At 41.1% G+C, this 72089-nt stretch overlaps 1 protein-coding gene across 1 annotated transcript; it reads left to right on the top strand.

Moving 5' to 3' along the window:
• Positions 1 to 14795: 14795 nt before the first annotated feature.
• Positions 14796 to 53304, top strand: OPN5 (opsin 5). Its single transcript, XM_005239189.3, has 8 exons — positions 14796 to 15224; positions 16845 to 16953; positions 25691 to 25843; positions 32446 to 32565; positions 36891 to 37061; positions 40293 to 40627; positions 43678 to 43922; positions 45221 to 53304. Exons 1-8 carry the CDS (start codon positions 15198 to 15200, stop codon positions 45282 to 45284), a joined length of 1224 nt encoding a protein of 407 aa, XP_005239246.2. The 5' UTR covers positions 14796 to 15197; the 3' UTR covers positions 45285 to 53304.
• Positions 53305 to 72089: the final 18785 nt, after the last annotated feature.

Genomic DNA, 72089 nt, shown 5'->3' with positions numbered 1-72089 from the left:
GCAATGGGTGACTGCAAACTCTTCAGAAGGGATAGGCAGGGAAGGAGAGGCAGTGGGGCAGCTCTGTATGTCAGGGGATGTTTCGACTACCTAGAGTTGAATGATGGTGGCAGTAGGGTTGAATGTTTATGGGTAAGAATCAGGAAGGGCCAACAAGGTGGATATCATGGTGGGAGTCTGTTCTAGACCACGCAACCAGGATGGAGAGGCAGAGGAAGTGTTCTACAAGCAGTTGGGAGAAGTCTCATAATTGCTAGCCCTTGTTCTTGTGGGGGACTTCAACCTACCGGATGGCCGCTGGAAATACACCACGGCGAAGAGGGAACATTCCAGGAGGTTCCCGGAGCAGGCGGAGGATAACTGCCTGACCCAGCTGGTCAGCGAGCCAGCCAGGGGAGATGCCCCACGGAGCCTGCCACGGGCAAACAGGGACGGACTGGTGGGTGATGTGGGGGTTGGAGGGCGTCTGTGGCACAGCGATCGCCGGATGACAGGAGTTTTCATTTCTCAGAGCAGTGAGGAGGGGGCTCAGCAGAACGGCTGCCTTGTGCTGCCAGGGGGCCGGCGCTGGCCTGTGCAGGGGCCGGGTGACAGAGCCCCTGGGGAGGCAGCCCTGCAGGGCCCGGGCTCCAGGCAGGCCGGGCGTTCCTCAGGGAGGAATTCTGAACGGCGAAAGGCAAAGATGAGCGGTGGGGGAGGAGGAGGCCTGGCTGAGCAGGGAGCTTGGGCTGGAACTCGGGGAAAGGGAGAGTTTCCACCGCTGGCAGAGGGGGCAGGCAGCTCTGGGGGGCCGCAGGGGTGTTGTGAGGCTGTGCAGGGTGCGGATCGGAGAGGTGAAAGCGCAGCAGAACTCGGGCTGGCCACTGCTGTAAAGGATGTAAAAAAGATGTTTTTACAAATCATTAGAAACAAAAGGAAGGCCAAGGATAATCTGTATCCTTTATTGGATGTGGTGAGAAACATTGCCGAAAAGGCTGAGGTGCTTAGTGCTTTCTTTGCCTAGGCCCTTAACAACAAGGCCAGCTTCACTCAGGGTACCCATCCCCCTGTGCTGGGAGACAGAGGTGAGGAACAGAAGCAAGTTCCCACAGCCCAGGAGGAAAAAATCAGTGACCTGCTGCTCCACTTAGATGTGCACATGTCTATGGGGTCGGATGGGGTCCACCTGAGGGTACTGAGGGAGGTGGTGGAGGAGCAGCTGTCCACTATTTGGCAGCAGACCTGGCAAACTGGAGAAGTCCCAGCAGACTGGAGGTTACACGATGTGACACTCACCTATAAGGAAGGCAGGAAGGAGGATCCAGCGAGCTACAGGCCTGTCAGCCTGACCTTGGTGCCAGGGAAGGTTATGGAGCAGTTCATCCTGAGTGCCATCATGTAGCACATGCAAGACAATCAAGGCATCAGGCCCAGCCAGCATGGGGTTATGACAGGCAGGTCCTGCTTAATGATCTTCTGTGATAACATGACCTGCCTAGCAGATGACGGAAAGGCTGTGGATGCTGTCTGCCTGGACCTTAGTAAAGCCTTTGACACTGTCTCCCACAGCATTGTCCTGGAGAGACTGGCTGCTCATGGCTTAGGCGTACGCTTTGCTGGGTAAAAAACTGGCTGGATGGCCAAGCCCAAGGAGTGGTGGTGGATGGAGTTCAATTCAGTTGGCAGCCGGTCACAGGCGGTGTTCCCCAGGGCTCAGCGCTGGGGCCAGTTCTGTTTAATATCTTTATCGATGACCTGGATGAGGGGATCGAGTGCACCCTCAGTCAGTTTGCAGATGACACTGAGTTGTTGGGGAGTGTTGACTCACTGTAGGGCAGGCAGGCTTTGCAGAGGGTCTGGGCAGGCTGGACCAATGGGCCGAGGCCAATGGCACGAGGTTCTACCAGGCTCAGTGCCGGGTCCTGCCCCTGGGTCACAGCAACCCCAGGCAGCGCTACAGGCTGGGGGCAGGGGGCTGGGAAGGTGCCTGGTGGGAAAGGGCCTGGGGGTGCTGGTCAGCAGCCGGCTGGGCATGAGCCAGCTGTGTGCCCAGGTGGCCCAGGTGGCCATCAGCATCCTGGCTGGTATCCGAAAGAGAGTGGCCATCAGGAGCAGGGCAGTGCCCGTCCCCCTGCGCTGGGCACCGGTGAGGCCGCCCCTGGACCCCTGTGTTCAGCTTTGGGCCCCTCACTGCAGAGGGACGTGGAGGGGCTGGAGCGTGTCCAGAGCCGGGCAGGGGGCTGGGGCAGGGGCTGGGGCACAGGGCTGATGAGGAGCGGCTGAGGGACCTGGGGGGGTTCAGCCTGGGGAAGAGGAGGCTCAGGGGGGACCTTGCCGCTCTCTACAGCTGCCTGAGAGGAGGCTGTAGGCAGGTGGGGGGTTGGTCTTTTCTCCCAGATAACAAGTGACAGGACAAGAGGAAACTTCCTCAAGTTTTGTCAGGGGAGGTTTAGTTTGGATATTAGTAAAAATGTCTTCACTGAAAGGGTTGTCAAGCACTGGACCAGGCTGCCCAGGGAGGTGGCTGAGTCCCCATCGCTGGAGGTATTTAAAACATGCATAGATGCAGTGTGTAGGGACATGGTTTAGTGGTGGACTTGACAGTGCTGGATTAACATTTGGACTTGATGACCTCAAAGGTCTTTTCCAACCTAAATGATTCTATGATTCTTTCCTCTGTGGCCTGCCTAGACATGGAAGATTCTGTCAGGAGTCTGGGGTGCTTGCTTGTCTGTAGGCTTGGCTCCCATTTTATACACATTTTGGCACCACTTTTGTAGCTGCAGATGCAGTCCCAGCACCCTGGAGACAGTCACCATGACAGAGACGTCATCGAAGTGGGATCACCTTAGCGAGCCTCTATTACTATTGCATGTCACACATTTTGCAGAGGTGTAAAACAGTAAAAGAAGTGGGTTTATTTCTGAGGAAGGTGTTCCCAGTCTGCTCTCTGTGCTGTACCACATACACAGAGACCTCTAATATCCTTCCTTATGCATAAACACATAGTGCTTTGCATTTACCTTTAGTGATCTTCAAGAAAGTCACGATATTTGTCAACATACAAGAAAACTAGTGAAGTAAGATAATGTAGCCCCATTAAATGGAGGTTTATGCTTGTCTTCCGAAAGTATGTGACACAGATGCAGAGACAGCTGCCTTTAGGTCTCAGAAATTGAAGAGTGTGAAAAATTAGTTATGTCAAACTCAAATTTTGCTGCCTCTTGCACTCAACTGTTTGCAAATGCTATTGTTTTGTCCTTTGCCCTTTTCTCCTGTGGTCTTCGCTCTAGTAATTGTTAACTCCAGTTTTCTCTACTGGAAATACAAGAAATTTATGCCTGGTCCTCAAGGTATTGCCTAGGTGTCTTCTCCCAGCTGGGAAGGTTTTCTTGTTCTGTGTATTTTTGTTTATATCTTGTCACAAGTGATGCAAAATGGATGAGTACTGGTGTATTGATACAAAAATAAACAGTGATAAAGGTTTTGGATACCTGTTGAAAATACGAAGTGCAACTTTGTCCATCTGTATTTGAAGTCTGTGAAAATACCATGAAAGACTTGATGTTAAACCCGCATCTCTCACAAACACATTCAAATGGAGGAAATGAAACCTTTCCTTTTGTACTGTTTTCCACAAAAAAATAATTTGGTCAAGCAACAGTCTTCTGCTGTGACTACTTTGGGGTTTTTTAAGTACAATTTTAATTAATCCACCAGAACTGAACCCATGGTAAATGCTCAACAAGCTAGTATTTGACATCTCCAGGCACTAATTCTGTTGCTTTATTACCTTCTGGGTTACTTGAGAAACCACTTTTCTTTGCTGCCACTTCTCTTTGCATTGAAGATGATGCTGTTTAGAGGTGTTTTTTGGTAGTATAAAAGCATTAATTTGATGGCAGAGTCTGCTTCCCACTCTGCTGCGTGCAGAGGCTTTCTGCTACCATGATTTCTCTGGTACAATCCATGTTGTCAGGGCCTGACAACCATAATCCAGACCAGGTAGAACAGTGTCCAAAACACCTCATGACTACTTTGTTGTTTTTTCACTCTGGAAGTAAATAGAGCATAGTAAGTAGACTTCAGCCTGATACTTGTGGGACTGGGGAGATGAGACTGTGGTCTAAGGACTAAAATGTGTGACATGCACAGGGAAGCAACAGTGTCTGGGAAGGGAGTGGGAAGAGAGTAAAAAAAGGCAAGTGATAAACAAGGCTGAGCAGGAGCCTGAGGGGAGGAACTGCATAGGGAGGACATCCCTACCCTGAAATAGTGAAGGGAATGTTGGGGATTGTTGCACCACAGAAGATGCAGTTTAAATGAACAGCAATGTCTTTTCAGAAACTTTTCCTCTTTCTTTTCCTTTAAGCCTCTTTCATCTTCCAACCCATTTTACTTCAAGAATTTTCTCTCTTGCTTTTGCATTTTTACCTGCTTTCTGCTGCTGTTTCTGCCCATTCTTAATTTCTTTTCTTTTGCATTCACTCTTTCTGTCCACTTCAAGAGATTCTGCTTTATAGGACAGAGTTCATGTTTCTTCTTGTTTGCTGTGCCCAAAGAGCACCCAGAGAAAAGAAAGACTTTAAATAGAACTTACACATATACTTACCATTGGACAACTCAGGCAGTGGCCTCCGCTGGGTTGTCCTTGTATTAAACTGGCTGATCTGACTGTTACAGTCCTTTGATCGCTGCACCTTGCTGGAGGTCACGCAGGCTACACGATCGAGATCCTTTCACTGCGGTGAATAAACCAGTGATTCCAGTGAAGACTCATGTGAGAACATGCAGATCAAGTGCGTAATAGATCATCACCTTTCTCTGCAGCTGCGCAAAACTTTGCTTTAACATGAACCCTTGTGTCAGGATACAGCTGCAGGTACCTTTTTTCGGCAGCAATGCTGAGTTTGATGAATACTTATTCTTGCTCCGTTCTCTCATCTGTGTCATGCAACTGCTCCTAGGGCAGTATGGTAGGGGATAAATCAGCTGAGGTGGATACAAAATACGCCCTCTGTCTCTTTCCTCTTTTCCAGGAGCATGTTGCTGAGGAAAGCCTGGACCCAAGAGTTAAGATACAATTGTTGCTTCAAGGATATGGGGTTTCATCAATAACTTCAATTTATTATCATTCCTTCTTTAGCTAGTGACTCAAAAGCATGTAGTTGTATATGTATATGTATATGTAGGCAAACATACACCAACCGGCAGGCTGCCACTGTGTTCAAAAGCAAACAAACAGGAGCTGAAATGAGAATCATAAATTTAAGGTATTATTATCTCTAAAAAATGGTGTTGCAGAGGTGGTAGCTGCACAAGCAGAGGCTTCTCCCAATTGTAATTGGGAGAAATGTGTTGGGGGGAATCATATTGAAATTGTTTGCTAAAACAACTGGCACAGATCAGTTTAACAAAGCTTACATAAATAACAGGGAAGCTTGTGGCTGATGCAATAGCCAGTACAAACCCAAGTACATACCTCCAGCTAAAGATGCACAGGAAAGTGATATGCTGTCACGGAAGGGAGATGCTCCAAACTGGAAATTTGGAGGTTCCCCTTGCTGGGGAGACACAGAGCGTATTGGAGGGAAGGCAGGGAGAGGATTTTTGTGGTGGAAGCTGATAAGCTTGGGAGCTGAGAATAAGGACCTTATTTTTTTACCCTGTTTTATTCTGTGTGTAGGAAGTAAGATTCGTGTTCCTTGTGCTCAAAACCTCGCTCAAGACACACCTGACTATCACCTCTGCTGCTATAGAGCACGGCCTTTGGGGAAGAAGGTCAAACAGTTGCTGATGGTCATTTTGCAGGGGAGTAATTGGGCTGTGTAACCTTTAGAGCACATAATTAGCAGCTCTGTGCCTCATTATGAGTCATGCCAAGTCATGCATTCATGAAGGACCTCAGAGTAGGAAAGTGTGTGTGTGTGCATGTGCACAAGCAAACAAGACCAGCAGAAGAATCCTTTCATGCATAATGTGATTGTGAACTGATCAGTGTTGGATCACCTAAGCTATATTAACAATGATCAAAACCCACCCACTGAGACAACACATCCCTCAACAGAATGGTAGCAAAATGTAAAAATTCTTTACGGGGAAAAATTGATTTTGTTCTTTAGTCTTAGGTTGAGCTCTCCATGGAAGAGATTGTGTTTCTTTTCTTCAAATGCCAAACTGATCCATAACTCTGCATAAGTCAAAGCAGCCTCATTTCTATTAACTATTGAGCCTTTAGGAAGACTGACCATCTCAAACAAATACTAGTTCTTCTGATATTATTCTAAAAATCAGTACCTTAGCTCAGCGTTAATGGTCTTAACTAAATAGTGTTACCTCAGTATTGCCTGAGCTGTTTCAATAATACAATAAATATGGAGTGTACTTGAGCTAGTTTTAAACAGTATTTTATCCTGTCCTGAAGCTTGTCTAATATACTGGAAAATTAAAAAACACAAGTGTCCTTTGACCTTTTTTCATTTGCAATGAAGGTAGCAGGAGTCTATGTAGGGAAATGATGGATCTGGGTGACTTGCGAATTTCCCCTTTCTCAGACTGCCACCAATGTGTTTAATGATTACACGTAGGCAGAATTAGGTGTTTGGACTCCACTTTTTATGTGTAGGGAAATGAAATATAACGAGAAGGTGCTATGCTTTCTAGTGAAATTGCTGGAGGGTCTTTGGTTTCAAATTCAGAAGAAATCCTTCCATCAAAGGAAAAAATTAAAGGGGCTTTTCTTTCTGGTTTTTTTTCCAAAGTAGAAACTCCAAACTCTTTAACAGTGTGAGCTATCAAAGCAGTCAAGATTCAAACAAGCAGTTCCCTATTTCAAACCCAGCCAGAATTGCCTTTGGGTCTAATGTCATTAACGTATAACCCAAAGAGATAAACCTCTGTCAACAAATGTGTTTGATTTCTTTCTTGGACCGACAGTGTGAAGTAGAGGAATTTACAATGCAAGTAAACACAGATCAATCAAATAGCATTTCATACTCTTTTGAACTTCGCTAGTTAATGCATTTCAGCATCTGTTATCTGATTTTAATACACAAGATCTTTTTCTGTGCTGGTTACATCAATAGTTACTTGGCATATGAGCTGCTTTCATAAATGGGTATACTTACATTATACAGACTTAACTTCTCAGGTTCCCTACTCTTCTTTTATCCAGCCCATTTCTCTCTCCCTGACTCTTCTGAAACTATTTCTACTGGATGTCAATCCAAGTTTATTAGTGTCTAGTGTGAACCTCTTTTGTTGAAATGTTAGCCCCATTCTCTTCTTGTCCTTTCTGACATAGATTGGAAGAAAATTTATTAATTCCTCTACACATTTTTTACTGTTCAGATGTCTCAAACAATTTCCAATTTAGATTAAAAAACTTTTTTAAAAAATATATCTTTTCTTGTATTTTTGTGTCCGTCCGTCTGTCCCCCCTACACTTCTGCTTATTCTGTTGCCTTTTTTCTAGACTCTTCAGTAGATCTATTTCTCATTTAAAATACGGGGTCTACCCATACTAACCAGCCTACCAATCTAAATAGGTGATATGTACAGCTTGTCAATTTGGTAAGGTTTTTACAGTTTCAAATACAAACAAGTAACCTGTTTTATCATGAGCAGTGGAATCAATGAAGCTTGATTTTTCTATTATTCTTTTTCTGTTAATATGTATCTTCCCTTTTCCTTCTAAAACAGTCACGGTACATTCCTTCCATGCCTCTTAACCCTAAAAGATGTCAAAAGAGAAATACCGTACAGAGAAATAGTTTTGTTTCAGTTTTCTGATGAGGCACTAAACAAAGATTGATGCCCTCATTAGCTTCTATCAATGGCACAGGTCGTGATTCTGCCTCCTTTCTTTCCTGAGGGTTATGGTTCTGCATCTCTTTCATCTATGTTCTTAGTGATTTTTTTCAAACAATTATAAGAGATATAATTAGAGATTTCCACTTGTTTCTGTTTTGGAGGGAATTAATAAGCTCAAAAGTTATTGGGGAAAACTTGGGCAGTGTAATTCTTTAGTCCTGATTTGCTTAACAAACTGAGAAGCAAACCAACTGCTTAATTTTCATTCTGTTTTCAGAATTAATGTGTATTTTCAGGGATGAAGAAATTAAAAATCAGTATTTAGGATGTATTTAGCTTCAGAAGTTTTAATTTCAAATTTTTAAGGAAATTACATTTTTTCCATTTTTTATATTTAACCTATCTCCTCTTTTGAATGATTCCATGATGAAAGTGCTTTTTTTTCTGTTTATTTTTCTCATGCTTAAAGATAAAAGGCTTCTAGATATTTAAATCTTGATGTTTAATGTTTCATCAACGAATGTTAGGTGAGATGAATCTTAGCCTGCTTTCATACACCATAGAATTAAGTCCAGAAGTATGCTTGCCTGTACGTGTTGGGCTGTTCCACTTTATTTGTCTGTATCATTGCTTTGTACCATTCATGTTCCTCCTCTTGGGAGACTGGGGACCACTGGCTGGAACGAGAAAATCCCAAGGTGTCCTCATTGCCTGAGACAGGCCTTTTTTAAAGTGAGATATAGCCAGATGGCCTGAGTGAACTGTCAGCAGGTGGCCTAGTTTGATGTTGTCTTTGGCAAGTTCTGCAGACTCAGAAGACCAAATTAGCAGCTTGATTGATCACACAGATTTCATATGCCTTAGTAAGAGAAAAATATTATTACATGCATGCATGCTAAAGGAGATGTTGCTTATTTTTATAGTGGAGGTTAGTACAAGTTGTTTTGGGGGGTTATGTGGAGGAAAAGTTAGAATTAGGACTAATTTTAGAGCTAGTTCTTCAGTCCTAGAAAACTTGTCATTTTTAGAGAGCGATTCACTTGACTACTCTCAGCTATGCATTTTATAGCAAGGTGAAATGGCCTCTGGCAATAACGAGACCCAGACTATCTGTTTCTCTGCAGTAACTGGTAGGAGCTTAATGTGGATGGCATCTCAAAGTGGCTGAGAGATTTTGGGACAATATGTCTGAGATGTTGTAGGTGCAAAGAAGAAAGGGATTTGGAGTCAAGAAATCAGGAAGGGCTCAGAGCAAGAGAAATGGTTGAAGAGAGTTATCTGTAACAGGATGAGGACAAAGATAGGCAGAAAACAAGAGAAGAGAGGGGGCCTGAGGAGTTTTCCATAGTTAGATACAGTAGAACATGCAGCCTTGAAGGTCCAGTTGCTGGTGGAGCAGTGGAGACAGCCACTTTGCACAAGGTAGGAGAAACTCATATATCCATACAAGGATTTCTTTTCACATAGAAAATACTCTATTTCTCTTGAGGATTACATGGTAAGAATATGTTGTTTTCTTGAGGGAGCACAAGGAAAGGTAAATATTTTACCTTCCTACCCGAGTCAAGCGATCTGTCCAAAAGAAATGGCCTTGCAATCAGCTACCTACAATGTGTAGAGGGAGAGAGCAGTGTTTTGATGAATGATACATGCTGGGGTTTTCGTCCTTCCACTTGCCTTGTAACTTCTCAAGAACTTGCAGATGACTAATTCATAACTTCAAAATCGGAGCATTTATTATTTAGAAAGGATAGAATAGGCTGTGTCTTGGGATACAAGTGGTCAAGTCTTGAAGAAAAACTTCTGCCCCAAGAAACTTACAGCTGAACTGTAATGGACAGGTGCAGACAGGTGGGTAAGGAAGAGTGGCTTAGTGGCTGAAACATAAAGTTTTTATTTTTGTTTACTTGTATTGGACTGTAACTTGAGCCATACTATTGATTATCCACTTGAACACTCAACTAAGAATTGTGTGGCGCAGGGGCTACTTGAAAGACAGGTATCCAAAATGAACGAAGAAGGGGAGTTCGGTGGCATATTGTTATTTCAATCTGACATCTGCGAATGAAAAGGATCTGTGGGGTTTTAGTGCAGTAAGGATGCACTACTCCTTCCAAACACTTTTTTCTGATCCCTTGTGAGCGTGGTCTGTTTTTCTTGATTAGGACCTTTGTTAACTAAAACATACTCGTTTGCCATTTCTCTGTTCATTTAGTCATCCAGATCTTCTCTTCCTCAAAAAATGACACTATCTCTGAATGTCACCTGTCACCTCATTCCTTCCTTCCTTCCTTAGATATAACTTTATAGCTCTTTATTGAAAAAAGGGTCTTCCCCACATCACCTTTTCAAGAGAAGATTTCATGGGAAGTTCTGATATCAGCAGTATTCTGCTCTCTGGAGACAGGTAATTTCCAGAGGTGTCTTCAATTTCTAACTGCATGTATTGGGTTTGTGTGGCAAGGTTTTGGTAGCGGGGGGGGCACAGGGATGGCTTTCCCGTGTCCGATGGAGCCGATGGCAGCCGGCCTGAAGACAGACCCACCATTGGCCAAGGCTAAGCTCATCGGACGGTGGTAGCATCTTGGGTAACAGATTTAACAAGGGGGGGGAAATGTGTGTGAATAACTGCAGCCCGGCAGGGCCCCGTGCTGGGGCAGGGCAGGGTGTGAGGAGCTGCCCGCTGAGGGGCAGTGGCAGCAGGGACCGTGTGAGGGACTGACCACAGCCCCCCCACTCCCTGACCCCCAGCACTGCCTGGGGGGAGCAGGTAGAGAAAATTGGGAGTGAAGTTGTGTCCAGGAAGAAGGGAGAGGTAGAGGGTATGGTAATGGGTGAATGATCTTTCCCTGTCCTTCTCTCTCCCCACAAGCCTTTTGTTTTGTTTTGTTTTGTTTTCTCCCCTGCCCAGCTGAGGAGGGGAAGGATGAAGCTGCTTTGATGGACACCTGGCATCCAGCCCAGGTCAGCCCACCACACTGCACAGTGAAAGAACGGCATGCTCTTCTCAGCTTCTTACTGTGTCTTCTCAAGCTATATGAATCCCCTACCCACTAAGCTGTTGTGCAGTTTTCAAATGCTATGGCTCCTCCATCCCATAAATCTCTAATTTCTTAAGAACTTTTATGTTGATATTGGTGGACTGATGAACTTGCATCACCATCATTTACTTTCCAAGGCATCTTTCTCAGTGGATCAATCACTGTGAAGATGATCTTCATGGCAAGGGCACTAGAGCACGACATATCATCCAAAACGGCACTGGTGGACTTAGCATAGTCAAAGACTCGGTTAATGTGTTTTGACAGCTGGAAGATGAGGCCCCAAGAGAGGATGGCACCCACCACCACTGAGCTCTTCTGTGCCTTAAGCTTTGCACTGGCACTGTTTTAATTCATTCTGGCACGTCATGATGCTGATGTGGAGGTTTGCACAGCCTTGCCCTCTAATGAGTCCTGGCATCTATTTGTTCATGAGAGAGGATGAGTGCCATAGGAGTAATTTGGGTGGACACATCCTGATGGATGAAGCTCTTGCACTCAGATTCCCTACTTTCAAGCCATTACCAGGCTGAAATTGCACAAGCAGAGCAGAGAGTTATTTAAGCTTTATCTCTGTTGATCAATGTGACATTAAGCGTCAAGCCACAATTTGTTTTTATAACCATGTGAGTGAACGTGCTGAACATTTAAGAAAACCTGCAGCTGGCACATGACCGCTTTTGCTTTGGACTGGTGTTCTATCTGTTGCACCAAGATTAGTGTGTAGTGTTATGCAGTTAACATGGAACTTCATTGTTTTTTGTTGAAAAGATATATTACAGTGCTGTGGTGTACCAGTAATTGAAATAATGCCATTTTGATTTTTTTTTCTTCTTTTTCTTTTGTATTAAATCAATAATTTGTTAAAAGGATGCTTTAAAAATAGAAAAAAAAAATTATGAATGAACTGATAGGCTGAAAGATTCCCCTCTTCTCCCTGTAGTTCTAAAAATTTTTTTCTGTATGCTTTCTTTCCTAAAAAAAGGCCTCAATCAAATATTCAGTTTTGTATTCTTGTAAGCATATTCAGTATTGGCTTTTATTTCTCTATTTCTGATGGTACATGCCACCTGGATTCATCGCCAAGCTTGGGAAGACTAGCAACTTCTTGGTTCTCTTCAGCCACTGGAACATTTTCCAAACTATGGTTTTTTTCCCCCCCAAGATTCCTGAAAAAGTGTTCCACAATGTTCCTTAAGTCTTACATCTTCACTGAGCCTGAACTAGTTCATCAAACAGTTCACAGCATTTGCATTGGTACCACATCCTAAGCCTGGCCTGGTACAGTAAAAATATTGTTATGGACCCTATAAACACATAAAATAATTGATTACTAGTCTGATTAAAATAAAGTAGAAGCTGCTACTAGTCCAATTAAATGGCATCATGCATCAATAACCCAAGTTGTTTAAATAAAATAAAAGATGTGATATTACTAATGCAGTTAATAGCAATCTCCTAGCTACATTGTCCTTTGCTGTCCCTCTTCTCTGAGCTACTTTCCCACCCTTGTGTTTACCTGTGCTGGCCAAGGGCTATCATGGCAAGATGTCAGGCTGCCAGCATTTCTGTTGGTAGCAATAGTTTCTTCTTCTGATACTCTTCAGTTTTCTGGTTTGCTTGGGGATATTTTTATACTGTTGCTTGTTAGTGAGCTTCTTTCCCAGTGATCTACGATCCTATACTGTGCTAGGATTTTCACTCACATGTGGTTCTTTGCTGGACTTTTGCCGTATATGATATGACTAAACCTTACTAAATATGAAAAGTCCAAGACGAAAACTACCAAACAAGGACTGTGGTTAAAAAAATAACCATCTGACCTTTTTTTTCCTTTTTCTTTTCTATTAAGAGTTTAGTCACCTGGCTACTTTGCTCCTCAAGAAAGTAAAGGAAAGCAGGACCAGTTTAGGTGGGGGCTAAGATGAGGACTTAAGGTCAGTGGTCTGTTAGTAACAATGACAATGTCATATCACCAACACCATCTACAATAAACTGAGAAATAAACTCAGTTTTCTTCCACTGCTGCCTTCCCTGAGTTTTTTGCCATGATTTCTGCAACTAGGAAAAGAAAACTCCTTCCTAGAGGTAAGTGACATGCCCTAGAAGGACTTCAGTTTATACTTTACAACTACTGGTGTTTGAGTCCATAGCAAATATCAAAATCTTTCTTTAAAAAATGATGTTTTAGGCCAGAAGTATTAGTGGGAGCCCTGAAGTCCAGTTCCATGGAAGTTCTCCACTGCTTTGTAGGAAAGCCATGCTTCTGTTGTCTCCTAGTGCCAAAGGCTCTGGGTGATGCTACAAATTGCAGCCATTTTCCTCTTTGCCTCCTTTTCACCCATTCTTCTTTGCCCTTTCCAAGTCCTTACAGTCCTGTGTTAAGCTGCTCCCTTTAACCTTCACCAAGTGCTTGTCACTTTGCTCCATGCTGATGTGAAAAAAGTGGAGGAGAGGAGAGGAGGGACACCGTGTAGCCTCTGTCTTTGGGACTTGCCACCTCCAAAGCAGCCATTACCTTGGTCTCCTCTTGAGGCTTGCAAGGTTTTGCACATGAATGGTTTTGGAGGGGTTGGAGCCTCCTCCCAACAGCTTTCCTGACATCTACAACTGTTTTGGCACACACTGACCGTTTGGAAGACTGAAAACCTTACCTAAAGTGAATTTTCTATTTGGAAAACCATGTGCTTTTCACCTTTCTCTGCCATGGCTCTTCACCCTGTAAATAAAACATGACATTAACGATGAGCTTTTTCTGCAAAGCAGCTTCAAATCAATTGAGTGTAAAACGCTGTGTTCATGTTAATTCTGTAGTGAAATTTCCTGAAGTCACTTGCCACACAAGGTTTTTGATGGTGTAGCCTGGATTTTGGGGTTAGAAAGTTACTCTCTGGAGTCTCAGTGAACAAACTGGGGCCAGCCTGTAAGTGAAAACTGGGCTACTGCCAATCCTGGCTATCTCCTGGAAAGCAGAAAACATGCTGCTTTTTTATGTAACCATCAGAGAGTGATATCGAGCGTTACTGTAAGATTCTGCCCTGACTCAGAAGAATCTCCATTTTTGTGGATGTTATTTGCTTCCCCTTATCTTCTTTTATCACTGTAGGATAGAATCCTTTCTCTTTTACTTGTAGAATACAATCCTTTCACCTCTTGGCAAGCACAGAAAGACACCGATGAAATTCATGATGACCTTATTTTAAATGAAGCAAAACAACTACCATGGTCTGTATTGATCTTTGGTATTAAAATGTGTGAAGTTGTTATTAAAATTTTTCAGTGACTTCTGCAGCCTCTTAATTCCTAGCCCCTGGCAGAAATGTGACAGGGTTAGTCTCTGGTTACAAAGCAACTAAAAATATTCCCTGGAATATCCTTCCCATATCTAGGATTGGATTCATTTTGCTGTGTTACCCAGGAAAGTGCTTCTTGACCAGGCAGCTGATGAAAACAAACTGATTCCATGAGGCAGAGCTTACAGACTCAGAAATCTGCCTTAGTGAGAAAAAAACAGGGATAGATTCCTGTACTTCATCTCTGTAACTTACTTTTTTTTTTCTTTTTTTTTTTCCCCCCAGGCTTTAGACTTTATGCCATTGCAATGAGGATTGAAAATCAGGTCTTCAGTTAATGTAAAAATTTACTGAGTTCAAGGTAGTGATGATGATTTATGCACGTGTCTTCTTACTAACCAGCCCAGTTTTATAAGTGACTGAGGGTGCTGGTGAAGATGAATGACATACAATACTAATATACAATAACAAAAATACTTCTGTTAACTCTGTGAAAGCACCTTTTAGGACTGTAGATATTTTTCCTCTTACCAGAAAGTAAGAATCACTTAATGAAAACAAACACGTAAGCCTTCAAGTTTAAAAGCATTCTCCGTTTTGTGGTGCGGGCGATAAACAGGATTACAGCTGTGCTGGCAGGAGGGATCCAGCAGCATGTGACATGTGGTTTGACAGAATATGGATGGGTCTGGCTTATGCCCCTTCCTCTGCCAGTGGTACGCTCCCGGGGTCTCTCTCCGAGGTGGCACTGGTCCTTTGGAAAGCTGATCAGCACGGAGGTAAAGGCAGGATGCTCCAGAGAGTGATTTTCGTGGAGTAAAGTGGATGATCAACAGCAGCACCACTGGGAAGAGTGAGAGAGGGAGGAACATCACGGCATCCAGGGGCTGGGAGCCTAAGTCAGGAAGGGGGGGAAGGAGAAAGATCGCCTTTTACTGAGGAACAGCATGATTTTCCCCTCTCCCTCTTGAATTCTAAAACTTGAAACACCAAGAACACTATGGATTTACGCTTTTATAGATCAGTCCAGTCTGGACACTGAAATAAAAGCAGCTGTGGAGCTCTAAGGGGGATGCTTTATACGGAGTTTGTGAATAAGGTACGTCCTGTTTCTCCTTCTGTTCTTATAAGATGCTGCATGTATAGGTGTGTACATGCTAAATATGCAGGTGCAAAATTGCATGCATATATGCACATCTGGGTGCTTACACTATGTATTTTCACTGTATTCTTAATTTAGGTCCGTCTTCATAGCAGCTTCACTAATACTTAGTTTCACATAGAATTCTCCTTCCTGTGGAATAAATTGTTTCATCATAGGAATAAAGATTTTAGGGTGTAGCCTTCTGAAATGTATCTGAGAAAGTCAGGAAAATATTCTGAAAGTTTTGGTATTTAGTGTTTGCACAGTGTCCTTTATTTCTTTCTCTCCTCCACCCCACTTGATGGCATTAGAGTCTCTAGGCATGTGTGATATAACCAGAGATAATTTAATGATGTAACGTGCCTGAGCACTGTAATAGGATTTTGATAAATCTTGTGGGTTTTGGACTGGTGTTTCCTTTAGTCTTTTTGGAGGTCTGTACAAATCTGGCATTACCTTTATTACAGAATGAATTTGGAAAAAAGAATAATTTTGTCTTCAGGCAATATAAGGAGCTGCAAATATTGATTTGATTTGATACTATCTGATTAATACTGATTTGATACTGATTCTTGGTTAATTGCAAAGTATGATATTTAAACCAGTGTCCCTAAACACTCCCTTAAAACAAGAGAGAAAGTATTTGCAGAAACTGTGTCCATGTCCCTTCCTCACAGCTTTGCTTGTTCGTAGAGAGAAGGCAATTGCCTGGAGTTGTAAGTCAGCACAGTGTTGTGACAGCACTGTACACCAAAGAAAAACCAGCTCTTTGTATTTAGCAGAACTCTAAACTGCATTTAATTGCAAATTAGCACTGAAGTACTCGTCTGAGAGTCGGGCATCGCAAATCCTAGTGTTTGCATGCAGCCGGAGGGTGTTGAGCTGCTGAGCTGGATGCAGGCACCTTGTGCCCGGCTGCACCGAAGTTTGCAGTGAGGAACTTGCTTCAGTAGTAAACAGGCAACAAAAAGGACAATTTTAATATCGGACTCAGCCTGTAATAGGAGAAGAGAGATCCAGCAGAGAGAGGGAGGGAAAGGGAGTCAGCATTTCCAAGTTACATTCCCAGCCTATGACTCGCTAAATCACTAAGCCGCTCTAATTAAGTTTATGAGCTAGAAAATAGTTATGCACGTATTTTCTCAGGCCTTATTGTTTTACATGAGAAAGGATCAGATGAGATTTTCTATGCTGGTCTGCCAGGAAGCCACTTGTTTCTCCTTGGGACAGGATCAGGCTTTTTGTGTGTCTCCAGGATGCTTGTTTAATGGACAAGCAGCTAGTGATGTCAAAGTGGAGGAATAGAATTTCTCTGCAATAGGAAACCTCCACCTAAAAGTCTTCCAGGAGCCTAAACCAATATTGCAGGTCCTGTATCTCGTGAGGTGGCATTGCCTTTCTGTTCTTCTTTAGCTGATCTTGTCTGTATAGCTTTTTCTTGATGATTGCTCTCCTGCGGTGCTACTGTCGGGGTACCGTTTTCTTGGTTAAAATTGTACTTGCTAGGTAACTTAGCCCCATTTTTGTCCTCTCTAAACCATGCCTTGACTGTGTCCACTTTTCCTTTTCTTCTAGGCAGTCTCTGCTGATTGCGTAGCTCCTGTGTTTGAGCGGCACATGCTTTTTTTGACAAGTCAACCTCAGGAAAGCAGGAGTGTGAAACCTGGTTTGTTGCTGGTGCACTGTAGGTACCACAGAAGTAGTCAATAAAACCTTTGCGGCCTCTTCAGACCCTGTGAAATGTTTGCTTTATTTTCTTTTGGTTGGTTTTGGCTCAGGTTTATAGAGACACCCAAATTCCCTCTGCAAGATTAGGAGAAGGGCAGAGCCAGATACCCAGCATGTTTAAGTCAGCGTTACTCCACTGTAGCAGATTCACACAGCTGAAGGTATGTTCGCCACCAGGACCCCCATTAAAACCAGTGCAAGAAAACATCGTCCTGTCTGCCCCAGCCAAGAGCAGTGGTGTGTGCCCTGAAATTCATAAGCAGGGGGAACTCAGACATGGATGCAAGGAAATGCTGATGTGCCGGAGGGCTCCCTGGGGATACGAAGGGAACACAGATCTTTTTGGCTCTTGAAGTTGAGGAACTATTCCATGAGGGCTTGAATCTGCAGACGAATTTTTTTAATCTAAACAAGGTCCCTGGTACAATGTGTTTGTCTTGGGCAAGCTGTGAATGCATTTTGGGTGCTGCCTTCCCATGCCCCTTGGTGAGGGTGCTGGAAATGCCCTCTGCTGTGGGAACTGGCTCAGGTGCAAGGTGCTGCACGGTGTGTTGTTGTGATGTTGCTGTGTATGATGCTTTGCAGTTAGGTTGATTTTATGAACGAAAACCCAAACAGAAGGAAATCTGTATTATTGTCTATCAAATACATACATGGCTCTTCATTTTAATTTTTGTTCCCAAATGGAGTTTCTCTCAGTGCTTCTGTCCATAAATAATGCTTGAGTTTGAATTCAAGTTCTTCTGAATTTCACTTACTGTTTTCCTCTTGCCTTTCTTCTCCTACATCTCTTGAAATTCATTTATATTTTGTGCTATAATACCATGGTGACTTTCAAGTTTTTTTGAGACCCTAAAAAGCACTGCTGATGCCCAATTCTTGCCAAAGCAATGGCACTAGTTGACATGTAAGTGGACTTCTCCATATGTGTGTTACCTGTTCAAGGCATTTGAATTGTCTTCCCTGTGCACAATCCTGCTCATAATCCATTTTGCATTAACAAGTCTTTTATAAAGGCTGAATTCAACAGATTATTGAATCTACACTAATTACACTCCTAAAATACTGAAATTAATCCCTAATATTATTCCTCTTCAAAAGGATCTACCTATATCAGATATTAAGGATTTTGGGGGAAATGAGTCTCTGATCTAACAATGTGAGTTGTTTAAGAAGTGAGTGGTCTCAAGTTTCTTTCCTTCAGAATTTTAATTAACCTCAGGAAAAAATTGCCTAGGGAGGCGATTGTTAAGGATAGACTGGACAGTCATCTGTACCAACATAATTAGCATTTATCCTGCTATGAAATAAAATGGGTGTTTGCTTCATGTCCTCACCAGCCTGTTTTTCAGTCATAAGGGTTGTAACAATTGTATGCCACGATTTCTTTTCTCAGCGCCTGCCTTCTGCAGGGTGCAAAGCCCCAGTCACCACTCAGCTGGTTCTCCTCAAAATACCACCCAATCTTCCAAAATCATCACTGAACATCGTGGTTCTGCCCTCTTGGAAACCACGTGCAGGGGGGTTTATTAGCAGCCAGAGTGAACAGTTAAAAGATTTATCTTCCTAATCACAGGTGACTGTTGTAAAGGCTGCTTCTCTCCCCATCTTGCTCAAATATACTGCTATTTTCAGAAGAAGGAAATTTTCCATGATTTGCATGCGCCAGCACCTTCAGATTCTGCTCCTGGACACACACATTTATCTGGCTTCTGTCAGGGATATTAGCAGGCATTACACCACAGAGAGAATTATTTGTTGTTTTGTTGAGCTATAGGAAAACAAACCCACAAATAAATTGTAAAATTCAGATGACTTCAGGCTTGTGGAGGTTGTTACATGCCCTTTGGATACTGAGGGCTAACTGCATAAATACAGCAATTTGACAACATAATGATTGTGATTTCTCACATCAAAAATTGAAAACATAACAGGCTGCTGAGATGAATCTGAAATTTCAGTTTTGATCTTCTTATTGTAAATAAATCACTTGTCTTCCAAAGATGCTATCCTGGGGAAAAAAACAGCTTCAGGCAGGTCTCCGAGTATGAGATCACCTGCAAAATCAAAGTCTGTTGTGACTGGAGCTGATAATTTCATTCTTACTTCATAAAAGCATTGCATGCCTTCACATCTCTTAGGACAGCCTGTGGTTTATAATAATTTTCCAAAACAGCAGAACACATTATTCTTTCTCATATCACAGACTTGAGAGCCATTACACCACCACACATTAGTCCATTGGCCCACCTCTGCTGTAGATACAAATTCACTCTGTTTTCCTTCTGGGGGAAGAGGTTTAACAATTTGCTGAAAATTGCCCATCAAGTAGAAGAAGCATAAGCCTCTGCAGGACCCGGAAGGTTGCTCTGTGCCTGGTCCTCCAGACCTTCCTGGAGAAGAGTAGGGGACTGTAAGAATCTCCTTCTGAAGATGGGAAAACAGCTGGACTAGGATGGAAAAGATGGACAGTGGCAAAGCCATGGTGTTTGATAAAATATAAATGGACAAAACCACAGCTGGGACAGATTGTGCCAGCATTTTGCAGCTGCTGAGACAGCAATTACTGTGAAGCTCCTGTCTTCTCCAGATGATGTTCTAGAGGCAGATGTGACCTTAAGCTCACAGGCTAGAGTTTGCTGGGGGCATGGAAAGTCTCGTGCTGTGCCTGCAGTGTGCCAGCCACTGAGAGGTCTACAAAACCCTGAAACCAAAAGTCAGTGCCCAATAAATGACAGGTAATGGTCAGGTCTGTTCTGGTTGCTGTCACTCACCTCCTGCAAAATGTCCTCCTTTTGGCAGCCCCAGGTGAAAATTCCCTATATTTGTCCAAGCCTTAGAAAAACCATCAGGTGGTCAGTGCCTTGCAGGAGCAACCAAGTTTTTTCTCCCCACTCCTTCAGTGCCTCCCTATAGGAGGAAAAGATCAGGAAGGTTGCTGCTATTCTGCAGTCTGCTTCTTTCTTGAAAGAAGTGGGGATGGCATGTCCTTGCCTTCCTCAGGGTGAGAAAAGCCTGTCCAAGCCACAAAGGACATGGTGAAACACCCTACTGGGAGACGAGGAGATAGTGGGGAGCAAAACTGATGTAGGGCTGGCAAAACTGCACGGGTTAAGCCAAGGCAAAAACCCTCAAATTGCTTTTGTTTTTAGGCTCAGAAGTTTTGAGGCTTGATATTGCCGTTTTGTAGTGTCTGAGTCAGGATTTGGATCTCCTGAGGTTGGTTATAGTGGAATAGGAGCATTTTAAAGAATATATTATTTAAAAGCAGAATTGTTTGTATTAATTAAATATGAATGTCTGCAGCACAAGAATAAGCACAAGTCCATTTCTAATAGGAAGCAGTAGATTTGTGTCTTTTGTTATGGTTTTAAATCTGTTTTCGCAGGCACTGGGGGCCTTTCAGCATGGGATGTGCTGGAAAGATGGTCTGTAGATGAGCTAAATGGTGGGCAGTGGTGTAGCGCGCTCTGTTCCCACACTTTGGTCATTGGAGACCTACTGCAGAGTGGAATCCTTTTGTGTTGCGAGAGAGTAAGACAAAACCAGTCCTTGATAACTGGTTTATTTCCCAGTGCTTGTCCAAGTGTGCCTATCACACTAGATAAAGCACTCATGTTGCAAAACACTTTTTGAGAGCTTGGGTTTGAATCTATGCTTATTAATCAGAATCAAGGACTCAATTAAAAAATGGCTTGTCTTATCATTCACTTTGTGGTTATTTTCACATATTTGCCTTTTTCTTCTTTTTCTTTTTTTCTTGAGTGCTAGCACTGAAAAATGTGCAGCCTTGGGAAAGCGAAGGTCCTCAGCAGCAACAGTTTTGCTCTACAGATCCACTGCTGTAGGCCTGTGCTGCTTACTAATGTAAAAGTCGCTGTAGGCACTCACATAACTACTTCTAACTTTACTTTTGTCTCATTTTTTTTGGTAATTATTACATTGTTTCAAAACTCAGTAATAAGTCTTACTGCATACTTTTAAAGCTGAAAGGAAATAGAAGCACCTAATCAGGGCTTTACCTGAAAATTTGGGTTTCACCTCTCAGCAGGGTGTTTAGCCTGAGATCAGGGCCACGTACATCTGAGTGCAGCTTTTCTCTTGCCCATGCCTTTCCAGTGTTGCTATGTGATGTCACGTTATGTTGCTTGGACAGATCTTTTGTGATAGGCAGGCATAAAATATTTTCTTAGCATCAACATACAGAAAGCTGATGTTCCAAAAGCTCTCTGATTCTCTGTCATAGGAGAAGTACGAGACATTGCAATTTTACTGATTTCTGTCGTTATTAGCACAAAAGCAGCAGTCTGATGAAGAGGCACAGTACCCAGCTGAAATGTAGGAAATGTTAGCTTAAACTTTAATCTTAGTGACTTCAAAGGGATGGTTCCCCTTCAACAGGTGTGAGAATCTACCCGAGAATAACAAGCAGCCTGGTGATTAAACAAGTCTGCCAAGGATAAAAGACAGACTCCTAGTCCATAGTCTTCAGACTTTAGCCCTAAACTAAGACTAAATCAAGACCTTCTTTCTTAAGGAAATCTCTTCTACAACGTTAGGAGGTTAAACAAAAAAAGAAAAAAGAAAAAGAAAAGAAAGAAAGAAAAGAATAGTGCTCTGTGGTTGTTTTGAAATAAGTTTTCTGGTCACTGTTAATTACATTCCTAAATACAACAGCTAGCTGGACTCCTGGGAAATACTTGGCTAGGGATGTATGTCATAGAAATAAGTTTTGGCATTCATCATCAAACTGAGTACTGAGGAAAATGAGTACTGAGAAGCAGCGATGTAAAGGGTGAAGCAGTGTTTGTCCCCAGGTGTGCTGGACTCGTGGTCTGTGTTATCAGAGTAGCAGCCAGAATGGGTGTAGGAGCGCAAGGCAAAGCCCACTGGGGGCCTTTACCTGTGCCTCCACAGCCCATGCTTGTGAGATGGGGTCCACGAAATACACAGGAGAAGTTTAGAGTAAAAACTACACTATGAATTGAGATCCAGCAGACACTGAGAACTGACTAACTTTGTTCTGAAGACTCTAAGAAATAGATGACATTAGACAAATTAACAAAAAAAGATCTTGCCCCTTTTTTTTCTTTTAAAAGAAAGGCACTAATGTATCCATTAAGCTTTTGTCTTTTACTGACTCAGATAAAACTATTTATAGTTTTATTGTTTTTTACATATCATGAAAGGGCAGAAAGTTGTTTTCTTAATTAACACAATTGATAATATCATCACTTTAGCTGTGTTAATTCTTTTAAAATGAGCTCCACTAATTCCTTCTGAGGGGGTGCTGGGTGCACGGACATCTTCTGTTTCACTCTACCATTTAGCCCTTAGTAAATTCAAAAGTAAATTTTGCCTGTGAGCTACAACATGCTTTTAGTTTTTTTCAGATTTTTTTTTCTTTGAAAATAGTTGGTATTAATATTTCCTTCATTTGTCTGCAAAGTTACAAAAATACTTTCCCCACTTCATACCAGTTTGGCTGTTCTACATAAACTGAACGCATTCATTTTTGGCAGGCTAACAGAATAATAATGATTGTTTTCTTACTAATTTAGATTAAAGACTTCAGTTTTTGCCAGTATCTGCCAATATTTAACCGAGCCACATGGAAGAAGGCTTAATCTGAATCTGGGTTCAAGTATACCCTGTTTGTAGCTTCCCAATATGTTTTAAGAGGTCACAGGAACTTGCAAGCAATGAAGCCTGGTACAAATATGAATCACTGAAGTTTATATTAAAATAACATTTCAGAGTTCCTGCCCCTGACTCAGTTTTTTTAGGGGCTGTGGATCAGAACCTTTATGGCTTTTATCAGGCATGTAATGCTGTGGTATCTTAAAAAGCACATATATAAACGAAACCAACAGTTAGTTCAAATCTTGGTTCCTGAAATAATTCACCTGGGAAAATGCACATTCCCTACATTTGCTAGGCTTTGCCTAATAGTTTGAAAGTTATCCCTCTCTCTATTTTTTTATCCAACATTTAGGCACTAGATGCTCATCAGGATTGTGGCTTTTCTTGAATTGGAATTGTGAGACAAATAATTATTCTGTCTTATTAATTACATTCATTTTTGGTTTTTACACTTCCAGAGTGAGATTCGTTTGGGGGGCACAATTAATTCCTGCCAAATCAGGATGATGAACGTCTTTTAAAGCCACAATATAGTATTGAAATCCTGTATTATATGTCGCTGTTACATTTTGTTTTAAATCAAGCAAAGCTATTTTTTATGTTTTTATATCTGAAACTTATTCTTAATTTGCCAGACATGATGGAAAATTATAAGGAAAGTTTGTGTGCCTTTTTGGAAGTTAGACATTAATCTCCTTTTTTTTTTTTTTTCCTGAAAATTTTCAGGAAATAATGTGCTCTTTCTGCTTGAAGCTAAAGTAAGGTGCTTCTTTTTCAGCAGGTAGGACTAGTCTGTCATAAAACTAACATTTGCAATCAGGTAATTGAGCAGAACAGCAAAATCTTCCATATTGTAGCAGTCCAGTTTGATCAGAGAGGGCTTCTTCCTGCCTCATGGCTGTCATTTCCTTGGAAAACTTGCACCTTTGCTTCCAAGGCAGATTAAAAATTTCAATGACTGGGCTTCTGGCTGGGCTTAACCTATACAGAAGTTGAAATTTCCTCTTTACAGCTACTTTTTTGTTTGCATGCTTGTAAGTTGGACAATATTGTCCTGGTGAGCCACTTAATACTGACCTGAGTGGGAGACTTTTGTGTGGCTCAGGAAAAGAACATGCCCTTAAATATCTTGATAGTCACATCAAATCCAAACTGTGCTGACAGTTCCCAGATGTGCTTTTCCATTTGCATCACTTCAACCACCCACAAAGTTCAAACGCTGCAGCAATACAAGGGTTGTGGGACCATGCAAGCTGGGTAACAGAGAAGCATCAGGATCCTCTTAAAGGCCAGGTGGAGTTTGGATCAAGACTTGTGGCTATGGTTGGATGGAGAGGATAACCAGTCTTGATGATTTTGTTTCACAGACTCATGTCTTAGTCCACCCTCCTGTACAGGATGGTCTCTTTAGACTGTGTCTAGGCTGCCATACCATGGTACCTAACCCAAACCTAAATGGCTGCTTTGATGTCTGGAGCAGTGAACAATTTGGAGTGCTTACTCTCCATGGCTGTGGAAGAAGAAAAGTGCTCATGAAGTCACCTAAGGTTTGGGGGTGGGGGGGTGGGGTAGTTTTTTGGGGTTTTTTGTGGTTTTTTTTTAATTAATCAGTCTTTGCTTATTTTTCCCTTTATCACGGAAAAAAAGAAAAGCAATGAAGCTGTTGAACTTCAAAGATACAGTGCTACTTAGAGCCATGTGCCTAGGACACTTTTTGGAGGGTCCGATGTCGAGAGTGGCAGTGTGCCTTTATGATCTGACTCCCTTAAATAAGGTCATTTTTTTCAGAGCTAGAGGGACAGCAGGGAGAGGTTTGTGGGTGCTTTAGGTATAGGTAGATGTCACCTGCCACATTTTTGGACATACAGGGCTATTATTGAGAAGGCTGTCTGCCTTCAAGATGGAGAAGAGAGAGCAAATGGGTAAAATAATGAAATTTGCTCCTCCTCACTTAGTCTCCATGCAAGTTTGGACTTTTGAGGGGCAAAAATTAGAGCGTCACAAGTTGTTCCAGGTCCCACAGCAAAAAGTATGGAAGCCTGGGAGTTAAATGCCAAGTTCTTGCATGCCACTTCTGCCCCACCAAGCACTGGCAAGAACTGGGAAGACTGAATGTCCTAAACAGCTCTTGGCTGGGTGGTTTCAAACATTGCAGAAATGTTTTTGTCTTATGCTAGATTTTCTCATTTTATTTCTTCAGTTATCCTGGAGGGATAACCTTCATGGATGTCTGTAAGATTCTAGTTTTGCCATATCAGGGTTCACTTTATTGATCTTAGCACTCTTGACCTCAATAGCCCATTCCCACAGAAAAGGAAATGGAGAGAAAGCTCAAGAACCTTGCCTGGATGAATCTATTATTTAATACTCCTGTTGCTTCTTCGTAACTGTAATAACCAATTACTGTTTATTAGCATAGCCATGTAAGGTTATTTACATTAGAACCCACTACCTAAATAAGGAGAATTTATGGATGTAAGTTTTCACTTAACTGTAAAATTTGCAGAGCTACCCTCTGTAGGCGTACTGCCCCTCAGGATATGAAGAAATTGCTGAGACTGTCTTACTGATAATTCTCAGTTTCTTGGGATTACAAGAAGAGTGCACACAGATAAAGACACCAAGTTCAGTATGCATTAAACACATTGAGCAATGAAGCTATTCAGACACAAAGAATTACCCTGCTTGGTTTTTCTGTATTCTCAGTTTTGGATCATTCTTACACCCAGCTGGAAATATGAAGCTCCTATTCAGGGAAGAAACTTCAGAAACCCTGGCTGAACGCCACAACACACTGGTACCTAGACACTGCTCAGATGGATTACTGTGATGAGTGCCATATGAATAATGACATTTTTGGATAAACCAAGTAATGAAATAAATCATGGCAGGATGCTTTATGCAATTTTGAATTGGATCCTGAAATGCCCTGGGAGGTAGCAGAGCAGAAATGAAGAAAGGAAGGTGTACCTTGCGTATGAACAAAAATATCTTTCCGTTTGCTGGTGGCAGATGTGATCTGTTGCAAACTTTGTTCTTTTGTTTTCCAGACGCAAAACTGGACATGAATGGGATGGCATCAGATCACAACACTTCCTCCCAGGAAGAATACCTCCCACACTATCTCCAGAAGGAAGACCCGTTTGCATCAAAGCTTTCTAGAGAAGCTGATATCGTGGCTGGGTTTTATTTGACAGTAATTGGTAATGATTCTGTAATTTGTCCTTTGAAATGTGAGTGTGTCACTGCAGCCTTGCAGGCACTCACAAACAAGGCAGAAGCTGCTGGGTGTTAGATGTGTAATTACATATCTCTTCACAGTAGAAATAAAAATCTAGGAGGGAGAGGAGAGAATGTGTTAGAAATGCGGTGTCAACATTGTCAGCAGTTGATGTCAAGAGACGATGCTGCTCCAGGTTGCCTAAAGTGACTAGCAGTAGACCTTCCAGCAAAAAGTGTAGAAATACTCTTTTTTTTTTTTCTACAGATGGGTTAGTAGACTGCATTTTAATTGTTCTTGACCAGATAGGTTACTAGACTGCATTTTAATTATTCTTGACCAGAACTGGCTTTTGCCCTTATGCTATGTGGTGTTTATGGCCTGTTTTCAAAGCCTCTCTCATGTGCCTACGCAGCAAAGAGGACACCCTCAGACACGCTCATTTGAATCTTGCTCAGCTCCTGGCATCAGCTGTCCTCTATCACATATGATACGGAACCATATTTTCTTCCTAACACACTTCCCTCCTTTTTGTTTTGGAGTCTTTTTACCATGTGCAAAGTGACTTTGCAAGCAGAACCAATGCAGTTATTTATTGGTTAGTGCACATGGATGATAACTGGGACCAACTTCTGCTTTAAGTACTCATATGCCAAGGAGTTGTCATTCAGCTGGGAAATACTGTTCTCCGTTGCTTCTAGGGATAAACTGGTCCTTCTTGATGATTTACCTTTTCTTCTTTATGCAGGTGGGCAGGTTTATATCTTTTTATGTCAATACTTGCCTCAACACTTCCACTTCTTTCGAGGGTTTAGGTTTCCTTATATCTTACAGCTTTAGTTCATAAAGTTTCTCACAGCTAGACAGTTTTCTTAGTAAGTGTGTTACACCAAACTGGGCTCCAGGTGTCAGGCGGCTGACCACCAAGCTGAATACAAGGTGTACAGTGTATTCCTTGACATTTATTTTGGTTTTGAATCATTCTCTTGTTTTGTCTGTTCTGTGCAAAATACAAAGCTCTTTCAGTCCTACCTTCATGTTTCTCATTCACTGTTTTACATCACTCCTTCCCACTCCCTCTTTACTACCTTTCCAATGGATCTAAGTAATGTTTTCTATAATGGAGGTCTCACTTGAAGCTTGAATAACACATTCCTCATTCTTCTGCTTATGTCTTTATTGAAAAAGGAGTTCAGAGCAGCCGAGTCAGCAGGTGGAGCGGTATCTCTGCAGTGTTCTTGGTATTCACCCACTGGTTTGTATGTATCCTGGCTTTTCACATATATGCATTTTTTCTGCTGCTATGCAGACAGATGTCTTCACTGAGCTGTCCAAAACAACCCCCCTTCGAGTCTTTTTTCACTTGGTTAAGCAAATTTAGCTTTAATCCAAGGAAATATGTCTGAGTAGCTGAAACAAATCCTTCCCATGTACACTGTGTTGCCTTGTTATATCGGCTGCATTTAGTGTACATTTATCCACACCCTGCCAGGCGTGAAATACCTTGAAAAACAAAGATATAAAATAAAGGCAAGGAACAGAAATCATAAATTTCCAGTGAAAATCCAAAAGATAACAATGAAGGCACAGATTTACATTAGCAGTCTGAGGAGACTGAAATTATAGTTTAAAAAGGGCTGATAATAATTTTGATATTGGACTTACCAGCAAGATTCCCACCTTCTCAGTGTTTTGGCCTGGACATCAAACTGCCTGTGCTGGACTCACGGCACCCAGTGACCCAACCCAGGGAAGTTCAAGCCATAGCTCTGCTGCATACCTGTGTAGCTCCAGACATCATATGCTACATTTTGCATTTTGTTCTGGGTTTACGTTACTTTTTTCATGTGTTTTGCATTGCATTTTACTTGAGTTACTTTACCCTTATAGTCATGACATGCTCCAGTAGCAGCTTTCATTAGTATTTCCAAGTATGCTTTTCATACATATATACATTTAATACATTTTCATACATTTACAAAAAAGTGTAAATGCTGGTTTTGTCTCTTCCTTGGACTTGCTGGCAACCTGCATGGATATTCTTAATTGCAATCGTTGCAATGATTTGAAGCAGCCTTTGCTTATCTGCTGGTCACTTGTGCCCTCAGCCATTTCAGCAAGGGGAACTGGTTTTGTATTTTCTAGCCCAGCCCAGCAGTGTTTTAGATACTCTGTGTAATACAGTAAGGGATATTAATTTGCCAGTGGCCAAGAGAAGTAAAGAACCCCCAACTTTTATAGGAGTTTGTGTGAAGAAGGAGAGTATTGTGCTTTTACCAGCAAAGCAGAATTACAGCTTAGAGCTCAGCCACTGAGAGAGGGAATTGAACAAAACTGGTGGAAGGAAGAATGTAAAGTCTTCTTCTGTGCTTGTGAACAGATGGGGTAAAGTAGTCTTTAAACACATTTTTCTTACCAAAAAAAAAAAAAAAAAAAAAAGAGAAAAAGGGCTTTGCTTGGGTTAATGCTTCTCATTTGAGTTGTACCTTTCAAGACCAGTTTAGCTTAGCACCTTGGGGATGCCACCGTTAGCTCCTGTTGATGTGCAGATCTGTACTTTGTTACCCATTCATGTATAGGTGGATAGCAACACTTGAATAATACTTTGGGCTTGCAAAAACATGAGAACTTAGAAAGAAATTCATCTTTGTTCCCAGGGAAATTCTGACAGACTTATTTTTACTTTCTGCAAACAATAATTATCCTAAATATCCTTTTCCGCTAAGCTGATTGCTGACAGTTCAAATCATCTACATTTCTGTTGGGACACAAAGCACTGCCATGCAGAGCTTTTTGGTGGTAAATAGTGAATTTTAAGGTGGTGGAGAAGGAAACCTAGCTCTCTGAAACTATTCACTGACATCAAATTTCACACAACAGATTTGCTAAGGCTAAAAATTTGCTTTAATTGGCAGCTTCATAATTAATCACAGCTCCCAGGTATCCAAAACAGTAAGCAAAACCTACGTGCTCAAATAGCTCTTGGGCATACTTGTGTCTTAGGGTAACTCTGCGGTATTGCAGATTTGCTTTGTACACCAAGTAATCTGCAGAAGATGGAAAACCAAGCTGGAGCATTCAGCCTCCATACCCAGTGAGGGTATGTCTTTGGTTTTTTTATTATAACCTGTAGTTCAGACCGAATCTGTGCATTGTCACCTTCTGCCACTCAACTGTATCCCTTATTCCTTTGCAGATCCCTTCCAAGAGGTGGTGGCCGCTCTTGAGGATGCCCTGTGTGGACATCCTGATAGCAGAGGGAGGGACTGGCTGCAGAAAGCTGGGAAGGCAGGACTGCTGTCAGGCATCCTTTTGTGCTTGAGGCATGTAAGGTGCAAGTGAATTTAAAATTTATTTCAAAAAGGGGAAGAAGTTGCCCAGTTAGCAAGCGGCTGGGATCCTACTAGGAAACTTGGCAGAGCATTTAGGGTCAGGCTGGCTGTGCAACTAAGTATTGCAGTTTGAAAATATAAAAATACATATTTTTGTCTTAGAAAAAAGCAGGGATCTTGAGCAATCTGTGATAAATTCCCTGCGATTGTGCGATCTTTTGTTCTAAGTAATTAATTTCCATGTGTATTTTTTTAATTGTCTGGAAAAAAAAATCAAACAGTACACACGATTATAAGAATCCGATTCTTTTTACTTTGCCACTTCCCCTGCTAGCTTTTTCATCATTGACTTGATTGATTTACTATATGGCCAGATAGGGTGATGAACTACTGAGCGGAGACCCGCTGGCTGGCAGCTCCTTTGAAAGCCTGTGGCAAGTAACTATTGATTTGCAAACTGTTGCTGCACACTTCCTCAGCATGTTATGAAACAGCTTAATTGAAAACAAAATCCTGAACTATTTTTTTTTCTTTTTTTATCTGATGGTTTAACGCTGCTGTCAGATTGGAGAAAAGGAACCTTATTTGTTCAGATTGCTTCTTCTATGTACTTTCAACTTTCGCTGCAGGTTGTGTACCTGAGCCTGGCTCTTTCTCTGTGGGTATCACTTTTTGAGTTATCACATCCTTGGCTCTTTCTTTGTATGTATGTAATAATGTTACGGTGCCATGGAAAGTTGTGCCCTAAACTGTTTGCTCCTGGAAAAGAGCCTTTATTTTATATCTGAAGAGTCTTTTTTCCCCATTTCCAACAGAAGGCTCTGCCCAGAGACACCGCCTGCCAGCACCTACCACAACTGGGAGCCTGCACCAGTGAGGACTTCAGATAGCTGTTAGGGAAATCTTTTTAATAGTGAGAAAAATGAGGCATTAGATGGCTTATCTAAGGAGATTATAAAGTTCCTATCAGCAAGGAGTTAAAAAAGAATTCAGATGAGCAATTGTCAGATACACGTATAGATAAAAAGCAACCTAAATTACCACCGGACCCCTTCCAGCGATAGGATTAGGAGGTCAGTGGGCTGGGGCTCTGTGAAACGTTGCTGTTGATAATGAGCAGTCGCTTCAGAGCCCTGTCTGATGAAGACATCTCTCTGGTCTACCAGACAGCTGAAAAAGGTTCAGGAAAATGTCAGGCACTTTCAAAAGGTATTTCAAACTGGATGCTGGCACTCTAGATGTCCTAAATATCACTAGATGAAAAATGGTGTTAAGAGAGAAAAGGATCAAGACATATGAAAAACGCTCAGCTACATAGATTCATTCATTTAGCTGCAAGGAAGAAAAGAATTAATATGAATACCTATATCTACTTATAACTCAGATTAAATTTTCAGAGCTATAAGAATAGGGTGTTCTTTAAATTTCATTCACCAGGGATAAATCAAATTTGCTGAGAAAACTGAAGATTCGATGATAAGACAGCTTCTGTCCTGTTTGTTTTTTTAAATAATATAGAAAGCAATACTGTCAGTATGAAAACAAGAAATGTTTCCAATTAGACATGTGGCATTTATTACCGAAAAATTCAAAATCAAAGTATTTTTCTCCTCAGTATGGTAAACTTTTGGTTCCACAGTTATTCATATTTCTTGAGTATTGGTTTTAGCATATAGGAACCATTTTTCTCTCTGCCTGGATGTTCTCACGTTGGGTTTCTTGGTTTTGTGATGACATGGCAACCTTAAAAGGGGATAATTCCATTGATGGGCCATAGTAAATAATTAAAGACCCATTTAATTCCTGAGATCTGGCCTCCCAGAAGACTGATGAAAATTATGTCAGACTCTAAGGTACAATATTTGGAGAGGGTGACCTTGCTGGGTGGCTGCTGGGGTCCTTTTAAGGCATGGAGTACGGCTGAGTTTGCACCACCAAAGCCACGTGAGGGAAGGCATCACAGAGAGTGACTTTGCTGCCTCATGGACAAAGGAAAGTTGGGTTATTTACAACTTTTTTTAGTAGCGCAGAGGACTGGCCTCAGCTGGTAGCCAAGCACCCAGGGCAGCCAGTTGCTTACAGCCCCCGCAGTGGGGTAGGGAAGAAATAGGAAGAGAAAAAGCGGTGGAGATAAATTTAATTAATAATATAATTGCTGATTCGGGTAGTGAAAATCAAAGATGACAGACATAAAATAAGTAAGGAAAACACCTTTCCTTCCCCTTTCTCATGCTGAACTTCACTCCAACATCTTCTCCCTCAGTGCCATTGCAGGTCCCTTTGGTGAGGCAATGGTGGTGCAGGACGTTGGGGTACTCCACTCTTTGCTTTTCACTCTTTTCTTCTGCATCTCCTTTCTTCTTGTCTCCTCTACTCCTGTGTGAGGCCTCCATGGGCCACAGTCCCTTCGGGGTGTTCACCCTTGTGGGTGACTCTTGCTTCCTGCAAGGGGTGTTGGGTGCTGTCCTGTGCTTCCACTGCAAAACACTCAGACTCTTTCAAACGTGAGCTAGTGAAGAAACAGTGTTCTTTGCGGGAACTGGAAACCCTGCCAGTTTTGGTACCAGTGTGATTAGCTCCGTGGCTGATTGACCGCCTGCAGTGTTAGCCCCTGCGTGTCCTTGAGTGGTGATATGGCCTAAAAAAATGCAAAAAAATACTCAGAAAAACAGGATCCTGTCTCACATGCTGAATTCCAGCTGGAAGTCAAAATTAGCTATATTTTATCATTTTTCCTTCTTACAAGAAAAATAATTTTTATCATAAAATTTAGGATGTGATATTTACATCTTAATTTACCTTATATTAAAAATGAATCCCTCAACCTCTAATTATCATATTTAGTAAAACTAAGGTTGGTCAGAGGCTTGGGGTCCTTGTGATTGCAGACAGATGATTTTCATTCTGGTGGCTGTATAAACATTTGTGAGAAATACGGGGCCGATCAGAAGGGAGGAATGATAGGATTTCTATTATGTGCATTCAGTTGATAGTGGTGCAGGGTCAGGTGGTGATGGCAATGTCCTTCTGCAGAGGGGAAAACAGCATTTGTGGTGGGAGGGAGATGTCTGCAGTAGATGTCTCTACGAGCTGCATAATGAGAATGAGATGATCATGTTTCAGAGTAAAATGTCTAGCCTTGGGACCACACGTTCAAGCTGAAAATATCAGTGAATTTCACAAGGAAGATGGGATATTACTGTTTTTGGGGAGAATTCTAATTTGATTGTTTTTCTTTTTTTCGTTATTATAGGGATTCTTTCAACTCTGGGAAATGGGTATGTTATTTTTATGTCCTCGAAGCGAAAAAAGAAGTTGAGACCTGCTGAGATAATGACTGTTAATTTAGCAGTGTGTGATCTGGGCATTTCAGGTAATTTCATGTCTTATTTTCACTCATTTTTACTATCCCACCATTCATTTTGGCAGCAGCAAGAGACAATCCTCTGGATGTCATGAGACCCCCAAATGACTTTTACTACTGATATTTCTGCTCCATTATTTGTATATAAATAATAGAGAAGCATAGAAAACAACATGCCTGAAGAACTTGATGGGAAGAAATGAAAAGTACATAGGAAAAAGTAGGGCTGGATTTATCAATCAGGCAAAACTGTTCACTCCAGCACTGGGCAGGACTTCAAAGGCAGCTCCCATGTGCATAACCACAAAGTAGCTCGGTATTGAGATTGAAGAAAATTGTATTTCTTGCTGTAGGGTGCAACAGGAGGGATCCAGGTGCCTCAGAAATACGTGTTTAGCCAAATATGACTTGAGAGGGGCATGAGAGGAAAAAATTGGAACATGTCAGTGGCCATCAGCCTATCAAAGCTAGTAATTTCCTGCCTAGTGATTGTCCTCTTTTATTTTTGGGTCAGGAAAATAAGCATTTGTATCAATCTACAGAGGAAGAGCAACATCAGCCAACTAGAGGGATTTTCATTTCAGCCCCACAGCCTGGATGCCTTGACGTGAGAGGAGGGAGTTTTGGAAGGGTTTACACAGAGTTGCAGAGTCAAGCGCCTTTGGAGATCATTCTTTTGGCTCTTGACACAAGTCTCATTCAGCTGCTCATGGCTACATGCAACTATATGGGGAGGACTGGATGTCCTTTAGAAAAGGGTATTTTGGATGGCAGACAATCCAATGCGGATAAAGGCCTGATGTATCCCAGCTGACCATGGGATCTCCCCAGTGCAATATAAATGATAGTATGTTCCCATGCTCCCAAAGTCATCTGTCCCTTATGTGTTGCATACCCTGGGGCCCCTGCCCTCAGCTCCAGTGCACCCTTTTCCTGCCCTCGTCTCTGCCAAATGCTTTTGCCTTCATCCAAATGCCTAAAATAGCACTGGACAACATAAAATGATGGCTCCCAGCCTCCAAATCGATGCTTATTGTGCTCTGACTGCACACAGGCAAGATGCTGCTCACATCCTCAACTTCCAGTACTTTTGATGCCTCTTGGTGATCAGAAAACATGCTTTTCTGAAGGAGATACTTAGAAATTCAGCAGAAGAAAGACATTAGTATAAATATCTCTGCTTTGCTGCCACACAAAGAAATCTCAATATCTTTGGCATATCTGCCATGGAAACACTATTTCCATCTTGCAGCATTTAGAATTAAAAAAAACCCAAACAAACACCAAAAAAAAGACCAGGTTTTGCCTCTTCAGTGATGCTCTCATCTCCTTTACTTCCTGAGTCTGTCTTATTTTATAAGGCTCATATCTGACTCCAATGGGAGTCACTTCAATGAGACAGAGTGCTTCAGGAGAATTTCTGTAGCTATGTATTTGCAATGTAAACAGCTATATCCTAACCATATAAGCTGTATCTCCCAAGCGTGCAAACTACATCTTCTTTGGGACCCCTCTTAACACAAGGGCTGCTAGTTTCTCTGTTAAGCTCTGTCACCAACATATCACTTGGTCACCTTGTCTTCCATGGGGACCTCAATCTATCTGTGTGTCTAAGTTTTGTAATTAAAAATAATTGTGATTGGCACAGGCATGCATGCTTTTTCTCCCTTCACTTTTTTTTTTTTTATTACTTTTTTTTTTTTGTTAATGAAAGATGTTGACTAAAGAAATATGTGTTCTGTCTGTGGAACTGATTGGACTGAAGATGGGACTTTTTCCAAAATCTTCGTATTTCACACAATTGTCTTGGCATCTTTTTGAAGAAACGGATGCTTTTTCTCCCTTCTCTTTCTTTTTTTTTTTTTTTTTGGTTAATGAAAGATGCTGACTGAAGAAATATGTGTTCTTTCTGCTGGACCGATTGGACTGAAGATGGGACTTTTTCCAAAATCTTCGTATTTCACACACTTGTCTTGGCACCCTGTTCAAGAAACGGGTTCTGCCATGGTCCTGCTTCCTGCAGATTTCCACAGGGTGGCACCAGCCACTCGCTCAAAACCGCATCAGTCTCATTCTGCACTGATGCCTGGCTCCCGGTCCTGTGCGGCTGAAGAGAAATTTGATTTTGTGCAAATAAATCTGTTGACCTTTACAGCTGGCAATGATTTACATTAGGAAAGTTGCTGACTCTTAGCATATATCCCAGGCCTTGCTGTATTTCATGTTTTCCTTGAAACCATGATCACTGGGGTCAGCTTTTGCTTGAAAAAGTAAAGTACATTTATTCTACTCAGAGAAAAGCACATAATGCATCAGCCTGAGCACAACCTTCAGGCTCAAGCAGGATTTCCCTTACAAGCTTAGGCTAAAGGAAGAGAATCCCAAAATACCTTGTTTAAAAATTAGTCTCATTTTGAAGGGACTTCAATCATGATTCTTTTGGCATAAAAGATGGAACAAAGGCCATTTTCTGCAAGATTTTGTTTTGATAGAAATGTTTTAATTTTCTGTTAAGAATGAAAACAGAATGTTTAGTTTCATAGAATCATAGAGTCATTTAGGTTGGAAAAGACCTTTGAGTTCATCAAGTCCAACCCTTAACCCAGCACTGCCAAGTCCACCACAAAACCATGTCCCTAAGCACCACACCTATGTGTTTTTTTAAATACCTCCAGGGATGGTGATTCCACCACCTCGCTGGACAGCCTGTTCCAGTGCTTGACAACCCTTTCAGTGAAGAAAGGAATTTCAGGAAAGAAATATTATTTCCTAATATCCAATCTAAACCTCCCCCTGGCACAACTTGAGGACATTTCCTCTCATCCTATCACTTGCTACCTTAGGAGAAGAAACCAACACCCATCTGGCTACAACCTCCTTTCAGGTAGCTGTAGAGAGCGATATGATCCCCGCTGAGACTCCTCATCTCCAGGCTAAACTGACGTTTCACATCAGTTTGATCTGAAAACTGAATATTTTTTTGGGAACAATCCAAAATATATTTCTATAGATTACTTCAATAAAATAGAGACTTCAATCTTGACTTCTATGAATAGGTTACCTTGTGAGAATTACAGTTTGCAAGATCATTTTTACCTTCTTTATAAATCAATTCACTGAGCTGCCATGACATTAGAGACAGTATGGTTCAACCAGGGAAACTATCCCAAGGTGGTTTCAAATCTCTGGCAACTCCTGTGCAGGAAGGAAATACAGTCACAGGAAGGCAACGTTCAATATTTAATGTTGTTCAGGTGTTGAACTGTTCATGCCTTGGAGCGTTTCAGCTCAGTCTGGTCAGTAGAAGTGAAGGATTTGGAAAACATGCTCATGTTCCTAGATTGTAAATTGTTGAGTCTTCTGTTCCATTAAAGTTGATTTTTTTTGTTTGTCCAGTTTGAGATAAAAAAATAAATAAATCAGGAAGTGGAGATTTCTAATTAGAAAATTACAATTTCCAAACTTTCTCAATTTCATGATACTTACAAAGAATATGAATAATGTTAATCTGTTTTATGGTGAGAACGGAACAGAATATAACTTAACTTCACTTTTTCCATAATGTACGACCCAATCTTACAACTGGAGGAATGAGCTAAGGTGCTGCTAGGACAGTCTCCAAAGTAGTTAGGTATTTCTTTTCTGTTTCAGGATGCTTAAAGCTTTTTAGTATCTGTGGCCAGGTGACTTGCTGATAGTCACCAAGGAAGAGTGTGGTATGGACAGGAGCTGAAACCACTTCTGCAGCTCAAGTCCATGCTGTGACCATAGCACCATCTTCCTTTCCAATCTAACTCTTCCCCGCAGCATGCATCCTACTGTTGGGCCTTGACAGGTTTGCAGAACTCCTCTTTGAAGGAAAATTTCATCTTGTGTTTGAAGACACTCAACTGATTATAGGGATGTATCCTAACTGGATCTGTGTCTTGTTTCAAAGCCAGACTCACCCGTCACACATACTGTTTACATTTTGGCATGTGTTTGCATGTGGGTTTAACATATACTCTGAAATTTTACAGTACCAGAGTATGGGTTTACTTCTGGTTCATGTGGTCTGCATAAAGCACCTGTTTCCAGCCATTCCGCAGGCTTGGCTCATCCTACCACAGCATAGATGCTATGGGGTCTAGCTACAGCTGTCTTAGGCTTAATCCTGTGGGTGGAGGGCAGGCAAGTCATCCCATGTGTTGCACCTGAAGCTCCCTCTCCACACTGCAGAGCATTGTCACTGGTATTAGCTCTGGGCAAAGGGGAGGGTTTGCTTTTCTGAAAAAAAGTGGTTTTATCACTGATGGATTTTATCAGTCAACTGACATTCTTTTCTTGTTATGAAGTTGTAGGAAAACCCTTTAGTATTATTTCCTTCTTTTCTCACCGCTGGGTGTTTGGATGGATGGGCTGCCGCTGGTATGGATGGGCTGGTTTCTTCTTTGGCTGTGGGAGCCTTATTACCATGACAGCTGTCAGCCTGGATAGATACTTAAAAATCTGCCACTTGTCTTATGGTAAGAAATAAAATCTATTAAGTGACTATAGAAAAAGTATATGAAGTGATGTAGTTTTCTAGACTGGAATCATACTCAAGCTCTTCAGAATGCTTTTGTTAAATATAGAGGGGAATGCACAGATGAGAGAATTTTACCTGCATGATCCAATTAATCCCAGCTAAATTTATATTACTGGACATATCACCTTCACTGTTGCCTCTCTGCTGTTTGCTTAAGCCATGTATTTTAGTAATCACTCATGGATAATTACTTTGTGTCTATCAAGGCCTATTAACATTCACAGATGCAAATATTGCACATACTGCAAGGTCTTTTAGACCAACACGCAAAAATATTCTTTATTAGATACCTAGATTCCTTTAAGATGTGTGGCAAGCTATTTAAAACATCTAAAAGATTTGGATGTGCAGTAGGGCATAATGTGGTATCATGTCTCTAATATGGAGATGGAACCTGAGAGGATGAAATGAATTTAGCAGTGAAAGCTGTTATCACCATATACATCAATATTTTATATCTCTCGAACATGATGTATTATATGCTTCATTCTTTCCAGTTAAAAGATGCTGTCACAGTTTAGAAAAGGTGTTTTTCTTGCCTTGGAAGGGACTAATTCCCCACCAAGATACCAGGAATACTCACAGTGACTTTACACACAAGGAACACCTTGCCCATGTGACTTGAGGGACATGCAACAGATTTCATTATAATGACATACACTATCAGTCATGTAATGTTAACTTACAAGAAATATTTGCAGCTAGGAAGTGTAAGTAAACTGGTCTGCCCAATAGCTGAGTGTGTTAGCAATTAAAAGCTGTGGTACTGCATGCACTAAGTTCTGCTATCATAGATCCTGGCATGTCCACATTTTTTCCTGAAATGTGAGCGCAGGGAAGGTCTCCTTAGCTGAGTTTTAAATACATCATTCACATTAAACAGGATTTCAGTTCTTTCTATAAAATTCTTACCAAAGTAATTCAGTGGCAACCCAAAGCATAGACAATTTTTCACAGACCTGGTCAGCTGGAGTAAATATTTCATGGCCAGCTGCATTCATGCCATAAGCTCTGATATGTAATATGACAACTTAGCTCAAGAGACAGAACACTTCAAAATCTTTTTTCTCAAGGGCTTTCTGATCATGGTTGTCCATACAAAGTGATGGAAAGCAATAAACATTTTTAGCATGTTCAGTCTAGGTGGTTATTTAACCTTTTTCTATATAAGGCCTAAATCAGTAATCAGGAACCTGGAGCACCAGACTACATACCTACACTGTCATTGTGCTCCAAAAGCAGCATCTGTTTTATTGTTGGGGTTTGGGTTTTTTTGTTTGTTTGTTTCTGTGTGGTTTTGGGGGGTTTTTTGCATTTTTTAAATTTTTGTAATAGATTGCTATGGTTTATAATAGCTGTGAAAATAATCACAGAATAGAATCATAGAATCATTTAGGTTGGAAAAGACCTTTGAGATCATCAGGTCCAACCCTTAACCCAGCACTGCCAAGTCCATCACTAAACCATGTCCCTACGCACTGCATCTACGTGTTTTTTAAACACCTCCAAGCCATGAGCAGCTGGTTTCTCCAGGAGATGCTGTGGGAAAGGGTGTCAAAGGCTTTACTAAGGTCCAGGCAGACAACAGCCACAGCCTTTCCCTCATCCACTAAGCAGGTCACCTTGTCATAGGAGGAGATCAGGTTGGTCAAGCAGGACCTGCCTGTCATAAACTCATGGTGCTGGGCCTGACTCCTTGGTTATCCTATACGTGCCACATGATGGTGCTCAGGATGAGCTGCTCCATAACTTTCCCCGGTACTGAGGTCAGGCTGACAGGCCTGTAATTCCCTGGATCCTCCTTCCAGTCCTTCTTGTAGATGGACACCACAGTGGCTAACCTCCTGTCTTCTGGGACCTCTCCTGTTTGCCAGGACTGATAAAAGATGGAGAGGGGCTTGGTGAGCTCCTCTGCCAGCTCCCTCTGTGCACTTGGTTGGATCTCATAATGATGTTCTTCTAGTACTCACTCTATTGTTGCTTTGTTTTTCCACACCCAAACACAACAAACAACATTTCTGTCTCTCAGCCATTGTGCTCACACACATCATTTGTCAGTCAGTGTTCATTTTCCTCCAGTCATCTGGAAATGTAAAATCAGCTGAGGAAGGGGCACTGGTCACACAGAAATAAAAGTTGTTTCTTTCCTTTGGGTTTGTTTAAGTCATTCTCAAATCCTGAAGAAAGGTCCTCAATGTCAGTGAATGGGAAGTGAAATCAGATTAGAGCTTCCAAAGTGGAAGGAGCTGTTATAATGCTACAGTCTGAGTTTCTGCATAAATCATAGGTTCTGACTCGTTAGTCCTATCTGAATCCAACATGTTGAACACAGATGACAACGGAAAGCTTGTAAACAAGCTTTTTTTAGATGAATTAGAGTTGTGTGCCAGACGAGCAGAGAGGCAATATTCTACTCCACGACTCCAGGCAAGTCATTAGGATTTAATAAACAGAATGGGCAAGGATACATGAAAACACCTATGAAGAATACTACTGACAGTGTGCACATGGTGATTTACTGTACTGGAAAAGGGTGGCAAGGTAGAAATAAATCTTGGATATGTTTTCTCCTCTGTAAAGCCTCCATGTCTTCCAGTCACTTGGATGAACAATTTATGTTGAGAAGTGTCCCGAGATCAAACTTCAGTCAGTTATTCTATGACAGGAGGAAGAGGAAATAGTGTAAGTTACATCATACAGTTGCAGCTAGTGAGCCTTCATGCTGAATAGTGAAAGTCTGAATTAAACACATATGCATCCATGTGGGCTGAACCTCCGCCTGACCTGACTGAACACTGTGAATGCGGCTTTACAGACCACAAAGCAATTTTCAACATTACTAGACAAGATTCCTGTGATTGTTACTGAGCTAGCTATTTGGACTGCTTTTGTACGGACTCTTCTAGGGTGTAAATCATCACAGCCTAAAGTAAGGATCTGAAATGAAGTCAAGTGGAGCCCTCCATATGACTGTGCATTTCTCTTCACGACGTACAATGCGAGCTGGGGTGGCTAGACTCAGGGGTCACGTAGATACCTGGGAAGAGGTGAGATGAGCCCTACAGAGTTGTTGTGGACAAACAAGCTCCGACTGCATGTGTAGAATGATGTGTTCAATTGTGCCCAAACCATATGGACCTGAACTTGTAACTCTTGAATTTTCTTCTAGGTACCTGGCTTAAGAGACATCATGCATTTATCTGTCTGGCAATAATCTGGGCCTATGCTACATTCTGGGCTACAGTGCCTTTTGCTGGTGTGGGGAGCTATGCCCCTGAGCCATTTGGGACCTCCTGCACCCTGGACTGGTGGCTGGCACAGGCTTCAGTGGCTGGACAAGCTTTCATTCTGAGTATTCTTTTCTTTTGCCTCCTGTTCCCAACGGCGGTGATTGTGTTTTCCTATGTCAAAATAATTTTAAAAGTCAAATCATCCACCAAAGAGGTTGCTCACTATGATACCAGGATTCAGAACAGCCACATACTTGAAATGAAGCTGACCAAGGTAGGTATGAAGATTTACCTCAGTTTGCTTTGTTGGGCTATAAAAGCAGGCTTGGAGAGCTTCAGCCATGCCCTCTGCTGTGCTAAGCGATAGTACAATGCTCTGAAGGTGGTTCTTCTACCTTTCTCTTCCATTACTGTCAAAATGGGGGAAGACAGGAGCTGAGACATTCTTTTGTGATTAAGGCACTCGTGTCCCTGACACCGTGATTCACTCTGAAGCTCTGCCACAGCCTTCCTGTGTGACCTTACCCAAGTCACATCATCTCCCTGTGGCCCTGTTCCCCATCATAAAGCTCCCTTTGCTTTCAGAAAGAGCTGTAAAGAATTATTTTAAAGAATTTGAAGTGCACAGGAATTATAAGAGAAAAACAGATAAAAGGCAGGTTACTGTAGCAGGGAAATAAAGCTTGCAGATTGCTTACATTCCTCTGTTAATGAAGATATAAATGAAAGTTACTTCTGTGACATTGCAATTGGTTTTATGCAAATAATTTATCATTTAGGTTCAGCCATGAGCTGCTGATAAAAATGCACTTGTGATAAAATTAAAGTCTCAGACCATATCCTGTTTTCCCTTTCTGATTGAATCTATTTTCTATTTGACAATGGTGGCAGCCACGATCCTTGCTGATACCGGTTATTCTGCCAGGAAATCTCTCAAAATAAAAATCTGTACTGATCAAGCCCAGATTCCTTAGTCACAGAACATTCACCAGCCTCTATAAGCCATGTCAAGAGGGAGACAAACAACATCTTTTGCTTGGCTGATCAAATTTTATTACATTTTCAGGGAGTTGAGCTGAAAGTTATATAATATACAGCAATAAGTGACATTATGTCTAAACATATCAGAGGATCTCAGCTAGCTACCTGTATGGTCATTGCTGCCCATACAGCTGACAAAACCGTGCTTGCCTCTAAAAAAGGGATGCTTCAATACAGTACTGTTTTGTGGTTATTCAGCACCTTTCCTTTGAAGAACAATGGACACTTTTGATTTGAGGGTGCAGATTTATTTTTGTCATATTGGAGGAATCATGTAAAACTTCAATGTGATCTGAGCCGAAAGACTAGTAATTGTCCCTTCTGTCTTGGATCTACAGTGGGGAACATAATGCTGGGATATATATAAGTATGGAAAATGAGTCTTCATCATAACCCATTTAATTCCACAGCACAATTTAGATCAAACAGGCTGTGTTTCAGACCCTTGGCTCACATGCACTGATTCTTTAGTGACAGACAACAAAAAAAAGCATAAAAGAATGAAGTTTCCCTTAAAATAATATTACTGTCAAGATGTGGAACTAAAGGCTCTATGAAATGTTATGCAATATCTAAAAACCTTGGGCGTTTTGATGATTTTTTTGTTGTAATCCTGCTAACTGATTTATTCCAAATCAGTACACATGTACTAGAATCAGTCTGGATGCAGTAATAGTCTGACAATGCCAGCAGTATGATGGCCCATGTCCTTCAGGATATGTTATTGCATGATGTCATTTGAAGCTGTATCAGGCTGTGACTGAACACATGCAGACTGGTTCAGGTGAAGTACATAAAGCACAGATTTTGGGCCCAAACAGCTTTTCTTTAGTGTTTATACTAAACATTCTTATGCTACATTTCTTCATGTTATAAGGAAGTCCTTTTCTCATTTACCAGGATGCAAGCTAAATGTTTGGTAGAAATTTGCTTTTTAAAGCATCTACAGATTCTGATGGAGTACAAATCCATGTTGTGGGTTAAGAGAAAAAAAACACCTAGACGTTGTACTAACGTTCTCATACTCAGTTAAATTCTCAGTAGTTTCAGATCTGGCTTACCCAGGTAGATACAGTCATTTTTTATCTGCTGGAGTGGGTATACCCAGGGACTTGACAGCTCATGCCTTGTTGAATGACTTGATGCTTACTTTTTCTGTATTTGTCTTGAAGGGGATTCAGATGGTTAACATTGTTTCCAGTGGAAGATAGGCCATAGATCCTCTTCCTGGGTGCAGGCAGAAGACAGATCTAGTTTATCAAAACTCTTCTCATTCTGTTACCAGTGGCCATCCTTGTGGCATCTTATTGGTCCTACTGGGTTTTGACACCTCTGTGGGGACATCAGCACAGGCTACAAGTGAGGAAAAAGTCCTGCATTAGATCAGGGTGTTGAAAAAAACGTTTCTTCTTTTCCTGATTTCCTTTGTTTCTGCCTTGGTGGCTAGCACTAAGTGAAAGAGAAGAAGGAGCATTAGTAGTTATAGATACAAACTCCTAAACAAACTCACCTACAGACACTCAGGGTCTTCCACTTCCACACACCATCAGGACCTAATTCTGTCCTGAAAACTTCTTCAAAGACTTTGATTTTAGGAACTTTGGAATATGATTTCAAAAGAGCCAGAATGTGGATGACTTGCGCTTCATAATTTGTTTTTGGTTTTATTTTCCCAGTGCATGCTTATTTCACTCTGGAATGGAAAAGATACTGGTTTTCTTTTGGACAATTTGAGGAATGTTTGGTTGGAAGACACTATAGAAGGGAGAAGTTCCTCAAATAAACAAGAAAAAGAAAAAAAAAAAATCAACAAGAAACCCTGTAGGAAATGTTTCTAGTTTAATCTGCTTTCATTGCAAAGATCTTGCTAAGATTTTCAAAAACTTTCACTGCTCTATGTTATGTATTATCCTAAAAAAGAGAGTCTGTATGTTTTTAAAGGACTCTTCTCCTTAAATAATTTAAATTTAATGTCAAAGTATTGTTGTTTTCTGAGATACCATTTAGTTTCCTCATGTTTAGCCAGACCTTATAGCATTTTTAAAGGTTTGTGGTAACAGACTCATTAAGTGCTCTGTGTCAGTGAAAAAACCCCAGGCACTAGATAAAGAGAAGAGAAATGCGTGACAGCTTTTGTTCATATTGTAAATTCACCTGAAGCGAGTTAACACTTTTCTTCTCCATCCTGTGGCGCATTCCCTTCCATTCTGCCCAGCTCTGGGCTGTGCTGCCAGTCTCTAACTCCTCTGGATTAACCTCTTTCTCTCTTTTTCCTCTCACAAGGTGGCAATGTTGATCTGTGCAGGGTTCCTCATTGCCTGGATCCCTTACGCTGTGGTTTCGGTGTGGTCAGCCTTTGGACAGCCGGATTCCGTTCCCATCCAGTTTTCAGTGGTACCAACTTTGCTTGCAAAGTCAGCAGCCATGTACAACCCGATTATTTACCAGGTCATTGATTGCAAGTTTGCCTGTTGCCGGTCAGGAGGATTGAAGACACTGCAGAAGAAGAGCTCTTCAAAGAAAACAAGGTAATTTCTTCTCTGAGAAGTAGATCGTCTTTAAGTACACAATGTTCCAAAAAGTACCAAACTAAGATCTACCGGGAGTCACAGCTCTTTGAATCTTATTTCTTGTTTTTAATCATGACGTATTCAGGATCTTTCTTGCCATGAAAATTGGTGAAGTGACTCTAGGTGCCAAAAGAGAAGCAAGGAGGTGATTCTTACTTTTAGATCCATTGTATAGTTGGAAAAAAGTCCCATTGGTCTTAGCAGTTTTTGGATCAGTCCTGTCCTCCTGTTCCTTTTCTTTCATGTCATCATATGGGTTACCTCCAGAAGGTGTTGATGACCTCCATTGTCAGTGAAGTAAATGGGAGACAATTGTGTTAATTCCTTAGATAATTAATGTGTTAATACTGCACCTTTCAGGCACAGAATTAGCAGGAAGAGAAAATAGTTCCTTAATCACCCTGTAGGTACCGCTCACACCCAAGAAAATCCCCAAACCGGCCCCAAACAAACAAATCAAAGTGTAATAAGAGCTATATAAAAAGGATGCTTTTCTATTTACAACTTTCTGGCAAAATCTGTGCTGACCACCAGTGGAGTTCCTGGAAACATTAATTGTACACTTGGAGGAAAAATGTTTCTCGTTCTGTCTTATGCCAGACAAGTATCTTACTTCTGTAATCGAACCAGTGAGATAAAGATGGATGCTAATCTGACAGTGTAGGCTGATATAAAGGCCACAAATGCCCTACCACATATGTGACTGTGGATTAATAGAATTCCAGTAATTTGCTTCAAAAGCCTAGAACACATGTGCCTCAGTATGTACTTATTAGGGGCATGAAGGCCCATTTCATCATTCATATTATTCCCTTACCAATTCCAGCATTTTTTGAGGCATTGCTCAGAGCGAGTCAGGATCGCGAGCTCCCACAGCTTCCCTTAGCAGATGATTTTATGATCTTACACTCAGATTTACCCCATCTGCAGGACATACAGGGTTTATGTATGTTGTAAGTGTTTGAGGTGCTGAATTTATAGCTTACCAAAAGCCCTTCTGCCCTTTTAGACAAATGGGAGAAAAATCCAAAGCAGCCTTCAGCAAATCTTTGGCAGCTGGATTTGCATTTCACAAGCATATTCAAGCTCCAAAGGAGGAAGGAGGTTTCACTTAGTCCCTCGTGCTGAATGTAACTTGGCTTTCCTAGGCCTCTGCAGTGAACAAAATGATCTGGAGAAATTGCTTCCCAGAATTAAGAACTTAATTGTTAGCTTGGTATGAACAAAATGATTGTTGTGCTTTCTCCTTCCCATAGGATGTATACCATATCTGCACACAGAGACTCGATGGTGATGAACGAAACCCAGCTGGAAGTATGAAGGTCCATTTCATATACAGCAAATGAAAACCTGATGATAAAAATCATACCGTCTCAAGTTCCTCTTTCTGTAAATAAATTAAAACATGATGACAGTTTTATTTTACTCCCTAGTCCTATGTACAATGTAGTTCTTTGCATCCAGACCAAAATAGTGTGATTAGAGCTGAGCAAATATTTTAAGTACTCAGAGGAAGAAGAAACAGAGAAGAGTCATTTGTATAAAAAAATTTTATTCACTTCAGATTTTTTTTTTTTTTTTGTTAGCACTAGGAGATGTGATAGTTTTGACGTTATTTTCCCTCATGGAAAAGGTAGTATTCACAAAGGCCAGTTTTAGATTGCTAAAGCTAATCTCCCCAGATTCCTGCTGCAGTCACTGGAGAACTGGAGCATGAGAGAAAGGACTCCTTGGAAGACAAATCTGAGTTGGCCCTTCACTTATCAGGGGTCTGAATCACCCACTGGAGAAATATTAGCCCACTCTCTCCAACTCATGTGGCTACAAGCTATCTTAAAACCGCTTTGACTTCAGTCCTTCAATATTCAGAAACATTTTGCTTTCAGTCAAGGCCAGCTCAGAAGCTCCACACTCACGCACTGCAAATGGTCTGCATCTGTGAATGAGAGGGGAAAGGTCTCTTCCTGAAATGCTAGTTTCATTTAAACATTTTGGAATCATGAATGACTTCGTAATAAAAAACCAGAACCTTAATGAAGTCAGCCCCATATAAGCCAAACTGAGCAAACCAATAGTTTGCACATCTTTTTACCATTCCCTGGTCAAAATTAAAATGAAATATGATGGCAACAAGCATACAGGTTTGAATTCTTTGAATGGTAACTGGCTTTTTGCAGCTTGTATTTTACTTTTCACCCTTCTTTATGAGATCACTATGTAATATAAAATGACAAATACTTCAATTCTAAGCATGAAACCAGACTCAAAACTAGTGAATTAATGGGAAAGATTACAGCACAGTAACAGAGAATTCTTTCTCAAATGCAGTTGTACCTAATTTTTAAGCACTAAGTGCTGGAAGGGTAAGCATTAGGAACGATTTAAGGAGAACAACAGTCCAACTAAAATGAAGCTTGTAAGTTCCTAATACACTCAATAGGAAAACAACGTGCCTTGAAAAGACCTGCAAAGTAAGGCAGCCAAAATAGTTGCATTGGATCTGAGCCATAATTATTCCCTTTTTTTTTTCCTTTTTTTTTAGATTTACCTTAAGGTTGAGGCATTGCTACAGACCAAAAATTAGCCGTCCAGTATAAGCAGACTTTTAATGTTTAAAGTAATGGTTTTGATGTTTGTGCATAATTTCTTTGGGAAGAATATGATACTATAAAAAGTAAGTTAATTGCAAATCAAAGAGTCTCCCACACAGCTTTGTGTTGACTGTTCAATTAAAAAAAAGACAGTTATAAGGGTTCAATTCTTCTTCTGAATTGTTCCTTTAAGGAAAGAAAGCAGTTATGAAAGAGTTTCAAATGTTTTCCTGTTTAACATTTAATGGTGCTTGTTATCATATTGTTATTTCACAATTGTGTTTAACATTTATTCCCTGCTATACTGAACTGAACTTCTTTTGTAGGTGATCTGCAGTGATGTTAATCTTGCTTTATACAATAATGTCTTAAAGGTTTAAAGTAATATGATGTTTGTTGGAGTGTCCCAGCACTCCCATTCTGCAGTACAAACAGTTACTATTTTCTCAAATGATATTCAGACAACATAGCAGAAGTTTAATTTTTTTTAATATCTTAAGCTGAGTAGAAGAAAGTTTTGTTTCCTTCTCCGCAATAATTTAGCAAAAGAAGTTTAAATAAATACTAGGAGAACGCACATAGGTAGAATGAGTTGCCATGTTACCTATACAATGTTTTGTGCTGTTTTTTTCCCAAGAAGTTGAGTTCTTTCACTTCCACAGATCTTTCATTATAAGTCGACTTTATTTCTTGACTATCGTTGCAAGTTGCACCCAAGACTTCATCCAGAGCACAAGACATCCTTTACAGTATTTCCAGATTTGGTTATGAAGCCATTAACAATCTTCCCTCCCTGTTCCTGCAGCTTTTATTCTTTTCTTCATACAGGCAAACTTTGGCTGGTATCTATAGATGTTTATCATAACTAAAGTCTGATGTAAGGCACATGTGCTGTGGCCCTATAAATGCAGATTATTTGGAGCAGAGCTGCTGGTAAGATTGTAGGAATTAGCCACTAGTCTGGCCAGATTTTAGGGTAGATCAATTCACAGTTTGTGCATGAACGCTTCCTGCAGTTTCAACTGGGGAGACTTTTCTCTTTAGTTTTTTTTAATTATGTACTTTCTTTGGAATTGCTGCTGGATCATCCTAGAAATGGATACATACTGGTGGTAGGGCTGAATGGTATATTCTTAAAGACTGTAAAATATTTTTGGATGCCATTATAGGGGATGTATTAGATACATGTGTTATCTAAATAGTTCAGAAGTTTAGTAAACTCCAAATATGTACTTCCAGAATCATGAAAATCACATTTCATATGATTTGTTTTTTATTTAGGGCCATAATTACATTTGTTTGAAGACACAGTTTTACCACTACTGAATGGTATCTTGCTCTGTAAGAGACAATAGGACACCAATTTAAGCAGGAGTTAAAGCAGGAGTTTGAGACATATTTATATTGAGCATGTGTTCAAGTGAAAGGTGTTTTCCTGAATCAAGCAAGATGTAAACATTCAAGCATGCAGAACTGTAATGTAAAAGCAGAATCTGAACCTAAGAGCTCATGGAGCTCGTTCAATTTAATGATAACAGAGAATGGATGTACCTTCTTTGTCTACCTGTATAAAGCAGATCATACAATTACTTTCTGCCCTGCTTGGGATCACAGTGGTAGAGGAATAAGGAGGCTTATTATGGATTCAAATTTTTCAAGGTCAACTTTGAATTGAATTGATGGCTGTAGCCTGATGGTTCAAAAGGTAATTGTTTGCCATTGATGCCCAGGACAGAGTTTTATCCTCTCCATGTGCTAGGACTGATAATTGATCATTATATAAAACTGAGCCACGTAACCTTGGTCTGAGGTCATCAAAAGACTGAATCTCTCATTTTCTGTTCCAGAAAACTTCTCGTTGTTTGGTGAGATTCAAACTTACATTGTTTTGCGATCTGAGCTTAGTCAAAACACCAACATGGCTATGAAGGAAGACTTCTTTATTGCATTTTCAATATTTCATCCTCTTTGTTATATTAAGAAAGTTCCTCATTTATGTATTAACATTAAACCAAATGTTTTTTCAATGAAAATAGTGTAATCAAGAATAATAGCTATACATGAGAACCTTTTGGTATGTGCACATTTAGACTGAGCTGCTCAGAAGCAAAATGCTATCTGCATTCACTGTCAGTGCCTTGAGGGAAATAATTGACACAGGTTAAGACTCCATTTATATAATGAGCTGACCTGGACAGTAAGATTGCCGCAGTGAGACTAAGCCACGACTCTGCGTTTCAAGGTCATAGATAGTGAAATTATGCAGAGAGCATGTGGATATGGAAACTTTTGGTCATTTTCAGTCATAGATGGAGAATGCCTATAAACCTTCTCCTACAGACTTGGAAATCTGTTGACAAGTAGAACTATCAAGATTTACAATGCTTGAAGAGACACTTGAGATAGGGGAATTAAGCAAAGTTTTATGACAGAAAAAGGTGAAAAAAGTAAAGCACTAAAAATGAAAGTTATGGTCTTGAGCTTTCAGAAGAGAGTAGAGAGCATTTGTCCATGCAGGTGAATGCATCTGTAGCAAAATTTATTTCTACACCTGTAATAATAATGAAAAAAACCCCAACTCAACAAGTCATTTGTTAAAAATATTTATGGCCTACAGAGCAAGATTGCAGCCAGCAGAAGATTTTTGGCTTTGTGGCATCCAAAGGGAAAGAGGAAATTGATGTGTCTTCATATGAAGAGAGTTTGATTAGTGAATTGACAGACACAATGCTAGGGAATCAGATTCTTTGGTGGAACTTTTCTCTTGGCTGACTGTGTATGGACAATGTCTTTTGGAGGATGTCCCACTTCCAGTGTGCGGGGTGATCTTGGTCATGAGAATAAATCTTAATTGTTTTTAACTGACCAGGCACTTCATTCTTGTGTAATCCTATATTATTCATTTTATGATTGTACTTCTACCTCTTCTTCCCACAAGGGAACTTTCAGACACATCAATCTGCATCCCTCAGGAAAGCTGCTTTGACATCTTTTTGGTTACATTTCCCAGCTCAGGCTGTTCCCAGGTGATACTTGCTGGGGGTAAGCAGTTCTTAACAAATAACATACACTGCAACATCCATTTTTCTCCCTCCCTTCTCCCAAGACAGATAGATGTTTCATTGGTTTCCTCCACATCTGCATCTTTCCAAGTTTCACGCGTCTGCAGTTCTAGAGCCCCAAGGAAGAACATTTACCCACGTGAAACTAGAATTTCTGGAGAGCTGTTGCTGAGCAATGAAGGGAAGAGTCCTTTATTGTCATCACTATATTTACATTCTTGAGCCATTGTGCATCCCATACTGACCTTTCTTTTATTTACATGCTTTGCTTTTCAGGTTGACTTGTATTGCCCTTTACCTGGCACACAGTGCATATGGTGATAGGGCTGTTTTTGTAATTGCCCATGATAATCTTCGGTTCCTGAGTCTTGGACCTATAGGTCAGAACAAAATCCTTTGAAATACAAGACTTAGCTACATATTTCATGCTTCCATTACTTCTGAACTTAAAGGATTCTTCACTGACTATGTATAATGAGCTTCTATCCATCACTGACCATATTTTTGTGTCACAAGTAGTTAGGGAAGAAAACCCTAGAAAATTGCCATGTAATTTGTTAAAGATCTATTCTAAGAGAGGCATTCAGTATCATATCAAGTAACTGCAACATCTGGATGGTAGATACTAATAAAGAGCAAAGGTTTAGTAGGATCCTTGAGTCAGTAAGACAGACCATTGGTCTGTAATTTGGACGTAGCACCTAAGGGGAATTTTGGGAGTAGATCTCTTAACCGTTCTGTAAAATGACAAAGAAATTTGTGAAATATCAAGTAAACATTGTCCTGACCAAAGCTTGACTGTTGCACAGAACATATTTTGGTCATAGATGCTGAATATGGTGTGTGGTATGGTATATGTTTTAAATGATGAATAATGTTTATATTGCAGTAAACGTAATCTTACAGTAGTGAAAATAGAAAACATTTAGAAAATAGGTATGTGTAGAAAACAGATATGAAAAAAGGTGTGAAGGTTGTTTCAGTTTGTAAAAGGGGCTACACAGAGGTGTAGCATCTTAAAATCAGAGGCTAGTGTGAAAGTCTTGCTCTTTCTACATCAGTCTTGCAAAACATAAAAAGAGGATCTTACTCTAAGGTTTTGCATTCATGGAAGCAATCTGCAACACCTTAAAGTCTTCCTCTCAAGCATCAGAACATACTTGATCCTGAATTACAAGCCATTATCTTAGATTCATCAGTGTGTAGAGAACTTGTCTCTCTGTCTGCAGTCCTGGTCCCCAAAGCTAAGGAAAGCTTTAGGGAAAAATGTAACAGGGAATTAAAAAAAAAGATCATGTATAAGCAATAGGAGCTAAAAGGAGAGGATGGCAGGGTTAAGCTAAGTCGCCTAGAAGAGAAAAGGTCTGAGAGTAAATTAAATCAGCCTATAAATAGCTTTAAGGCAATAATAATGTAAATGAAGAAAGGGAATTATTCACAGTCTCAGAAGGTGATAGAATGAAAAATCAAAGCTGGAAGCTAAGGCAGGAAAAGCTGAGATGGGGCTTCTAGAGGAACAATCAGGCTTTGGGAGAGATCTCCAGGGGAGAAATTAAGGCATGATTTACTAGAAATTCAAGAACAGATTAGCTAATCCACTAGCAGAATTTATTTACAACACAAAATACATCTACATGGCCATTTTTAGTCCTGATACCTGATTTTATGAATGTTTTCCTAATTTAAGGGGTAACATCTCACCTTAGGACCTATCTGTACTGCTGGAGAAATGAGTGCTGACCTTGCTGTACTGACAGCTAGATTGTATACACTGAAACCGGCTTCAAAAGACCTGTCATTCAGTGAAACTTCACTTCTCATCAAGTGGTTTCAAAACCCAGAGTTGGTGCAATGCAGTGGCATGCATAGATGCCAAGTTAAACTTTGCTATGAAAGAAGTAGCTTTGCTTTCTCAGTTATTAGATGAGCTTTTCAGGGAGGTATCGTTCTGCAACACTTGCAGTGCGAGCTGAAATAAAGTGCTGTATTTTCTGCCATAGACAATTTCTTGGAATAAAATATTTTCAGTTATGCTATCGAGCTTTTGAGAGTATGATAATAAATCTGGAATCTCTAAGTGATTAAATTAAAATATACCAAATAACCACATGGGAAATTACATGAGAAAATTACCTTTAGAAAAACATTTATTAGTGGTTTGTGATCTACATTTTCATTCTTAGGAATTATATTTCTAACAGAGTTAAATTTACAAAGATATCAGTAGGCTTTTAGTGATACTGACCCAAAAATAACCGAAATATGAATGTAATCTCAAAGCTTAGGTGTATTCATTGTATAGAAAGATATTCCTACTACTGAAGATGTGTCCTTATAAAGCAATTATTTCAAGTGTAATTTTTAGTGTATGCGCTATATTTATAATTTCAGTTTGTTGGCAGTAGAATTGTATTCACATTTAATGTCCTGATACTGGTCTATGCTTTGTATTGTAAAGCAAGAAATCACAGGCACATATGAACTAGCTTTTTCCTCTATTTAGAGGATCAGATTCCTTCCTGCTGGAAATAGGTACACACCTCCTTTGAAGTCCTTGGTCTATGTCTATTTACAGTTTCTACTGTAAAAAAAAGAATCTTGTGTTTACTATTTATCTTGCATATTTTCCAGAACGGCAACCTTACCAGCCTTGGTGGAGTTGCAGCTGGTTTACAACGCCTACAATAGATGATCTGGGTCCATGGGGAAGAGGGAAAGTAGGTAGGGGCTGGGCTTCTCTCTCAATTACAGATGAGGTAAATCGGGAGTAACCCCGCTGAAGTCAGGGGCCTGGCCACGGTCTGAAACTGTGATAGAAATAAAAGGAAACAATGTCTTTTCAGCTGTATTGGAGCACGCTGGACCCAAGAAATGTCAGACATACTGACTGCTTTCTAAGGGCTCATTCTCCAGCTCTGACTTCAAAAACTCGACCTTGAGCTAAGAGGGTCCCTCTTGCTGAGGGGAGGTACTCATTGCAGCAAGGGTTTAACGTGGACAGTAGCATGAAGGCGAGGAAGGCTGAAGGCCACTTTGTTCCTGTCGCTGAGTGATTTCAGCTTCCTCCCATGTTCTGCTTCTGTCTGTTCTTTTAAAAATGCACTTATCCTTCTCCATGGCCTGCTGGACCATGCAGCTAAGTGTTAGTGATAGCATGTTGGTGTTGCAAGCAACATTCAAAGCTGTATACAGCTGTCAGAAATTAATACAGACCTTTCTAGAACATTTATTGCTGGATCTTTTTGGTATAATGGAGATCATGGAAGATCTGAGCATGATTATTAACAAACTGCAGAGGTCAGAGCAGTGGGAGAGTTCATAAACTCTTACAGTCTTGTAACTCACTGTCCCGAATTCAATTGTTAGTGTCCATAAATGTTTCCAACACATTGTGTGTCAGTGCAACGTCCTGGAACTGCAATCAACAATGTAAGAGAAAATTTATGGAGTGAACCTGTAAATAACTGTGTAAGTTCTCAAGCAGTGTTGCTGAGTTAATATGTTGTTAATATATAACGCTGTGTTATGAAGCAGTGCAGAACCTAGCTTACTGGCTGCACTTAACACCAGGGAACACTTCGCTGTCACTGTATTGGAACAACAAATCGGTTATTTTCCTTTTTCTCTGCCCTTTTTTATTCCTCTAAACACACCGCCAGATGGACAGCATCACGGGCAGACTTTATTTTCTGCACTTTGTTATCTGAATGTGCTTTCAAATAAAGCAAGAGAATGGATCAATGCTGTTAGCTGTTGTTTTGTCTCTAGGTTTTGATTACAACGTTGTATGATTTCTCATCCAGGCTGCTCTTGGTGCCATTTAAGTGCAAGCCATAACCTGCATGTTTCTGCAGTCCAATGCTTTGCCGTGACTTGAGTGGCTGCAGAAAGAGGGTGAGGCCCATTTCAGTGTAATGAGAAGCACCCAAAGCAAAAGGTTAAGTTATTTGTCTGCCACCCTAATTAAAAGGATTCTTTAAATAAAAAATGAAATACTTTCTCCACCTCTTTTTCCCTCTGCCTCCATGACCTCAAAAGACAGCCAGCAGCTTTGGCTGAGGGATCCTACAAATTAAGCTTCAGGAGGTACCGTGGTTTGGGCATCCTGCTTAGTGGAGTGCTACCTGGGCAGGGTTTTCATGTGCTCTTCCCTGAGAAGACAAGGAAAAGGGATGCTCTCATTCTTAGTAGTAGCTTTACCCTGTTCTTTGAGACAACTGAGGGGAGCTGAAAACTAGGGGGAGTGGGCAGTCTTCCTTTTTCTGTTCATCTGATGGGAGATGCACTGTGGAAAACCTTGCTGGGCAGTGCTCATAGCAGGGAAAGTGATGCAGGCAGGGTGAGGCGGCATAGAGCTCGGAGCTTTTCCTCCCAGACTCATCCTCTCCCCTTCAGCGGTAATCTGTCCATGAATCTGGCCAGCCAAGGCTCAGAAACTGCAGATCACACCAGTGAAAAGCTGAATGCTGGGTGGCATTGACTGGACATGGCAGTATTTCAGATCTCATTTTGCTCTGTCCCCAAAACGAGTTCAGCTACAGTCCAAAACGCAATAGGGGGAGCTGTAAATGTAGGGATCGAGCTGGAAAATGAGTGCCAAGCTGCCCCCTGTTCTCCTGGCACGCCACGTCTGCATTGTACACCCACAGCTCTGCCTCAGAGGAAACGGTGGCAGAAGGAAAGATCTGGCGAAGGGCAGAAAAACCGCGTTGCAAGACATGAACCAGCTTCTGTACAATGACAGGTTAAATGGACTCGCCTTGGAAGAGGGGGAAGTCTGATAGGATACAGCAGGGATCACAGATAGCAAAGAAATGATGAAAGGAACAGATTGACACTCTTCTCATGGCACGGAAGCTGGAAGGCACCAAATGAGATGTCCCAGTGTAAAACAGCAGGCTTGAGGCAAAGGGAAGGATGTGCAGTGTCCTGGCGGAGTGTTGGGAAACAGGGGGTGCACTCATCCTGCAGCAGAATTCCAGCCGCTGGCCGGTTGCGCAGAGGGGCTCCATCAGCCTACAAAGGCAAAGGTATGAAGTGACTTTATTGTAGGAGCCACGGGAGCTCTTCCCGGCAACGCACTGGCCCCACAGGGGTGACATGAAGCATGTTACTTGGAAAAACATTCAAAGATGCTTGAACTGACTTGCTTTAATGGCCTTGGAGAGGGGTGCTCCTCCCAACATCCTGTGGGTCCAGCGAAAGCAAGTGCTGCACTTTGATTTCACTGATGCAGGTTTAGATCCAACAACAGGTATTTCAAGGCACTGAAGAAAGTGTTTTTCTTTGAAGGTCGTGCTTATAAATGGCATTAAAGTAGTTCTCTGAGTGAATCAGGGATTATTTCTGTTAGCTTTCCTCAAAGCCAAAATAAAAGAACAGATTATTTTTTCCCCTTTATTTCATAGCCGTTACTCTGATACACTGAAAAAGAAACAACAGGTTTTGTAAAAAACAATTATGAGCAAGAAATTTATTTTTAGATCAGTAGGTAAACTGTAAGATCAGAGAAAACACTATAACAGATGCACTCTCCATGGAGATTTGGAGATTAGCGAGGAGCTTTCTGCTTATGGTAAGCTTTTTCTGTAGTGGGAGCTCAAAATAAAAGAAGAATTTAATCAGAATTTAAAAAAAAAAGAGGTTCTGGTGCATGTAAAACTTACATGTGGATGTTAAAACAACCAGGCTTGCAGCTAGCAATCAAACAGGGGTTTGCATCTCAGTATAGAATATTGATTTCGCTGTTGTACTAAACTAAGGCTTGCTCTTTACCCAAGTTTCATTTTCAGGAATAAAATACTGTGAACTATGAGCACTTCTCTGAGGTGGTGCTGGAGCACCGCTAGGTCTCACGGAGTCAGTGTTTTGGGCCAGCCCTGGGATTTTTGAACGCTTTCCACATGAGCACCCTCCCTGCTTGGCAGGAGCTGCTGTCCCGTGGGGTGCAGGGCTGTGGTGCGTGGGAATCCCGTCAGGCCAGAAACAGGCTCATAAAATTGTTGCATAACAAGAAAACAAGTTTGTGGAACTGATCTTTTAGTTTTACTTACATTTCCCCAGGGGTTCAGCAAGTAGAAAGGATGGTGGAGTGGTGAAGGCAAATCATCTTTTAGGTGCTTAATGTTTAAAAAAGGTGGATATTCACCTTACAGAAGGCAGTCTCCTTGTAGGATATTTCAGGGTGGTCACCACAATTAAAGTTTTTTTAAGATCCCCCCCCCCATTCCTTCTCTTTACTTTTACCTGTGGAATATAACAACAAAATCAGAAAGGGGATGAATCAATTGGACAATGTTTGAAGTGGGTCGCTCAGTGATCTCATTCCTCTGGAGTATTATTTTTTTTTAATTTGACGCTTCTGATTTTGATTTTGTGCTGATAGATAGGGAGAACTTTTGATTCTAGCTATGCTGGCTATAAATAACTTTTCAGAATTCCTTTCTTAAAATATTTGGAAGTATGCCACTGTGTTTCCACTTGTCTTTATGTTTTGTGGAAAATTGAGTGCATAACTTTTCCACTTGGAATGGTGCATACTTGATTTTAAATGAATATTGTAAAAGCATGTAAAGCAAATGACACATATTTGCCTCTGTGAAGGAAAGCTGTGATGGACCTAAAAGCTACATACATCCAGTGGGAGTCACATGTCAGGCTTTAGTAAAATTCTGCTTTGCCTAAATGCCTCACCTATATAACAAGTGTAATAATGATGATTTTCCCATTTTCTGTTACAGCCTTTAAAAGCTTTTCTTTAGATCCAGAACAGCAAGCAGTGTAGGGTGCACAGAGCAAGTGGATGATAAAGGTTCAAGTGTCTCTTTCCTCCCATTGGGAAAAGGGTTTTTAATCAGGGTCTTCTGTATTTCAAAGACTCCTGACCACATGCCTGTACAGTCAGTTTCTCTCTTTTTCTCTGGCCCAATTACTATTTAATTGTTTAGCCAAAGTGAGTTGCCCTTCTGAAGAGACTGAGAAGTAGAAATTGAGACTCACATCCATATCTTTCCAAGAAATGTTCTTACTTTCTCCTCATCGATCTAAAGATGACCTTCATGCAACAAGGATTCTTGTCCAAGGAATTAGACTGTAACCTTGAAAGAACGACCCCAAAGACACATGCAAACTTTTTTGGCATGGATTGGATGTGACTTTCAGTTTCTACTTCTCTGAATGTTATCTTCACTGAATTCACTCAGTGAGCAGTATCTTAAACTATGACATCAGTCTTTGCTAGAATTATTTCCTAGGACAATGTCTTCATTTCCATGGTGAAAGAAAAGTCTTTTAGCACAGGATTCATTCATTGAAATAGAGATGAATCTTGCAATACTTTGAATTTATCCTGCAATGTTTCTGTGGGGTTTGAAATCCCTTACAGGAGTGCCTGGAAAGATGTTTAGGTGTTTGTATGAATCAATAGCCACAGGATGCAGTTTTGTGCCTATCTCAGGAACTAACATGAATTGCTGCTATATGAAGAAAATCAGAAGAAAAAAAAAAAGAACAGTGGGGAAAGAAGAAAATGACACTCTAGCTGAAAGCAGTTTGCTGCTCTGGATCACTCATGCAATTAGGTAGATCTTGGGATAATGGAAAAATTAAAAGTTTTCTTTTTGAAATCTTATTGATGCTTAGGTAAAGGAAATGGAATAAAGTATAAAAGCATCATGAATGATGCAAAGATAAAAACTGTCAACTTTAAATAAGATAGGGTTTGAAGCTGAATCTTTGAAGTTTTCTATTCCTGTTCCAGTCTCATCTAATGCATAGTCTTTCAGAAGGTGCAAAATATGCCCTGGATTTTAGTCATATAGAGTTTTGCAAAGAAATTGGCTAGCATTAATGCTCTAATGCATCACTGAAAATAGAGTAAGAAAATGACGGTGTCAGCTTCCATGGTATGTTGCAGTGGAGTCAAGGCTTAAAAGAGTGAAATACAATTGCTTATCCACTGGTCATGTCAAGCTCTCCTTCCTCATGGTCTACCCTTGGGGCACTGGTGCATGTGCAGGACCTGCATACTCGCCACCCACCTCTTTTCTACTGATACACCACTCCTGTGGAACTACGTGAACGCAGAAATCTCAGAGCACAGAACATATGATTACAAGCGTAATACCAAACATACTTTGACTGAACTCTGCTGAGCAGACATGGGAGTATATACCAAGCTGGCTTTATATCTGTTTTGTGCTTCCCTTGTCCAAAGTTTGAAAGGTGGGACACCTTCATGGCCATGCTAACTCTTCCATGGTCGCGATGACTCTCAAAGGCAGGCAACAAAATTATCTGCAGCATGCTAATGTACTGGTTACACTCCAACACCCTCTTTTTTTTTTTTTTTGTTGGCTGCCATTGCCTCTGTCTCATGAGGAAGATACTTTTATTCCAAAGGTTTCTCTCACTTTCAGTGTCAGTTTGACTTCTGTGGCTAGATTGGGCAATAGTCCATTTGCTATGCTATAAGGTCTGTGTAGTTTTTAATCACTCATTCCTCTACCATCTGTACAGAGACAGAGTTAGGACAAAAAAACCAACCACCAACAAAAAACCAAACAAACAACCAAAACAGGGATGCTGCTGGGATTAATATCAAAAAGTGCTGTAGGGCACTAAGGCAAGGTATAGCCTAATGAAAGTCATGTTGAGTACCGTAAACCTCACCCACTTCTGGTGCCATAGCTGCTCCCAGAGCTTTTGCTTTGAGATCTGAAAGAACAGAAGCAAGAAATCAGCCTGCAGTGCTATTTACAGAAAAGCTTTATCTCACCAAGGAATGACAGCAAGAGAAAGTTTGTCACCTGAGTGGCTGTATCGAAAGAGACATCGTCAAGTAACAGATTTGTTGTGGGCATATAGGGACTTACATTAGGCACTGTCAAAGCTCTGCTGGGAATATATCCTCAGCCTGCCATATTTATTACTGCTAACATCAGCAACAGGGATGCTTTCAGGGATGCATTAAGCTCGGTTATTTGAAACAGGGATACACCATTCTGTGGAAATACAATGGGCATGTAACTGGGGTTAAGCTTTTGAAGAAAAAGGGCTTAGCAGACAGCTGACAAATTATTCGGATTTGGCCTGGGGAGTGCCTTCACAGAGGGTCCATTGAGATAAGAAGAGAAGCCATAAATTCTTGTAGTCAAACATGGCCTTTGCAGAAGGTTTTGCTTTGTTCTTCTCTAGCTCCACTTTCATTTTCCCCTTCTCTGGAAAATTCTCCCGGTCCTCATTTGTCACAATGTTTCATTCATTTTCTTATTCTCTGTGCAGACACAAGCCAGGATAAACATTTTTATTACATTATAGTCTCATTTTTGAAATGTTGCTGTCAACCTGCCTTTTGTAGAATAGCTTATATGTTTTGCTTAAATATTGCAAGCCTGTGTGTGTCAGTAAGTAACATTTTTTTGGCTTGGGTAAATGCTGAAAGATATAACAATGTGGAAAAATGCTTCAGACAAACAAGAAGTGACAGAGGCTATCTTATGAAGAGCTGTTTATTAGGAATTCAATCTTGAAGGCTTCCAAAAAGAAAAAAAAAAAAAGAAAGGTATAATTCATCTTCAAAGAGATCAGTTTATTATATTTGCTTACCTCCATGTAAACCTCCTTTGCTTGTTAAAGGATGACAACTGGCTGAAAAGGAAGCAGTGGGGAAGGTAGGGAAGGACAGCTTATTTTTCTGTTTTCATGGTCCAAACAAGCCTAGTGCTCCTTCAAGGTCAAGTTCAACAGAAGGTAGGAGAGCGTGACATCTCCAATAGATTTGTATTAATAAAAGGGGTATACTTGGCAAAGCAGTGTTGCTGGAAGAGAAAAATACAGACTTGCAAGCCTATGAAAACACTTAAGAAAAGTGCCAGAGGAAAATCTCTTTGCCAATCACAAAGAGATTTCTTTCCTCCTCTGCTGTTAATAGGGACCATGTGTGTGCCAGATGCAAAGGAAGCGTCAATAAACTTACAAGCATACTCCAGTGAAGACTGTGTTCATACAGGTAGATTGATACTCAAGGTACTGCCACCTAGATGGCATCAAAAGCTGAGTTGAAATGCCTACATTTAATGTGAGTGTAATTACTAACATTACCCCCTTTAGGATGCCAGACCTATTACTGTTAGAAATCTGGGGTAAAATCCAAACGAAGTGACGTCGGTTCCCAGTAGATGTTTTCAAAGTTTCCCTGAACGTGCCACTTCTGCTCTCAGAGCTTTTGCTGCACACACAAGCGGAGATGCTTTCGTGTGCAGCAAAGGCAGAGTCAGTCTCTAATGCCTTTTGGGGCTGTGTATCTGCTTCTTCCAGAGCCGGATCCGCTATTGATAAAGGAGATGGTAGGCACATGCCTTGGGGACAGCCAACCTGCACCAGCAAGTCTGACCTGCCTCCTCCTGGTGTGGGGAGCCACCAAGACACAGCAGCAGGTTAAGCAATGGCAGCTGGCTGCTTGCTTTAATGTTGCCACCCTACACCTAGGTGTAGCAATCAGCGGCTTTCTCAGCAGCAGCTGTGTGGGTTTTCTTCCTCCATACCAGAGTAAAGTCACTGTAGCTACTGTGCCCAATTACTGAGTCTGGCAGATGTTTCAGAGGAGACTGGGTTTGCAGTATATAAATAGAGAACAGAAACAATAAATAAATAAATAAATAAATAAATAAATAAATAAATAAATAAATAAATAAATAAATGTTAGAAAACAGGATAATCTGGACTGAATGATTCTTATGGGTCCCTTCCAACCTGAAATATTCTATGATTCTATGAAAATATGATTTAGCCATATATACAAATTGCAAGCTGGTATATAGGAACAATGGGGTGATGCACAATAGTGGTGATATGGAAGAGGCCAAAGGCAGATGGTCTGATTGTGGTCTTCACCTTAACCTAATGAGCTTCTGCAGATGTGATGCTGAAGGACAGATGGAGACAGCTGACTGTCTCTTGGAGGGCAACTGACTGCAGTTGACACAAAGGGAGACGGATTTTGCACGTGAGATTTACCAAAAAGCAGTTTCTCATTTTGAGCTCAGTCTTTCTAAGCCACTCAGTCTTTTTCATTTTGTTTTGATCCATTAGTCATGTCAGAACAACAGAAGGACAAATCAAATAGTCCATTGGGTTCTTTGAGTCTTTTCCTTCAGCCCTTGGGCAAGAAAAGCCACATGTTTTTTTCTGCAAGCAGTATGAGCAAGTGAGAATACAGCTGTGTTGTGCAGTGGTTGGTGTAAACTGGGGAGGTGACAGGGCACTGCATACCAGGCTGAAAGCATACCAACCTGGTGTTGCACCTGGGGGAGCAGGAGTCCTCATGGCATCGACTCCTCTGTGCTTTATATTCAGCATATAAAATTCCAGACGTATGCAAATGCCCTGTGTGGGGGAACTTTTAGATGTGGAAAGCCTGGTTTTGCTATAAGGCATCAAGAAGGGAAATACACCTTTGAAATGCTTTTAGCTAGGAGTAATAATGGGAAAGCCTAAAGGTTTCAGAAACTGGGGCTATAATTAGGAGCACAAGAGGTTTGCTGCCTTTTCCTGTAACTCAGTGTTTCAAGAAAATAATAATTAAAAAAAATCTGGAAAGTAGTTAGGCAGGAAAAGTCTCTTCAAAACCAACAACAATAAAACTAATGATACAAATAGAGCAAAGTAATTAGCTGGAAAATCCAAATGCATACAGATCAGACCAGCTGAATGGAATATAACCTAGCATACAGCAGGAGTTAGATAAAGACATTCCTAAGGCCATACACATTATTTTAGAGAGATGGGGAGGCAGAGAATTTACCACAAAGCTTAAGAGAAGACAAGGGAATAGCATTTTTCAAAAAGTGGGAGTGATTATTTCCATAGGGCAACTTTTCCTCTGCCTGTAGCAAATTTAACAAACTAAAAGGAAAATAACAAAATGCAAATACTTGGACCACATTTTTCATGATGTATGATGTCTGGTTCCTCAAACAGAAGTGTTGATGGATGGAGACTGTTCAAAATGAGGTTTTTTTCCAATTGTTTTCTGTCAGAGTTTAATAAATCTTCATTGTTCATCACCACTTCTTTTGTGCAAATGACAAGTTCTTGAAATTAACTTTTTGGTGTGACTATCCAACTACTATGTTCATAGAGCATTCAGCTCCAGTTTTAATGATGCAGCAATTGCAAATGTGTGGTTTGTCTAGAATGTCAGATTGCTCTAAGTATTTATTTTCAGTAATTCCCCTTCTCACAAAGGATTTAAGTTTTTGGTCTGAAGGTACTTGGTCCTGGAAAGCAACAACTGATCACAGTGTCCAAGCCTGCCTAACTTATGACCTTCTTCCAATTATCTTGGTGGAAACCTCTATGTGTAAGACATGAAGAATAGGAATTTTTTGTTGGTTTCTTGAATTTATAGCCGGTAATATTCAAGATGACTTCTAGCCAACAGTTTGAATATGAATGCTTTACCTAATAAGAATTATAATAACTGAGATAATCCTACCTGTATAACTGTGTGATGTTGTAGCTGACCCAGTAGTTTGACTGCTTTGCATGATAGGATAGTCAGGCAATTTAGGGGAAAGATGTTTGTCAGCTCTGAGATAAAAGTAGATAATATCTGGAATATGGCAATGCTGGCTTGGATGGAATAATGCTTTAGGGCTGAATCAAAACCCTTTGGTTTTGGTGCGGTTTGCATAGACTATTTGTAAAACCTTCTGAAATCAGCCCAATTTCTAATGCCAGACACTGATTGCATTGTCAGAGGAAGGTGAACGGTTTTCATCTGCAACCCTGAATTCCAGGCAATATGTACTTTTCAACCTACATATTTAGCAATAAAAAGGAAGACAGCGTCTGACTAAATTATGCTTTTAGTAAGAACATGGAAAGGCCAACTAAAAAGAAAAAAAGAAAGAAAATAAAAGAACTAATTCTTTCAAGTTGCTAAACATACTTTATTTCCTTTTCCTTTGTGTTGATGGTATTCCCTTTAGAAATTCCCAAAGGGCATGTGACTTGAAGACACACACTCTACTTTTTTGTTGCAAGCTGATACATGGGATACACCCAGACTGACCCAGGGATGGGATAAAAGAAAATTTTCCATACCGTCACCCTTAATCCTGGCTCTTTAAAAGGTAGCACTGTTGACAATGTGCCAAATGTGGCACATAATGAATCCACATAATGAATCTTATGAATCACAGTCATTGTTCCTCTGGGCTAAAGGCACAGTACGAAGGTTATTGTATATATTAACCACTTCAGTGATTCAGGTCTTAATTGTTAAGAAAAAGACTTGAATGGTCACTTGGATGCGTGTCTTTTCATGTATATATATGTGTGAAAGACCTTACTGATCCTTTGAGCATTAAAGATGCTATACGCATGGCAGATCCAGCTCTCTCCCTAGGAAAGCCAGCGAGAACTTACCGACCTCAATAAAAGCAAAGAGGAGCATAGGAGAACCTTACCATGGGCATCTCCAAAGCTGATTCAGTTGAAAATGAAGAAATAGTTGCTTGTGAATTAACTTCCACTGATGGGTTATTAGGTTTCTCTCCTCAGGTGATTGTGCCATGAAGGAGATGACTTCTCTGTTCTTTTGAGCTCTGTCTTCCTCACCATGAGGCCTATATGCTCGTGGTCATCTGCAAGAGATCTCAGAACATTCCAGTTCTGAGAAGCACTTTGTGTACAGCATCAGAAGAGAGTATAGAAAATATTTGTGATAACATGGCATTAATTTCTCTATTTCTTATCATTTAGATATTACTTGTTGGATTTATCATGGTTTGTTGTTACAAATTAGCTGACCTTGATGTTTATTGAAACTGTAATCTCAAAAATATGGTAGAGATTTCATGACTTTTTCTAGATGAGTAGTTGGTCACATACACGGAATATTCAAGAAAACTGCAGTGTGGGATTATGTTCTTTTCCTTCTTTTTAGTTTTTCCTAAAATAGAAACCAACACTTATAAATGCCTTTGAGTTTTGTTTGGGTTTTTTTTTTTCCTTTTAATATCTATTAATTTTTTTTCATGGGAAATAAAAATAGAAAAAGCCTTACCTAATAATGTAAAAATTGCTTCCTATTCCCCACAAGGGTTTGTTAGTGCTGATATATACTTTATATATGTATATAACATTACATATCTGGCCTTGTGAATAATCACAAAAGAAAAGGAAGGAAAATTACTGACTTCTGGCATACAATGCCCATTTTTTGGAGCAGAAAAACTCCATCTGTACTAGAAATAAATAGTGTCAGGGTCCACTCTCTGGTGCAGAAGTCAACTGGCACAATCTGGACAGATCTATAGTATTAAGATTTAAAATCATAAGATTGTAGACTAATTCAGCTTGGAAGAGAAAGATGACCTGTGGAGGTCAAGTAATCCAAACCCCTTCTTGAAGAGGGATATCTTCAAGGTCACTTAGGTTTCAGAAGGCAGTTCAATGTCCATCTGAGTCTGTGTGTCTCCAAAGACACAATTCCTTGACTTCTCTGAGCAATCTGTTTCAATATTTGACTACCCTTATGGTGAAACATTTTTCTCCTTGTATCTCATTGAAATTTACCTTGTAGCACTTTGTGCCCATTGTCACTTGTCCTTTCATTTTGCAGCTCTGAGAATACTCTGGCTTTATCTTTATTCCTTAACCCCAAATAGACTGTGGAAGAAGTCACATCTGTCGTGTCCCTTTCTTTCCAATAGTCTGAATAAACCCCACTCCCACAGCCTATCTGTGTATGTCATCTATGTCTCCAGCCTTCTGGCCATCTTAGTGACCCTCAGCTGGAATTTCTCCAGTTTGACTATGTCCTTGTTGTACTGGGGAGGGATGTAACAAGGACACCATGGTGTAAAATTTGGGCCAAAGCCACGCCAAAGATTGCTCTAACAGGTTATTAGTTTAGTCAACCAAATTCTGGTGGATAGTCCTGGTCCTGGCACTAGTAGCATGATACAGGGCAGAAGAGACCAAAAAGGCAATGGGTATAGCAGGACTGTTACTGTAATAAAGACTCCCTCAATGAGAAGTGTTTTTTATCGGGCAGAGTAGCCATTTGTCAGACAGCTAGTATCACACAGCTTTTGTGTCATATTATTTACAGCTTTATCCACAGTTTTCCAGATTGTGTTCACTACAGAAAGGCAAGGAGCTCAGAGTGAGAAGTGGTCAAGCATCGCCATCTCTGCTCCACAGAAAGTACTTTGTACATAAACTTAAATTTTTTAATGAAATGTCAAGGTTTTGAACTATGTTAAGAACAGACAATTCAAAGAAGAATACATTTTGGAAATTTTGTCCTAAAGAGGTAGTTTAGATGCATTACATTTTCAGCCTTCATTGTGGTTAGAAGCCTGAACCCATCTTATATACCCCACAGTGCACAGCAACGTAACTCTCGTCATCAATGAGAGAATCAAATGGTTCAGGCAATGGGCTCTACTACTACAGAAAGTAAAAAAAAATTTTTTCAATCAATCAGAATTTGGAACATTGCAATGTCAGCAAGTTTGATCCCAGGTTGTAAAAGGTATGTGCAGATTTTTCAGGTGAACAGAAAACTTCTGAAATTTAGCTTGGGGGTGATTTATATGAAAAAACAATAAGTAAATAATAACCATATAGCTCTGGTTTATCATCTGTGCAGCTCTACATATTGGGCCACAAGGAAAATGTTATGTTAGTGAATCAAAAGCCCAACAATCAAGTAAGAAGGTTTGTCTTCAGGGAAAAAAAAAAAAAAGATGGAATAAAATGAAAATTTGCTACATAGATAAACAATAGAAAAAAAGAAATGAAGGTATTAAGATTTCTTCTTCTTGATATGGAGGCATTTTCAAGGTGGAATCATAGGTAAGCATACTCCCAGGGGACAGAGTGGCGTTTTCTGTCCTGAACTCTTCTTTTTGTAAACACTTAGCATAAAATACTGTTGGCTGATTTATCAGTCACCTTCACACTTCACTACTTCAGAATGCTTTGTTTGTGCTTAACAAATGCAAAGAGCTCTCTGCTGTTTGGGCTGCCTGTTTTAAATGTAAATATGAAGACATATGTTTGCTTTTGGATTTGACCTTTCTTGGTAGCTTCTGCAGCTGATGAATCTAAAATGATGAGAGGATTTCTTCCCGGCTGATATTTCTGCTAAAACTTTGGCTAATTGTAAAACATGAAGGAAAACAGGAGCTGGCTGTAAAATTGCTGCACTCAATAACCTCAGTATTGGCCATTGACGTCAAAACAGGATGATCAATTCCTGGAACAAAACTTTAAAGACCCACTAGAGAAGGATGTGAATTTTTAAGAGAGTAGAAAGCTATTTCCTACTAACTCAGGACTATTCTACTATATATACCAGGAGGAGAATGCCTATCCTGATTAGAAATTCATATTTATACATAAAGTAGAGAAAGAAAATGTGGATTTTAGGATCATTTGGAGATCCCAGAGAGTTTAGTCATCACAGGAAAGCTGTGCTGAGCAATCTCATTGAAGCAGTTTTTCATTTGTAACCTTTATTACTGAAGACAGTGTGATTTGGTACACTAAAAACAAATGCTTTCAGTCAGTTTTTCCCTACATTTGCTAATACTTACACTAATAAATGCAGAATGCATTTTTATTACTTGGTATGAGCAGAGTATCTCATTTTTGAAGAGTGTGCATTTCAGAGAGTATCTCAGCTGGCAAGGGGAGTCTGAGCAGTGGCTGTGTTCCTCTGGTTAGCCCCTCAGCTTTACGTCCACCCCAGGTAAGTAAAGATGAAGCAGGATTGTAACCATTGCAAAATCCTTCCTTGCTTACCATGGTGCAAAGTGACCGACTTAAAAAACTGCAAATGATTAAAACTTGACCCTGTCTGGATGCTTTCCCCCCCAGTTAAATAGATGAGATGGGATTCAGTTCATTTGACTTAGGGACCAACTTAGGGGGTTCATCACACCTAACTTTGCAGGGGGAACTCATCTCCACATTCAGAACGATGCCTGGGTGTCTACATGTATGGAGCTACACCAGAGATGAACTTCACTTTAGAGTAGCCACATCAGTCATGGCACAGCAGCCTAAGAAGAGAATTCATCCCACCCTTTGAAGACTTCTCCTGTTCTCCACAGACAGGAGTCTTCTGGTTACAGTCGCTATAGAGATCCCAGTAAAAATTCTCACCTTTATTTCCAATCTCCAGACAAAAAATAATCAAAGAAAATTGATTTTTTTTTTTGCAAAATGTTGTTCTGTTTGAGGTGAAAGCAAAGGCAAGAACATGAAACAGGGAAGTAGGAAATATTGAGGCCTAAGTAATATAAAAAATGGTTTAAATAATGCTCATTTTCTAACATCTCACATTTTAGGACTGCTGTCATTATCTTGTAGGTATCAGTTTAGAAAGGATGTCGGAAAACTGATTTTTAACATCGCAGCTGTTATAAACTGGCCCAGAAAATGTTATGACTGCTGCTCAGTTATGCTTTCAAAGAGATGAGGGATAGTAGGCTTTCCAAAGTGGGGTTAATGGACTATTTGTGGCTTCAAAGAGCTACCTTTTGCATGAGGGTGATCCTGTGTCTTTCAAAGATGAAGCAAACAACATCGTAGAGGAAGGGAAAGTGAAACAAAAAATAGACAATGGGATTAAACTTTCTCTGAAAGGACAAAACTGTGCGTGTTAAAGACATCTGAAATATATAGGTGCTCTCTGAAAATTACATTTCTGCATTTCTGTCTCAGGAACAGCATGAGAATATTCCATACCCATAAAAAGGGAAGGAAGGAATAGGATTTTTTTTTTCTTCTTCTTCTTTTTTTTTTTAAATTAAAATGATCCTACTGAAAGAGGCTGAATTTCTGGTATGGGTTGTTAATGCTGGAGCATTAGATCTGCTTATAAGAGGAGACATGATAAGAGCATGCATAGCAATGAATGATTTAGGGGTTGCAAAAAAGAAATCTACAGCACAAGGCTAATGAGATTGTCAATGAAATCAAGTAGTGGTAAATTTTACACTCTGCAATAGGATTTTTTTTTTTTTCAGATGATTTATGGCCAGTGGAACTTGTCCTCTCAGCAATACTATGTGGATCACAGTGACCTTCGAAGCAAGAGAAATTCCAATAAATAAGAACAAAAAAGGCCTTCATTAGGGGTTTTGAATCTTATCTTCCAGACAGTTAATTTCTGGTTAGATAATAAGAGAACAGAAGAGATTTTATTGTGGAGATAATTCACTACACTTCCATCTACTCTGGTTTTGGTGTTCTTTATTTTTGGTGAGTTTTTTATGCCACTTGCTTCTCAGCAGGACACACTAACCTGGAGTGAGCAGTCTTATGCTGTGGATGGGCAGCTCTGGAGCCTGCCTTAATGAATGTAACCCAGGACTGGTGCTGAAGTGCTCCAAAGTGTTCCTTTGCCTGTGGGTAAATTGCTCAGGGTGTTCAGACTCTCAGCAGGAATCAGATCTATTTTCTCATCATTTTGCCCCTTCCATACTTTCCAAATTTCTAACAGACTTTCTGTTTCTAAAAGAATAATAGCCCTTGAGATCTAATTTTAAATTCACAGAAACACAGAATGGTCAGGATTGGAAGGGATCTAGGGAGATCATCTAGTCCAACCCCCTGCTAAAGGCAGGTTCACCGAGGGTGCATCCAGGCGGGTTTTGACCGTCTCCAGAGAAAGAGACGCCACAGCCTCTCTGGGCAGCCTGTTCCAGAGCTCTGTCACCCTCAGAGGAAAGAAGTTCTTCCTCACATTCAGGTGGAGCTGCCTGTGCTGCAATCTGTGCCCATTGCCCTTGTCCTGTCACTGGGCACCACTGGAAAGAGCCTGGCCCCGTTCCTTTGACAAGATATTTGTAGGCATTGAGAAGGTCCCCTCTAGTCTTCTCCAAGTTGAACAGGCCCAGCTCTCTCAGCCTTTCTTCACCAGGGAGATGCTCCAGTCCCCTCATCATCTCTGCAGCCCTCTACAGGCCCCTCTCCAGCAGTTCCCTGCCTCTCATGAACTGGGAGGCCAGCACTGGACACAGTACTCCAGACCCAGCCTCACCAGGGCAGAGCAGAGGGGGAGGACATCTTCCCTCAACCTGCTGGCCACGCTCCTCCTCATGACCCCCACTGGCCTTGCTGGCCACCAGGGCACACTGCTGGCCCATGGGCAACTTGCTGCCCACCAGCACTCCCAGGTCCTTCCCTGCAGAGCTGCCCCCCAGCAGGTCAGCCCCAGGCTGTGCTGGTGCGTGGGGCTGTCCCTCCCCAGGGGCAGGACCCTGCACGTGCCTTTGCTGAACTCCATGAGGTCCCTCCCCACCAGCTCTCCAGCCTGCCCAGGTCTGGCTGAAGGGCAGCGCAGCCTCTGGGGAATCAGCCGCTGCTCCCAGTCTGGTATCACCAGCGACCTTGCTGAGGGCACCCTCTGTCCCTCCATCCCGGGCACTGATGGATAAGTTGAAGAGGACCCGACCCATCACTGACCCCCGGGGAGCCCCGCTGGCTACCGGCCTCCAGCCAGCCTGTGCCGCTGGTCACAGCCCGCTGAGCTCTGCCATCAGCCAGTTCCCAGCCCGCCTCACTGCCCACCCATCAACCCCCCACTGCCTGCGCCTGCCCATGGGGGTGTCAGGGGAGACAGTGCCAAAAGCCTTGCTGAGGTCAAGGGAGACAACATCCCCCGCTCTCCCCTTGTCTACCCAGCCAGACATTCCAGCACAGAAGGCTATCGGGTTGGTCAGGCATGGTTTCCCCTTGGTGAATCCATGCTGACTGCTCCTGATAACCTCCTTTTCCTCCACATGCTCAGAGATGACCTCCAGGATGAGCTGTTCCATCACCTTGCCAGGGATGGAGGTGAGGCTGACTGGCCCATAGTTTCCTGGGTCCTCCTGCTTGGCCTTTTTGAAGGCTGAGGTGACACTGGCTTTCCTCCAGTCCTCAGGCACCCTGCTGTTCTCCATAACCTTTCAAAGCTGATTCAGAGGGACTTAGCAATAACATCTGCCAGCTCCCTCAGCACTCACAGGTGCATCCCATTGAGGCCCATGGATGTGTGGGTGGCAAGTTTGTCTAAATGGTCTCTAACCTGATCCTCCTCCACCAAGGGAAGGTCTTTCTTTCTCCAGACATCTTCTCTTGCCTCCAGGTCTGGGATTCCTGAGGGCCGACCGTAGCAGTAAAGACTGAAGCAAAGGGGACATTCAGTAACTCCTCATTCTCTGTATCCTTTGTCACCAGGGCACTCACCTCATTCAGAAACAGGCCCACATGTTCCTTAGTCATCCTTTTGCTACTGATGTACTCGAAGAATCTCTTCTTGTTGTCCTTGGCCTCTGTCACCAGATGAAATTCCAAATGGACCGTAGCCTTCCTTGTTGAATCCCTGCATATTATGACAACATCTCTATATTCCTCCCAAGTGGCCAGTCCCTTTTCCCACATCTTGTAAATTTCCTTCTTCTGTTCGAGTTTTGTCAGAAATTTTTTGCTCATCCATGCAAGTCTCCTGTTGCCTTTGCTTGATTTCTTACACATAGGGATGCATTGATATTGAACTTCAGGGAAGTGATGCTTGAATATTAGCCAGCTCTCTTGACCCCGTTACCATCTAAAGCTCTAATCTGTGTGATCTGTTGTATATCCAGGAGTAACGGCCAGCCTGTGGTGCTTGTTGTAACATAATAGCACACTCAGTACCACGTTAAAGATTATTGACATCATAAATTGTAGTGGTGAATTCAAAATTACTATTGCCCATTGTATCAAACCTCCCTAAGGCATTTTGTATGCTTTTACTTAGTGGGGCTTCATGTTTTAAAATGGATACAATGTTGGGTAAGCATATTAGTGATCCAATTATAATGCAGAAATTGAATACATTACTGTTGGTAAAGAAATCCTGGGGACAGATTTTGCTCGGACTTAAAAAGATGTCAGATGGATTTACAATGTTGTTCTTTCACCTGTTGTAGTCAAAGGGCCAACTTGTGATTGGTACTGCACTGTTTATGGAATGGCATTAATCCATACACCCATTGTGCTAAATGTTGTACTTATCCAGAACAAAGCCTTCTCAAGGTGCTGATGGTCTGGACATGAGGACAAGGGAAAAGAGCTTGATATAGGCAGGTTGGGAGTAGGTGGATGAGGTTAAGTAAGGGCTAGAAAGTGGTACCCAGTTGTTCAGCATGAAAGGCCTGTGTTTCCGCACAGCAACACTCCATTTAATAATAAATCTTTTTCATGGGGACCATACCAGGAATGGTTTCCCAAGTAGAGACAGTGTGGTAGTTTTTCAGGCTTCTGGGATGTTCTGCAGAGTCATTCCAAAGGATGTCAAGAGCCCAGAAGAAAACTGCTGATAGATAGCAGCAGGTCAAGACTGTGTCTCAAAGCCAAAAAAGGACGTTGCAACAATTAAGAGCCTGGGTCTGGTTTTCGTTGAATGGACAGGGAAATGATATTGCATCATGGAGATGGATGCTAACAGATCTAGACAAGAACTGTTTATCAGGTACCATGTAAAAGTGGCATCTGAATTTGTGTTCATAACTAAAAGGATCAGGAGGTGGAAACTATCTTCTCTGTGGAAACCTTACACTTGTAGAAATTGTAAGGGTGTACACAGGAACACTTACCATATATGGATTCATTTTATTATATTCTTATATTTTCCCTGGCCACTTTTTCAGACAGAGTATGTGGTTAGATGCAACTTTGTTGTAGGCCCATTCAGCAACCTCATGTTCTTCTGTCTTTGGCAAGAACAAACACAAATGTAAGGAAGTAGCTTTTGCCTTAGACAAGACAGTTTTGATAGTGTAGATTGAGCTTTTTTGATTTCCATGGCATTTGAGAGAAGATAATATGTTGATTTAGGCCTGTTTTAATGCAACTTACAGGAAAGAGTTGACTTCATTTAGTAGCTGGACACACAAGTATTTTCTGGTTCATGAGTGAAAAGAGTCCCTGGAGGGGAGCCAGGGAAGCTCTCTTTAGGCTTTTTTTCAGTTGAGCATTTACATCTTAGCGAGGTACTGCACAGTGAATGACCTTACTTCCGTACAGTGAAGGCAGATGATATTTTCTTATAGATTTTGATCAATGTGATGGGAAAACTTTAATGTTTCTTACCTTATGGGTGCAATGTCTTTGAGGAGGAATGGCAAGACAATTGAAGATTTTTCATGTTCAAATGGAGGAAAAATCTGAGCCCAGAATTTCTGAGTTGAGGGAAAAGGGAGAAACTGAGAGTTAAAAATACCATTATCCTTCTGTGCATGTTTCATGTCTCAGCAGGTTAGAAATCTGCTATTCAATTCTATGTAACCTTTCACGTGCAGCTAATGTACCTCTCTGAAGTGGCCAAGAAGATGTGAAAAGAAAACCAATGTATGCTTATCCTGTATTTCTAACTGATCATGTCTGCTGGAATCAAGGTCCAATTTTACCAATACTGGGGC

Source organism: Falco peregrinus, chromosome 7 (assembly GCF_023634155.1).
Source record: "Falco peregrinus isolate bFalPer1 chromosome 7, bFalPer1.pri, whole genome shotgun sequence".
Classification (NCBI taxonomy): domain Eukaryota; kingdom Metazoa; phylum Chordata; class Aves; order Falconiformes; family Falconidae; genus Falco; species Falco peregrinus.
Note: the sequence above shows the minus strand (reverse complement) of the source record. Positions and strands in the feature narration are given on the sequence as shown.

Coding starts and splice junctions, on each gene's coding strand:
- OPN5 (XM_005239189.3), top strand. CDS start 15,198: ATGCTTTATACGGAGTTTGTGAATAAG. Junction 32,566..36,890: donor GTGTGATCTGGGCATTTCAG/GTAATTTCATGT, acceptor CTTGTTATGAAG/TTGTAGGAAAACCCTTTAGT. Junction 37,062..40,292: donor AATCTGCCACTTGTCTTATG/GTAAGAAATAAA, acceptor ATTTTCTTCTAG/GTACCTGGCTTAAGAGACAT.